The sequence below is a fragment of the Abrus precatorius genome, unplaced genomic scaffold (genome assembly GCF_003935025.1).
Source record: "Abrus precatorius isolate BTA unplaced genomic scaffold, Abrus_2018 Scaffold7, whole genome shotgun sequence".
NCBI lineage: Eukaryota > Viridiplantae > Streptophyta > Magnoliopsida > Fabales > Fabaceae > Abrus > Abrus precatorius.
The window spans coordinates 21,120,508-21,183,931 of NW_020874417.1; the positions used below are offsets into that span (position 1 = coordinate 21,120,508).

The 63,424-nt window shown below is 33.5% G+C and overlaps 4 protein-coding genes across 12 annotated transcripts; 1 reads left to right on the forward strand and 3 right to left on the reverse strand.

Moving 5' to 3' along the window:
• Positions 1-2,194: 2,194 nt before the first annotated feature.
• LOC113872542 (60S ribosomal protein L22-2-like) lies at positions 2,195-3,289 on the reverse strand. Of its 3 annotated transcripts, none has more exons than XM_027510172.1 (3): positions 3,222-3,289; positions 2,776-3,029; positions 2,195-2,609 (listed from the first exon to the last, which is right to left on the reverse strand). In XM_027510172.1, exons 2-3 carry the CDS (start codon positions 3,003-3,005, stop codon positions 2,465-2,467), a joined length of 375 nt encoding a protein of 124 aa, XP_027365973.1. In that variant the 5' UTR covers positions 3,006-3,029; positions 3,222-3,289; the 3' UTR covers positions 2,195-2,464. The 3 variants fall into 3 exon arrangements, with proteins under 3 accessions (XP_027365973.1, XP_027365971.1, XP_027365972.1); XM_027510170.1 differs by having other exon boundaries at positions 2,776-3,031; positions 3,225-3,281; XM_027510171.1 differs by having other exon boundaries at positions 2,776-3,094; positions 3,225-3,268.
• Positions 3,290-31,233: 27,944 nt separating this feature from the next.
• Positions 31,234-33,101, reverse strand: LOC113873186. The gene is made up of 3 exons (XM_027511208.1): positions 32,836-33,101; positions 32,574-32,664; positions 31,234-31,633 (listed from the first exon to the last, which is right to left on the reverse strand). Exons 1-3 carry the CDS (start codon positions 32,903-32,905, stop codon positions 31,543-31,545), a joined length of 252 nt encoding a protein of 83 aa, XP_027367009.1. The 5' UTR covers positions 32,906-33,101; the 3' UTR covers positions 31,234-31,542.
• Positions 33,102-34,116: 1,015 nt separating this feature from the next.
• LOC113873320 (serine/arginine-rich splicing factor SR30-like) lies at positions 34,117-40,366 on the forward strand. Of its 6 annotated transcripts, none has more exons than XR_003505937.1 (15): positions 34,141-34,251; positions 34,906-35,000; positions 35,288-35,353; positions 35,449-35,523; positions 35,617-35,725; positions 35,872-35,918; positions 36,027-36,084; positions 36,632-36,681; positions 36,827-36,883; positions 36,960-37,102; positions 37,187-37,234; positions 37,759-39,133; positions 39,238-39,695; positions 39,820-39,888; positions 39,984-40,352. XR_003505937.1 is itself a non-coding variant. In XM_027511387.1 (14 exons), exons 2-13 carry the CDS (start codon positions 34,914-34,916, stop codon positions 39,850-39,852), a joined length of 807 nt encoding a protein of 268 aa, XP_027367188.1. In that variant the 5' UTR covers positions 34,117-34,251; positions 34,906-34,913; the 3' UTR covers positions 39,853-39,888; positions 39,984-40,364. The 6 variants fall into 6 exon arrangements, 2 of the variants coding, with proteins under 2 accessions (XP_027367188.1, XP_027367187.1); XR_003505938.1 differs by having other exon boundaries at positions 37,187-37,824; positions 38,933-39,133; positions 39,984-40,323; XR_003505935.1 differs by having other exon boundaries at positions 38,933-39,133; positions 39,984-40,316.
• Positions 40,367-43,827: 3,461 nt separating this feature from the next.
• LOC113873319 (E3 ubiquitin-protein ligase RFI2-like) lies at positions 43,828-52,591 on the reverse strand. Of its 2 annotated transcripts, none has more exons than XM_027511383.1 (6): positions 52,210-52,591; positions 48,186-48,355; positions 47,581-47,639; positions 45,641-45,666; positions 45,160-45,544; positions 43,828-44,879 (listed from the first exon to the last, which is right to left on the reverse strand). In XM_027511383.1, the coding sequence occupies exons 1-6, from the start codon at positions 52,391-52,393 to the stop codon at positions 44,411-44,413; spliced, it is 1,293 nt and encodes a 430-aa protein (XP_027367184.1). In that variant the 5' UTR covers positions 52,394-52,591; the 3' UTR covers positions 43,828-44,410. The 2 variants fall into 2 exon arrangements, with proteins under 2 accessions (XP_027367184.1, XP_027367186.1); XM_027511385.1 differs by having other exon boundaries at positions 43,902-44,879; positions 48,186-48,357; positions 51,834-52,346.
• Positions 52,592-63,424: the final 10,833 nt, after the last annotated feature.

Here is a 63,424-nt window from a genome sequence, read left to right on the forward strand (position 1 = left end):
CCATTAATTGCACCGCATTAAATAAATAATGAAGAAAGAAATGAGAATAAAGAACAAGCACAAATAGATTCAAGAGAAAAATACAGAAGTAATGTAAACTCTGTATAAAAAATTGGTTTTTGTACACAATATATTACTTTATCAGTACTTACCATGAAAAGCATTACAAACATAACAGTTGATACAACTAAAAAGATCTCAGCGACAGCGAGTAAAGAATAAAGAAACAAATAAATGGTTACGTATGATATGAAAAAAAGAAAAAGAAAAAAAGGAGATATAAATAAAATAAGTGTAAAAGTATTTGAATTATAAAATCAATTAAATTGTGATATATTTTTATTTTATTTATTACTTATTAACTCTTACATAATATAAACGGTTTTATCAATAATTTAACAGTCATTAAATAATTATGTCTCATAAATACATTATGATTACTTTTTAATTGTGACTACAATTATTAATTGAGATAAATTCACCTTAGTAGATTTTGCACTTTGATGAAAGGAAAAATTTTTATTTGTTAATTGCGAGATGCCCTATTATAAATAAATTAAAGAAGGTAAATGAAAGAGAAGAATAATGACAAGGCACCCACTTTAAGGGGAATCCAAAAAGAAGTGTAGTACAGGTTTTAAAAAAATGTTTTCTTAGTTGATTAAGCAATACCCTTAATGCTCCTAAAATACAAGAATAAAAATAAACACGATTGTTTGATATTAGAATATTAGAATTTGACTTTAAACTAATTTGATATAAGTATTAAGAGAGTTAATTTAGTGTCCTTGAAATGATCTAGTAGTTTCTACAGGATAGAAACGATGGGGTCGATCTATGGATTCTTTTTCCTTTTGTCGCATTTCACTCAAAAGGTTGAAGAGAGATAGTGCATCAAGTTGTTCGCAAGGGCCAGCTTGATCCTCTTCTCTAGGATCCCAAACGAGAAAACCCTAGGAGAGTCATCGACTCCAACTACCGTCCATATACGATCCATACTAGATCTAACCAACTGTATATCCTACCTCCTCTACGTTATATCGACAATCATTTAAATACACGATTATTATATGATAATTTGTACACTAATGACCAAAATAGATATCTACTTGAAAAAAGTATTAGTCATTGAGCAATAATAAATCCAATACTCGAAAAATAACCAATGCATCACCAGGTACAGGTGGTGATAATGTCACGAAATACCACTTTCTTCAGAAATCAGAATAAACATTGAATGCCACAACCGGAGTAAGGAAGGAACATGAACCATATTATGGTATCTTTGCCGCAACCGTTCAAGTCGTAAGAGTAATTCAATAAAATTAAGCTTTGAAAGCTACAAACCTCGTTATGAGCAGACTTTGACAGCAAGTTTGATTAGGAAATTTGGACAGATTGAAGCAATACACTAAACATGTCGCAAGAAATTATCAAAATTCGTTGAAAAATCATTGTATAAATACAAAAAAACAAATTTAAGTATAAAAAAATAGTGATGCCTCCATCCATCATAAATTGTATTTCATTCTGTTATCATTCTGTTATAAACTCCAGTTAAGTAATTAACATATTTATTCATATTAGTATTCCTTATAACAATGGGGGAAAACCGATATAATAACATTTATCACCCCAAAAAATTATGGATCATAATGGGTTTACTGCCCCGCGATGTTTAAACATAGTGAACTCTAATAATGTGACGTCATTCACCATTCAGCTATTTTGCATATACAAAAATGAATTCCAGCCCACAAATTTATGGTCGCCTGCAACAGGATTGAATTTTCTTATCCACACATCATATTAAAGATTTTCATTTGTAATATAACCTTTTCCATACATCTTGGTATGAATTCATAATAATGATAGGTAAGAACAAAAAAAAAAGTCACACTAAGAACATATCTGGATACTGTGTATTCCTGTACAGAAATTTTCATCCATTTGAATCCTTTCTTTATTTCTACTACTACCAAGCACAATGCACAGAAGCAAGTCAATAAGCAAACCGAGTGTGTTTGGAAACATGCTGAAAAAACGTGCAACCAGTAATGTAAAAGTAAACAAGAATCCCAGGCTATTCAAATGTGAATCCAAATTCACTAGATACTGCCTTAATGCTATCAAGTGGTCACTTGATCAACCTATTTCAAGTGCCAAACCCTATAGCAACAAACAATGGGGGCTTTGGGGGAAGAATTTTAGTTGATTTGATTGTGAAATCCAAGGGAAGTATGAAAATGCAATGGAACTGTATCAAAGGAGAAATTTGACAATATAATGTGAATTCAAATCTGAATTCAACATAAATGGCACCAAACTCTTAAATAAACAAAACTGTTAAATTGCAACTAAAGTAAATAAAACAACATATCTGGAGCTAATAGTTGGCAAAATAGAAGCTAGCGATGAGAAAATGGGTAAACAAGGTTTTAAAATGAATAACTAGGTGACATGATTAATCTTCTTCCTCTCCTTCATTCTCAGCAATGTTGAAGTACCTCAGTTCATAAACACTTCTATCTTTGTTAGAAGCAATCACTCTGAGCCAGTCCCGCACATTGTGTTTCTTCAAGTACTTCTTTGTCAAGTACTTAAGGTAGCTGCAACCATACGAGATATTAAAAAAAATGGAAAAAAACATGAATCAAAGTAATTTCAATAATCAAATAACAAAAATAAATCATGTCCAAAAGACATCTTCAATTTTCAGAAAATGACATAAAAATAAACTAAACTATAAAAAATAAAACAAGAATAGAGAAATACCGTTTAGAGAAGTTGCTGTCAGAAGTAACGATGATCTTGGTCTTCTCGCGTGCGACGGAGACAGTGTCGCCGAGAGCACCGGCCTTGCCACCGACCTTAATCCTCTCTTGGACGAACTTCTCGAGAGAGGCAATGTCCATGATCTTGTCCTCCACTGGCTTGGCGCAGTCAATGATGAATGTAGCCCCCTTCTTCTTTCCCTTGGCACCTGCTGCACCTCCTCGACTCATTTTCTCTCACCTACCGTTGAGAACCTGTGAAACCACTCACCCAAAGCCAAACACAAATCGGATCCGTTTTCATTTTCTGTATGATTCCTAGAAAACTAATAAACGCTATTGAAATTCATCGAAGATTCAAAATCTTAGTGTGCTCGTCTGCCTGTTACTCAAAGTCGAAGATCAAAGCGCGATTACAGAAAGCGGATAGCAGAGAGAGAGGATTACCTTTACGCCACACAGCAAGAGCACAGCACAATGTGAAGAAATGAGCGCCGTATAGGGTGGTGGAAATTAGGGTTTTGGATTTGGCTCTCGTCTTATATGCTAACATGAAACGCGCGTTTTTGTGTTATATAACAGGGTGGTGAAAAAAAAATTAAAAACACTAGTTTTTAACGTAAAAAAAATCATATGAACAATTATTCTCAGAAGAAAAAAGCACATTAAGTTTAAATTATTGTTTCAACCCTTTAAATCCTTTATTTATAAAATTGTTAAAGTAGATGATGTCAATCTGTACTTTTAAGTGAGTTAATTAGCATGCATTAGGAAAGGGGGATAACTTGCAAATTGCTTGCTTTAATTTTAAATTTTGGTAAATTATTTTGCAACTTCTAAGTTTTATAAATGATGAGTTTATTTTCTTATGAAATTATGTTTTTTTAATATTATAAAAAGTTTCGTATAACGTTTCAAATTTTGTGATATTAATTATTATTATTTATATAAAATCTAAAAGATTGAAAATTTAAAAATAAATTTTTTGAGTCACTAACAACTTAAAATACTGTTGAGTCAAATATCATACCCAAGACCTGCTTAAGAATAAATGCCTACACATCCGAAGTTTTACATGAGTTGTGAAAAGAAAAAACATATTTTACATATGCTTGCACAAAGAATTATAACCCTTATGTTTAGATAATTTTACGCTTATTCAAGCTAGACTGTATCTCATGAAATTGCTATAATACATAGAATAGTAGTAGATATATGTGCATTGCACAGATTTATATAAATATATTTATATTTTTTATTATTTAATTTAATTTAAAAATAATTATAATTTAAATATAAAAATAATTATTTTTAATATATTATAAAAATAAAAATATTTAATGAAAATTTTGATTATTTTTTAAAATAAATTATGTATAAAAAATAAATATAACAATTAAACTTAATTTATATGTAACTTTAAATATTATAAATCTTAATAATAATAATTTAACTATCAATTAATAAATATATTTATGTCTTACACAATTTTATTTATATTTTTTATGAAATTATTTTATTTTAAAATAAACATAAAATTATAATTTAAATATAAAAAATATATAATAACAAAATTTTATTATATTAAATAATGTTAAATATAATTTACATTGAAAAATATGATAATTACATTTTCATATAAATTTTTTTATATTTTATATATTTTTCATTCTATTTAATAATAATAATTTTAATTTTTTTAAGTTGATGTAAACATAAAAAATAAATTTTTTAAAAATATATTAAAAGGAACGTGAAACTGAAACTAAATAGTAAAAAAATTATTATTTTTAAATATAAGTAATATAAATCTATTATATTATTATTTTTATTATTAAATATTTTAAAATAAAAAAACATAAATATATATATATACCAATGAATATAAATATAATAAAAAATATTTTTAATAAATAATGAGATTTAGTATTATACTATGATAAGATTCATTTGAATGGAATATAATTTTTATTTTTCAATAATTAAAATAAATATTAACATAAATTTATGGTGAGTTTTTTCAATTTTTTATATAATCAAATTTAATAATTTTTTATTAAATATAATTTATTGTTAATTTATTATTTCTATTCTTAACATTGTATAACTATTAATGTAAAATTTTTATATATAATTAATTCTAATAAATTTTTTTAAATACAATTCAAATGTAATAATTATGAATCAATTATAATTTAAATTCTTAAGATACGTAAAATATTATAATTAATTTTAATAATTTTTATTAAATAAAATTTATAGTTAATTTGTTATTTTTATTTTTAATATACACCAACATCTATTTTAATAATATGTGTGACCAACATTATATGTCATTTTAAGTATTTTAAATTTTTTGATAAATTTTTATCAAATACAATTTATGATTAATTTGTTATTCTATTTTTAACATGTACTATCATTCATATTGATTATTAGTATTATCAACATTGTGTGTAGCTTTAAGTATTCTAAAGTTTAATAAGTATAAATTTTATTGTAAATATATATAGTAATAAATAGTTGTCGTCAATTTTATATAGATTATTTTATATATTTTAATTAAATTTAATTATAAAAATATTTTATAAATGTTATAAAGATAATCAAAATTTAATAATATTATATTTTATTTATTTTTAATATGTTTAAAATCTCTTTTAAGAAATATATTTATAACATGATATTTTATTACTTTTTTAATTATTTTTTAAATATTTTTATTTATAAATTTTAAAATATAACATATATGAAATTGTCAACGATATAATTTTAGATAATATAAATTTATACTCTTATAGATTAAATTAGTTAAAAATATATTGATGAATTCGATATAATTTAATTAATACGTAATATCACTTAAATATAATACAATTTTATGTTTATTTAACAAATTAAAATAAAACATATGAATATAATTTAATAAAAAGAAATTAAAAAAAATATCAATATAAATAATATATATACTTAATTAGATAGATCGGTTGACATGATTGTAAAATATAAAAATAAAATAAAATGATAGTAAAAAATTTTAGAAAGTTTTTAAAAGATATATATAATAAAAAAATTTCCTTTGTATTATAATTTATTTTTTATCATAAATATAATTTAATAATTTATAATATAAAATAATAATTTAATGATATACAATATAAAATAATAATTTAAATAAATATATTTAAATTTGAATATAACTTAAAACAAAGATACAATTTCATTTTGCATTAACATATCACTTTGTGAAATATTTTTATGTAATTTAATTAATATTTTTTCATGTTTTTAATATTTCAAAATGAATTTAATTTAATTTTTAATATTTAATAAATTAAATAATGTTTATTAAATATCACTCATAGTAAATTTGTTATTGTCTTTTTTAAAATTGTATAACTATTCATATAAAAATTTTATATAAAATCAATTCTAATAAAATTTTTTAAAATATAATTTAAAGGTAATAATTATAAATTAATAATAATTTTAGTTCTTAAGTTATATAAAATATTATAATTAATTTCAATAAATTATTATTAAATATAATTCATATTCAATATGTTATTTTTATTTTTGAACTAACATTTGTTCTAACCATTCATATCATGTAAATAAATCTAAATATTTTAAATAATAACTATAACTTTTGTTATAAATATATACACTAATAAATAAATAAAAAATAATATATTTTTTTAATAATGTAACATTCATATCACTAATAATATAAATTACTCTAAACATTTTAAATTTTTATAATCATAAAATTTGATATAAATATATATAGTAATAAGTAGTTGTAATTACCAATGTTATAAATAATTATAGATACAAAGATATAGATAAATAGATAGATGGAACACCCACATTTAAGCCTTGTATAATTAATAATGCAAGTAAGTGATTTTACATTCACTGTAAATGTTATGTTTATTTGCAAGGGCATAAGTTGGATCTATATGAAAATAGAAATAACTTTAACTGCGAAATTTTAGTGCCACCTTTTGCACTTTATGTTAAATCTCTTATATATACTTAAGCGGAGAAGAACGAAGGCGGAGGAGCTTATCTTCTACATTGAATGTTAAAAAATTCTGACTTACTCAATTATCAATTCACCTTTTATTTTCTTTTTCTGTCGACAAAATTTGTCTTACGAATCAAATGGTGTGCTTTGAAGGAATCTACCCTGCTTTTAGAGTTAAGTAAAAAAAAAACCCAAAGTTGTTTCACTCACTTAAAGGTGTATGTACTCTTAATTGCGTTCATGATATTATTAATAAAGATTAGCAGTGTTTCCTTTGTACCTTAGACACAATTTCTATTTCCTTATTTTAACTTACAACTATATTGCGGTTTGCATGCAACTATATTTGTCAAAATGTCAAACTTACTGTGTTTTTGACTAGTTAGTATCCATTTGCATACGAATCACCAAGGTTATTTTGACTCTTGAGCACTATTTTATCACAGATCAACTTGACTTCTTATATTATCTAAACATATTTCCAGTGTCCAGATTGAGCTAAGTAGAGTGGGGAAGTAACTCTTAATAATGTGTAATTAAAACATTTTAATAATAATAAAATAACACTAATGTTCCTCATAAAGATACAATGGTCTTCAATGATCTCTTCCTTTGTCTAATAATGTAACGTCCTTGCCGATATTTCATATTTTTCTTTATATGACGTGGAGAGAGTATTTGCAAAAGGCACTCCGATGATAAAGTCAGGTATCAGTTTAGGTAATAAATGCTATTTACTATTCAAAAGTCACCTTTTTACCTATACATCTTACTTTCCTTTTATAGGCAATATATTAAGTTAATAGGCTTCATAACTTAGTTCTAACTTTAACCTTCTGATTAAATAGATAATTAATGACTATCTTTTTTTAGTCTCTTTAATCATCTTTATTAATTTATTTTAATATGACTGGAGGGGTGTCTGTCCTTTAGGCCAATGGGGTATTTGAATTTCTATTTATATTGTAATGACAAAGGAGTGTCTTATCCAGTACACTAGCCCCCCAAGCCCAAGGAGATATGACATATGGGCTTTTGATTAGGACTGTTGGTGATTTGGTACTATAATTCTTTTATTGGCAGAAAAGGTATGAACCGATTGGATATGTGGTTTAAAATTTATTTGTGCCTAGGTCGAAGAGGTATTCAAATTACTGTATATGTGTGAAAGGCTGAATCATTCATCGTAATTTTGCCTCGCATGGCTAATAGAACAATGTGTTAGGTTTTTAGGGTTTAGACAGATTAAGGTTTCCTTGTGATTCGTGCCTTTGAAACGAAAGGTTACTCTTTCTTATCCGTTTATCTGGAAGAGATCTGACAGTTGAGAAAGGAGGTGACCTTTCATTTGCTCAAAGCCATATGTTCTATAAATAGGTGGTGGTCCAGACATTATGTATGTTTTCTACTCTACATTGAAGGGTATACTTTTGCTCATTTGTTCAAGTGTTCCCTCTTTTTTAGATTCAAATGTACGTTCGTTTTTGCCTTGTCTTTTTCTTTTCTTTTTATTCTTGTATGGATAACTCAATGGAGTGGGAAGATTCGTTATCTGAGGTTCGAGGCCGAGTAGTTCTAGGGATATTGTTGATGGTCATATCGAGGTGACTGAAGGGGTGGAGGAAACAACAACACGGTTGGATATCAAAGAGACCTCTAGCCCAATCAATATATTGAGGGATTCGGGTGACGAGGTGAAAGAACCTATTCTGAAAGGTGTAAACTCTGGGTCAAACTAACCTCTCCCTAACACAAGTCCTATAAGGGAAAGACCAACGTTCCCATCTTGTACCTGGGTACAAATGGGTAGATAGGGAGGTGTCGATGTACTTTTCCCGCTTCAATCAGAAGGGGAAGGGTAGGTCTATGGGACGATTTGGATCCATATCCTATACATGTTAAGGTTTGCTGAGGAGATGGGTTGGCAAATCCTGAACATGTATTTTTAGGTAAGGATGTTGGGCTGGCCGAGACCTTTTTTGTATACGAGTGTATGTTTAGAGAATTAGGAGGTCGTTTTACCGTTTGATGACTTTCAAATGGGAGTGCTTCGTATACTGAATGTAGCGCCTACTTAGTTACACCCAAATGGGTGAGCAACTATGCAAGCTTTTCAAATATTATGTAGATATCATTACATAGAACCTAGTATAGGTCTTTTCCTCCATTTTTTTTGTACCCGTCCCTTTGATAAAGCTAGGCGAGTTTCCTTAATAAGGCAAGGTGTAACGCCCCAAATTTTGTAATATGATTTAATGGTATGTAAATATAGATGGATGTGTGTTTTGCCACGTGTTGGTGTATTAATTGACTTAATGGTGATATGAGCATGCCTTAGTTGATGGGAATGTGTGAGTGAATACAGAAATATGTGAATGTATGTATAGGTGTGTGTGATTGGAATTTGGACTGAAAGAAATAGGTTAAGTCCTGGTGCAAAGCATTCTCGCTGTAGCGAGATGTCCCTGGGAGGAAGGCATGTGACTATCGCCTTCTCGTTGTAGCGAGAGACGTCTCGCTATAGTGACAGAGCGACAGTTTATGGTGCATTTCTGGGTGCAATCTCGCTGTAGCGAGATTCTGCAGAAACCAGAGTGCATATTTGTTTGAGTTTTTTGCTATAGTGACAGAGGGCGTCGCTGCAGCGAAAGGTGCCTCGCTGCAGTGAGGGGAGTCGCTGTAACGAGAGTGTCACGACCAGAGGGGTATTTGAAGGGTTAGGCTTCGAGGAGAGGGTTATTTTCATGATTTCCTTCTCTCTCCTTCACGATTCTCTCTACCCAAACCCATTCCTACCGATTAAAAGCCCTCCAAGGACGTTTAGGAGCTTGATTGAAGGTTGGAAATACGTTTGGAGTCTTTGGAGGTAAGTTCTATAGTTAGGGTTTCAGTTTTCATCCCTCTCCTTCATTTTCTGAAGTTCCCCCTAAGTTTTCTCGGGATTTCTGTGTGCTTTAGGGATGAAATCCGTGTAAGGTGGCGATTCCATCAACGTTTCGTGTCGGACCTTCATTTTGAGGTAAGGGAAGGACTTTACTCTAGTTACCTTTGTTCGGAATAAGTTTATTTGAATGAATATGGTAATGTAATAGAAATAGAAGGTGAAGTTATGTATCTTGATGGACTGTACGAGTTGGGTTGAGTCCGAAGGTGTTCGACCTCTGGCACATTGTGTGAATTGTGTGATAAGTTGAATGTGGTAGGCATTGTGTGAGAAACCCATGTTGCATGTGATAGAAATGAGAATATGATTAATGTTGAGTAAAATGTGATTGTACATTTGTGTTGGCATGCTATGGGTGAATGATTGATAACTTGAATGGTTGAAAATGAGTGTGATGGTATGTTTGGATGTGATTGCGACGTGTTTGAATGTGGAAACTATGAATAGTTCAGAAATACACAGGTGCGGAAGATGGGGGCGGTAGATTGGGGAAGAGAGGGTGGTGGTGACACCAACAGTGTGCGTGGGTGCACCACAGGCCACACACTCTCCTCCTGACTTGGCCTCTGACTAACACCTTTGCCTGAGTGGTTTAATACCAGACATGTTGTATCCGTGGAGCGGGAGCTATTCAGGCGACCATCTATAGTATAACTGAGTAAGTCCCTCAGGTTGAGGGCATCAGGAATCTGTGATCACAGTGCCACAGTGAGTATGGCTACGTGCAGTGAGCACACGTGTGTTTGTGTAAATGTGTAGATTTGTAATTGGTGCAGTGAGCACACCTGTGGTGATTGAAAATTTGGATGCATGATGGTCGTTGACGTATGCTCCTAATATGATTAGAATTTACGTATAATGAGTCAGGTGAGTCTAATGCTCGTTTGTGTGTTTATACTAGTGTAAACGACTCACCCTTATGTTTATTTTCAGGTAACCAAGACAATCAGCACCGGGACACCTGAAGGAATGAAGGATGAAACTGCTATAAGACTTAGAAATTTATTTTTAAAATATGATGTATATTTAAGTCCTGTAGCAAGTAATGATGCAAATTGTACTCTAATTTTTGATTTGAAACATTATATGAAATTGTGCTTGAACAATTATCTGAATGAAAAATTTTTACTACTTTGAACTTTGCGAAAACAGATTTATTTAGAAATTTAAAATTAAGGTGTTACACAAGGCGAATTGCCATTATTCAAACCTTATACCTCATCTTTCAAGAGTTTTAAAATCGGATACTTTAACGTAAAGGTAAACCCTCATGTTGGTAAAAAGTACTTTTATGATGCCCCTCTTCCCCTTTCATTGGACCCGCATCCCTCATCGATATGGCATATACCTAGAAAAAATGTTATCTCCTGAAGAGCTATCAGTGTTGAATTATTTGAAAACTTTGTCGCGAGAGCTTCCTGCCCGAGCTCTTATTCTTCTGCTCAAGTCTCCCCAGCCTCGGTTAGATTTGGAGGGTTTGCTCCGTTTCTTTGATTACGATTTTATTGATCGTTATATTAATTTGACTTCTTGTTTTCGGTGCACGTATAATGGCACAAAAAGGAGCTGGTGTGACCTACCGACAGGCTCTTAAACTCATTACTCCAGAGGGTACCTGGGCTTAGGAACATCGCCATCCTCAAGTGGATCATGTTCCAGACCTCGATATTGCTTGCCCTCTTCCAATCGTCATTCCACTTCCTGAAGGTGCCCAGAAGAAAAAAAAAGAAGAAGATGACCGCCGAAAGAAACAACTTCACGCCGAAACCCCTTGAAAAACCTCTTCCACACCGAGTGGTTCTTCCACCAAATCTGTTGTTCCAACAATGGTAATGTTAGATGAATTTTTTGGAAAGGTTGTTCGGGCGACACAGTTGGTTTCGCTAGACCTAGTATCGGACGATGGGCGGACTCTTCTTGATGGCCATGATAAAAGATCAAAATAGACGTGGTTTTGTAAGTTCCAAACCCGACCTATGGTTTTGGCCCATAAATTGGCTTTGGAGCCCATTCTTGATCTCGAGAAGGCTCAACATCAAGTGGCTACCACTGAAAAGGTTCTTGAGCAAAGTGAAGTGATTTGGTCTAATTTGGCCGATACTAATCAAGCTTTGGAACTTAAGGTGGGTCAATTAAAGGAACACCTCAAAATAATGGATGATCGGGTCTGAGCTGCTGAAGATCGGGCTCATGTTGCTGAGGATCGTGCTCATGCTGCTGAAAAATCTACTAAGGCCAAAGGATTGGAGTGGGCCGATGCCCTGGTAAGGGAAAGAAGCAATAAGGAGAAGGCTGATGCTGATATGAAGGCTTTTGTAGCTGAGTGTCATCGCAATATCATCGCCGAGCACAAGGCCAACTTTCAACATGTTGTTTAGTAGGCAGTGCAATTTTGTCAAGTGCCTCATGCTTTTCACTTTGACGTGACGAGGGATTTCTTTCAAGGGAATTTCTTTTGTTATGACGAAGTGGCTGACGATGATGAGGCTGACGTCCTTGCCCTTTGCCAAACTCTACCAGCAAATAAGGGCGATCATGGAATGGTTGATGGGGCTACCGAAGGTGCTCCTATACAAGATGCTGCTGGAAGGGGCAGTACTAGGGGACTTTTTTTATTTTTTGTTAAAAGTCAGGCTAATAGTGCCTATATATTTTTTGTAATGCTCTTCGGCCATTCTATTCCTTTTCATTAATGCAAGTTTTATTTCTATACTTGTGTTTGGCAATTTTATAGTGATATATGTTTAATCAATGTTTAATATGATTCCTTGCATAAAATTTTGGATATTCACATTTAGTATGTTCATTACTTGTGTTGATAACTACAAGAACTTGTTAATCAATTTGTTTATTTAAGATGAATAAGCTATGTAACCCGTGTGAAGTGTCAAAAATTTGTAGACGTATTAAATTCGATATCAAGAATGTCAGAATTTCTTGATTAAGCTGTGGCTATTAATTGTGCTTCTACTTTAGCCGAGTGGGGTACTCGAGAAAGAATGAGGTACTCATACCAAGGATGGGAGGAAATGTGATTCAATCTTGACCTAGTAGGGGTGAGTGTGATGGAATGTGATTCAACCTTAGCCGAGTAGGAGTACTCAGGAGGGAATGCAATTTGAAAGCAGATAAGAAACTCTAGTAATAAGAATTTATGAAGTAGTTTTTATTGATAAATGCCTCATTAAAAACTTTCTTGGAAAAACCCCTTTTCACGTTCTTTTAAGAGGGAAAAAACCCAAGCGAGTAAAAGAATGCACAAAGTTTACAGGATTATTATTTCTAGCTGAAATAAAACTTCAAATGCGAGATGTTCTAGGTCCTCAGTATAGCTTTTCCTTTCAAGTGTTTCGAGCTTATAAGATCCGTTGCTCAATCTATCTGTTATCCGAAAGGGTCCATCCTAGTTGGCAGCGAGTTTTCCTTCCCGTCGGTCATGACGTGCTTCACCGGTTGTTCTCATACCAAGTCTCTAATTTTAATTTGTCTCGGTCTGATCTTGGAGTTATATTTTCTTGACATCACCCTCTGACTTGCTTCCATCATGATGGCAGCCTGGTCTCTGACTTCATCTACAAGGTTCAAGTTGGCGGTTAGAAAGAGAGAATTTGGTTCCTCTTTGAAATGTTGTTACCGAAATGAAGGTTCACCGATCTTTACTGGAATCATGGCTTTGGTTCCATATGTTAATTGGAAAGGTATTTCTTTTGTCGTGGTTTGGGGTATACACCAATATGCCCAAAGAATTTCTGGTAGTTTTTCAACTCATTCACCTTTTGCCGAGCCTAATCGTCTTTTAAGCTCATGAAGAATAACTTTATTGGCGGCCTCGGCTTGGCCGTTACTCTGGTGGTGCTCGACTGAAGTGAATCGATGCCTTATTTTAAGCCCTTCTAAAAATTCGTTAAAGCGTCGATCCATGAACTGAAGGCCATTGTCTGTGATTAAGGCACGGGGTATGCCGAAACATATAATGGTGTTTTTTCAAGTGAACTTTTGGACATTGTTGGCTGTGATAGTTGCGAGAGGTTCGGCTTCCATCCATTTAGTAAAATAGTCAATAGCAACAAGAAGATATTTGCATTGTCCTTTGGCCAAAGGAAATAGGCCTAGCAAATCCATTCTCCATATAGCGAAAGGCCAAGGGGAGTGAATAGGATGAAGGTTCTCGACATTTTGGTGAATGAGTGATCCATGTTGCTGATACGGAATACATTTCCTAAGGAAAAGCTCATAATCTTTGGTTAAGGTCGGCCAGTAATACCCTACTCTTAGCACCTTTGCTGCCATTGTTTGTCCTCCTGAATGAGTTCCACAAATGTCTTCATGAGTTTCTCTCATTACATAGTCAGTGTTCTTCATTGAGACATTTTAGCAGGGGGTGGAGATTCCTCGTTTATACAGCTCTTGGTCGGCGAAGGTAAAGTTTGCTGCTTGTTTCCCGAGTTGTCTTACTTGCTCTGGATCTTCAGGTAATTTACTAATATTGAGATATTGAGTAATCTCTGTCATCCAGTTCTGAGATGTCTCTTTAATTTCCATGCACTCATGCTTAGGAACGCTAGGCATATTAATTTCCTGCTAAATCATACTCTAAAACTGACTGGGTTTCCTTTGACTGGCCAACTTAGCGAGCCTATCAGCTTATTCATTCAGGGCTCTCGGTGTATACCGAATACATACTTCATTAAATTCACCTTCTATCCGCTTAAATTCATGATAGTATTGCAACATGACTGGATCCTTTATTTGATACGTATCGTTAATCTGTTTAGCCACAACTTTGGAGTCACTCTAACATGTAATGCGTTTAACTCCAATTTCCTTCACAAGTCTAAGGCCGGCAAGTAGTGCCTCATATTCTGATTGATATAAGATGCCTTAAATTTGAATCGTATAGACTGTTCAACCATGTTTGGCCCTTCTAAGATAACTCCAGCTCCACAGACACGAAGATTTGATGACCCGTCTACATGCAGTTTCCACATGTTGGTAACAGTCTATTTTTTGGGGGTGAATTCGTTGACAAAATCTGCGAGTACCTGATCCTTAAAGGGTCTTTGGGTCTTAAAGCGAATATCAAATTGGGATAATTCAACCTCGCATGTCATTAGCCGACCTGCTAACTCAAATTTTTGTAAAATTTTCGCAACTGGGCAGTGGTACGTACCACCACCCGATGAGTTTAAAAGTAATGCCTTAGCCGCTGGGCTGTGTGAACCAGTGACAACACTGCTTTCTCCATTAAATGGTATCGAGTTTCGGCATCTTGAAGCGTTCAGCTAATATTATATTGGTGCTTGCTCAGGTATTTCATGTAATAAGATTGAATTGATAGCGTTGTCTGATACGGCTAAATAGATAACAATATCCTATCCTGATCTTGGCTTTGTTAGGACGGGAGGAGCTGCTAACATGTTTTTCTACTGGACAAAAGCTACTTCACACTCGTCTGTCCAGGTGAATTTTTGGAATTTCTTGAGGAGATCAATGAATAGTCGAGATCTTTCCGCCATCGCAAGCAAGAATTTGGCTAGTGCAGCTATTCGGCCAGCTAGCCATTCTACTTCTTTCATATTACAAGAGCTAGTCATATCAATAATAGCTTGACATTTATCTGAATTTGCCTGAATTCCTCTTTCTGAAAGCATGAATCTTAAGAATTTTCCACCGGCTACCCCAAATGTGAATTTCTCAGGATTAAACCGCATCCTATGTCGTCTTGCTTTAGCGAACACTTCGGTTAAATGGGCAACATGACTGTCAAGAGAGATGGATTTAACTACCATATCATCAACGTATACTTCCATACATCTCCTTATTTGTTCTGCAAAAATCTTATCCATCAACCTTTGATATGTTGCCCCTGTGATTTTAAGGCTGAAGGAAAGTTAGCCTAGCTCGTTATAAAGGTCGTCTTCTTTTTATCCGGGGAGTACATCTGAATATGATTATATTCAAAATATGCATCCAAAAAATTGAGTATTCTGTGGCCAACTTCATCAACCAAAATGTCAATATTGGGGAGGGGATAAGCATCCTTGGGGCATGCTTTATTTATATCAGTGAAATCAGTGCACATCCTCCACTTCCCACTTGCCTTTCTTACCATCACAATATTATCCAACCAAGTGGAGTATCATTCTTCTCGGATAAATCCAGCTTGTAATAGTTTGTTAGTCTCTTCTCGGATTACTCGTGCTTTGTCACCTCCTATCTTCCTCTTTTTCTAAGCGACCGACTTAACCCCCTTATAAACTAATAGACGATGGCATAGGAAATCGGGATTTATACCTAGCATATCTGAGGTCAACTATGCACAACATGAAACATGATCAACCATAAGATTGCCCATTGTCTACTTCTCCATTAGAATTCACACATACACACAAAAATCAAGAGGACTTTGCTAGGTTATAAAGAGGCACGGTGAAGGTAGAAAAATTACGAAAGTAATCAAGCTCAAACCAAAGAGGATATAAGAACAATGGGGAATGAATCTAAAGAAAGTAAGTATAAAATTAAATCTCTTAAATAAAGATATAATGTAATACAATCCAAAAACAATACTCTTTTACTTTTGCTAGCCATCCAATGCTTCTTTTCTCTTTTATTGCTTACTTTTTCTTTTTCTTTGTTTCTTTTTTCATTTTTTTTTGTTATTTTTTTGTTTTTGTTTTCGAGAGCTAATTTTTCTTTTCTCTTACATTTTCTAAGGTAATTTCCCCCACACTTATTTCTATGATAATTCCCAAAACAATTTCAAAGTTCTTGTATTCCTTAAGGTTGGGTCATTTTATTGTTTTACACCTTTGGCTTGAACTGAGCTAAGATAATAAGAAATAGGATAAGTAGGCTCAATGGGGCTTAAAAAATAGAAATAATGCAATATTGACTTTTTAGTTAGTAGTTTGCAAGAAAGAAATGATGTCTCTATCATGTTAATACAAGCATATGGAAATATAGTCTCAAAAAGGCTCAAAGCAAGTTCTAGTGTCATACAACCATGAGTGCAAACATGCAATGAAGGAAAGTAAAATGACATGATATTGTCATCTACATGGCTCAAAACCTCACAAGGTATATATTCTATTACACATAATCAAGCACACAAGATATCAAAGTCCACCTATCAAACCGAAAAATGATTCAATCAATCCATCAAAGCCATAAAATAGTCACTTAATTAGACTATGTACACACTAAAAGCATAGTACTCCCCCCACTTGAAATTAACATTGTCCTCAATGGAAAAACACAATAAGCATAAAGACAATTCAAACAATCTAATAAGTGCGAGAGAGGTAAGAAAATTTCCTATAAATCGGGGTAGGTGGCCAATTCAAAAGTGGTCTCCTCTTGTTCATGTTCCTCCAAGCTCTCATGAAAAACCTTGAAGTTTCTTTGCGATCCCATATCTTGAAGTTCAATAACACTATAAGGAAAAATATTAATAACAAGAAAAGGACCATCCACCTAGATCTCAATTTATCGGGCATCAACTTAAGTCTAGATTTATATAGAAGGTATTTGTCATCAATGTGGAATTCTTTACGCCCTATTAGCTTATCATGAAAAGCCTTGGTGCGTAGATGTTGGAGTTCTCATATGCTTCTCTACGAATCTCCTCCAACTCTTGTAATTGAAGCTTCTTATGCGAGCCAACTGTCCCTATATCTAGATTACATTGCTTGATTGCCCAGAATGCCTTATGCTCCCACTTCTACTAGTAGATGACATGCCTTGCAAAAAACAACCCAATAAGGAGACATTCCTATAGGTGATTTGTAGGCAGTTCTATAAGCCCACAGAGCTTCCTCTAAGCACAAACTCCAATCCTTTCTGTTGAGTTGGACAACCTTCTCCAGGATGTGCTTTATTTCCTAACTGGAGATTTTTGTTTGTCTGTTAGTCTGGGGGTGGTATGGTGTGAAAACTCTATGCATAACCCCAAACTTTTGAAGTAAGGAATCCATTGTGCGATTGCAAAAGTGTGATCCTTGGTCACTAATCAATGCTCTGGGAAATCTAAACCTCTAGAATATATGTAACTTCACAAAATCTACAACAACACGAAAATCATCAGTACGAGTGACTTTTGCCTCCACTCACTTGGAGACATAGTCCACTGCTAACAGAATATAAACATAGCCAAATGAAATAGGAAAGAAACTCATAAAATCTATACATTATACATCAAACATCTCACAGAAAAAGAGAGGTAGTTGGGCATCTTATTCCTGCCCGAGATGTTCCCAGTCCTTTGGCATCACTAGCATGTCTTATAGAAAATATATGCATCCTGAAACATGATAGGCCAGTATAGTCCAGAACCTAAGATCTTTTGGGTTGTACACTAAGGTCTAAAGTGTCCATCACAAGCCAATAAATGGCAAAATCTAGGCACAGACTAGAACTTAGGTTTAGGCACACATCATTTAATAATATTGTCACTGCACGTCTTTCAAAGGTATAGATCATCCCAAGTTTAGTATTTGAAATCACTCTTCAGCTTGGCAACCCGAGCTTTGAAAAAGTATGTAGAAAACTCCATGGCAGTCAAATAATTCACCAAGTCTGCATACCAAGGATCATGTCCTCCAATGTGGTAAATTTGCTCATTTAGAAAGGTATCTCGGATAGGGAGATTCTCAAGTGGCTGCTAAATTATGCTCAAATAGTCTGCCACTAAGTTTTCTACACCACTTCTATCTCTAATCTCAATGTCAAATTCTTACAAAAGAAACATCTAACAAATTAGTCTCGATTTAGAATCTAACTTCTTAAGCAAGTACCTCAAAGTTGCATGATCAGAGAAAATAATAACTTTAGAGCCAAGTAAATATGAACAAAATTTATCTAAAGCAAAAACAATGACTAAAAGCTCTTTTTTTTTTTGTAGTGGTATAGTTTGCTTATGTTTTATCCAAGTTGCGAGAAGCATAGACTATGACATGGGGTTGTTTCTTTATGTTCTGACCAAGGACAACACCAACTGCAAAGTTTGACGCATCACACATAAGTTTAAACGAAATCTTCCAATTCAGAGGTTGAATGATGGTAGTAGAAGTGAGACGCCTTTTCATCTCATCAAAGGCATCCTTGTAGCCTTGATTAAAGATGAAATCTGAATCTTGCTGCAAGAGGCTGAATAATGGAGAGCAATTATGCTAAAATCCTTTATGAAGTGCTTATAGAAACCTGTATGGCCAAGAAAAGAGTGCACTTCCTTCACAGAAGTGAGGTAAGGTAAAGAAACAATTACATCAATCTTTGCTCAATTAGTCTTAATACCACTATTTGACACAAAACGCCCTAATATAGTTCCCTCAGTCACCATAAAATGACATTTCTCATATTTCAGAACCAAATTAGACTGTATGCACTTATCTAATACTCTAGACAACCTATCTAAACATGCATCAAATGAGGACCCATAAACAATAAAGTCGTCCATGAATACTTCAAGTAAGGTGTCTTGGAATTTCACAAAGATACTCATCATAGACCTCAAAAAAGTATCAGGCGTATTACATAGTCCGAATAACATCCATCTGTAAGCAAAGGTACCAAAGGGATAAGTGAAGGTAGTCTTATGTTGATCCTCTAGGACTATGTGTATCTAAAAATAACCAGAGAAACCATCAAGAAATCAGTAATAAGATTTTCTCACTATCCACTCTAGAACTTGATCAATGAAAGGCAGAGAAAAATGATCCTTGCGAGTGGCCTGATTCATCTTCCTATAATTAATACAAACTCGCCACCCATTTTAAATTCTGGTTGGAATCAACTCATCAAACTGATTCTTTGTTACTGTTATGCTGGTTTTCTTTGGTACAACGTGTATCAAACTCATCCACTCACTATTTAAGATTGGTATATCATGCCGGCAGCTAACAATTTGCTCACTTCTTTCTTCACCACCTCTAGGAGGGTGATATTCAGTCTTTTCTAAGGTTGCCTTACAGGTTTGACATCTTCATCTAGTAGGATTCTGTGTATACCAGTTGATGGGCTAATCCTTGGAATGTCTGCCAAGGTCTACCCAATTGCTTGCTTGTGGGCTGCTAAAGTTTGTAACAACTTCTCCTCTTATGCAGCATCCAAATCTGCTGAAATGATCACTAGCAGTTTATCATTAGCCTCTAAAAACGTATACTTCAAGTGCTTGGGTAGAGACTTCAGTTCAAGTGAAGGTGGCTTCAGTTCAAGTGAAGGTGGCTGCACAATAGAGGGAAGTGTCATGGTGGAGAAGTCTAATTCTGCAACATGTATTTGGGCAGGTTCAAGGGTATGTGTACTTGTTGTAATCAAGTTAGAGCTTCCCAAGCCTGTTGCTGCATCACATGAAAAATCATCAGCTGTTAAATATGCATCTATTTCAGTGCAAACTTTACACAAATCTCTTACAGTACATATATAACTAGAAATATTAGAAAAATTAATACAAAATTTCTCAGTTAAAACATCAATAATATATATATAAAATACACTATACAGCTCTATGGGATCCTTCGTGGCCTCAAAGATATTGAACTGCACAACATCGTCTCCAAACTTCATGGACAGAATTCCTAAGTGCATATAAATCTTTGTCCTTTTTATTTTCAGGAAAAGTCTACCAAGGATGAGTATAGGTATGCTGGACTCTTCTGCCATGTCCAAAATGTAGAAATCAGCAGGAAATATTAGCTTATCCACTTTCACCAGCATGTCTTCTACTACTCTAGTAGGAAATGCAGTGCTCATATTTGCCAATTGAATGACTACACTAGTTTGCTTCAGAGGGCCAAGGTTCAGAGACTTGTAGATTGATGTTGGCATCACATTTATGGAAGCACCAAGATCGAGTAATGCATTGCTGAAGGTGGAATTCTCAATAGTACAAAGGACAATAAAAGTGTCAGGATCCGTGCACTTCTGCTGTAGATTGGGTTGTATGAGGGCTAACATGTTCCTCTCCATACTGATTCTTTCATCTCCTTTCAACCTTCTCTTGCTGGTGCATAACTCTCTAAAGAACTGTGCCTATTTTGGAATATGTTTTATAGCATCCAGTAGTGAAATGTTCACTTCTACTCTTCTGAATGTCTCAAAAAGCTCCTTATCAAAGTCTGTTAGTGGCTTTGACTTAGCCACTTTGTTTGGAAAGGGGAGAGGTGGTTTTTGAACAATTTCTGAACTGCTAGGGGCAGTTTGTTGCTCTATGTTTTGCTTCTTCTCTACCTCTGCATCATCTTGCACCTCTTTATTTTTCTGGTTGTCCGACAGCTCCTTCCCACTCTTAAATATTATGGCACTCACATGTCTGGGGTTAACTTCTGGTTGAGAAGGAAGTTGTCCAAAACCTTGAGACTTGAACATTGACATTCTGTTAGAACTGCAGATTTCTCTTGGCCATTTGTTTGACCAAATCCTCCAACGAAGGCTCAGAATTCTGATGTGTTTGCTACTGCCTCATTAGAGGTGGTCTGTAGCTGTTACTTGCTTGACCGATTGGTAGCTATTGTTGGTCAAGGGCATTGTATCTCATATTTGGATGGTCATTGAAGGTAGGATTATAAGACTGGTACTAGAACTGGTATGGCTGCTGCTGCTGTCTCTGAATTTGCTAGAAATTCAAAGCTTTGTACTGTTCTTGTCTTCTACTAAAAACTCCTTGGATAAAAGCTTGTTGGTTCCTATCTTGCAGCAAAGGACAACAATCTGAGGTGTGCTCTATAGAGGAACAAATTTAGCAGTCTCTGGTCATCCCTCTTTGTGGAGCAGTTTATTGCGCAACATCTAGCTGCCTCACAAATGTAGTGAACTCCTCAATTCTACTTTCAAGTTTGTTAGAACTTGTTGTCATATGGTTTGGTTGATGTACATTGTGCACTTCTCTCACTGGTGCCATGACTCTTGTATTAAATTGCTGAGAGTTCTTTGCTATGTTATCAATCAGAGCTTTGACTGTAGATGGTGTCTTATCCATGAGAGCTCTATCACTTGTTGCATCGAGCATACTCCTCTCCATTAGAGCAAAGCCTTCATAGAAGTATTGGATCAACAGCTGGTCACTGATCTGATGGGGTGAACAGGTTGCACACAACTTCTTAAATCTCTCTCAGTACTCATAGAGGCTCTCTTGGCTGAACTGCCTTATGCTACTGATCTCCTTCCTGATTGTCGCTGCTTTAGATGCAGGGAAGAATTTTTCAAGGAAAATCCTCTTAAGGTCTATCCAACAAGTGACTGATCCTAGCTGGAAGTAGTAAAGCCAATCCTTTGCTACACCATCCAAGGAGAATGGAAAGGTCTTCAGCTTGATGTGATCTTCTAGAACTCATTGGGGCCTCATTGTTGAACAGACTATATGAAATTCTTTCATATGCTGGTGAGGGTCCTCACCTGCACTACCATTAAACTTAGGCAACAAATGGATTATACCAGATTTTAACTCAAAGGGAGCATCTACATCAGAATACTGGATACTGAAAGGTTGGTATGTAACATCTGGTGCAACAAATTTCTTAAGAGTTCTTTCATGTTGATTATTAGCCATGGTATCAAAATTCACACTTACACTATCAGAATTACTACAATTTTTTTAAAAAAACTATTATTATTATTATTATTATTATTATTATTATATTTTTTAAATATCAAAATTAAAAAAATAAATAAAAAAAATTAGAAAAGTGTTCTAAACAATGAAATTTAGGATTTTGAGCAGAACCGTGTGTAAATGAATAAAATAATATGATGAAAATGAATAAGATTAATAATTTTTCACATCTCATAAAATAATGTAGAAATAAAATTGTAGTGCGGTAATAGAAGAAAACATGCTTCCATATTGTTCTATCAAGGTTCCTAGAGTGGTAACCTAATGGTCTACAATGTTCATTCTTACTTTGGGTAGTTTGTAAGCCTAAGGATAAAATGTCACTAGAGTTAAAAATTCATTCCATAAAGTCATTATCAATCAGTAGGTAGTCTACTAGATGTAGGAACTTATATAGATAAGATAAGTTCTAACTGAAGTTCTCGTGATAGACAAACAGGTTACTTATGTTATGTTATGATTAGTAGTGTGTGAGAGAATAAATAAACCTTATACAAATCAAATAATAAAAATATGTAAGGAAAAAAAAATCAAATAAATTATAATAGGAAGTGCGATAAAAAGAAAATAGAAATTAAAATTATTTTAATTTAATTTTTTTAAAAAATTATACATTAAATTTTTTTCAAATTTTTTTAAATAAAAAAATTCAAAATTTAAATTTAAATTAGCAAATTAGTTAGATAATTTTTTTAAAATTTAAATTTAAACTAATTGATGTGAGATATTTTATGTTTATATTTATAATTTTATTTTAGTTTATAAACACTTTTAATATGCTTTGTTTTTAGAGTTTTTACCATTTTCTACTTATTGGAATAAATTGGGCCTATTACAAATAAATGTTTTAATTTTGTATTTTTTGGTAATTCTAACATCTGACTATTCTTTTGGCCATAACTTTTTTTATCGATATCATTTTTGACTGATTCTAGTTGCATTGGATTCTACACATCTAGGGCTTCAAAATGCATATATGGATCACTGGATTTGGAGTTGATTTTGATTTTTTATGATTTTTTGAAGTTGAGGCAGATTTGTTAAATATTGTTGCAAGATTGCATTTGGACCCTTTGTTATTAAAAAATTGTATTTGGGCTTGTAGTTATAATTAAGGCCTAAATTTTGGCCATTTAGTTTACCTTAATTAGAGCTTATAAATAGACTAATAAGTTTCTGATTTAGGGAGGTGATAAAACACTTTGAGATTTTGAGACTTGGTCAAAACAAGAATATTTGTTTTTACTTTCTCTTTAACTCTCTTGTTCTTTTCTCATTCTTGCGTGGGTTAAGTGCTTCGATGGAAGGTTTAACCTCTCGTTCAATCTGCGAAATCCAAACGCTGTAATTCTGACTTGAGTTCTGCACTAAATTGCTCCGAGTTTGTTATTTTCTCTAATCTCAAAATTGTGTATTGTGATTGTGATTAACTTTTTTGTTTTAGAATTTAAATTAGAATTCGCTTGATGCTCTGATTTGATAATTAATGTGGATTAGATTCAATGATTATTTGATTTAATTCGTAACTCTGTTCAATTAGATTGTTCTTTAAACGTGGATTTAATTCTTTAGATATTGTGATAGCTGTAGTTATACGCGTTTGGTATTCTGTGGATTGATGTTTCTTAATTCATTTTTACTCAATTTTATTCTATTCGTAATTCAATTCAATTAATTTTTAAAATCCTAAAAACCTTAAACCTAAAGTTGAATTTGACTGAGAATGTGTCTCCATGAATCGACCTAGGTTTGGCTCTACACTACAAAATCTTTAAAAAAACTTAGTTGTTTTGATAGCGACTCTACATTGTCTATCACTAATTTATCTAAAAAAACTAATCCTATCTTTAAAAACAAAACAAACTAAACCTAATCTAAACCGAATCCAATGAATCCTTATTCGCTGCTCCTCAAATTTTTACAAAACCTATGCAAAATATCTGCGAAATCCCTGCAAGGCACAATTTTTGCAGCAATCCTATTAATCAAATTTTTCAATAATTAAAAATTCAAAATTAAATACACTAAAATACCAGAATTTTAGAATGACAGAAACACATAAAATACAAAACAAATGACAAAAACAACTTGCAACAGTTAATAAACAATTAGCATGCAAATTTTATTTTATTTTTTTATTTAACCTTATTAATGACAAAAATTAAAATTAAGCACACCTAAACAAACGAACTAATGTAAAATAAAAAAGATACCAAATCACAAATAGAAATAGAAACAAAAACAAAAGCCTACAAATCAAACCAGCAAAAAATCAAATTATGCAAAATTTGCAAACAATGAAAAATAATAATAAATCATAAAACAAATCAAAACTGACAACGTATCCCAGCAACAACGCCAATTTGATAGACGATGACAAGTAGCTATCAAAACAACTAAATTTCTCTAAAGATTTTGCAGTATAGAGCTCAACTTAGGTTGATTCAAAGAGACACATATTCAGTTAAATTCAATTTTAGGTTCTTTAATAATGCGAGTAAATTTTAGAAGTTTGAAAACTGCAAATTTATTAAATTAAATTACAAACAAATTAAAATTGAGTAAAAACTAATTAATAAATATCAATCCACATAATATCAAATGCGTGTAACTTTGATTATTACAGTATCTAAAGATTTTAATTCGAGTTTGAATGATTACCCAATTCAACTATTAATTCAATCGAATAATCTAATTGAACTAGATCACGGATTAACTCAAATTATCATTTAACTTAACCTGAATTAATTATCAAATTAAAATATCAATCAAATTCTAATTTGAATTCTAACCACAGAAAAGTTAATCACAATTGTAATATATAAATCTGATATTAGAGAAAAGAGAACAAACTCAGAGCAATTTGGCTCAGAACTCAAATCAGATTTATAGCGTTTGGATTCTGCGAATTGAATGACAGGTTTTGCCTTCTATCAAAGAACTTAACCCACGCGAGAATGAGAAGAGAACAAGAAACTTTGAGTGAAAGTAAAACCAAGGATTTTTATTTAGGTCAAATCTCAAAAACTCAAAGTGTCTAATTCAACCTCTCTAATTTAGAACCTTATTAGTTTATTTATAGGTTCTGATTAGGGTAAATTAAGTGACTAAAATTTGGGCCTCAATAATATCTAAAAACTCAAATACAATTATTAAATAATAATAGTCTAATGCAATTCCATAACAATATTCAGTAAATTTGCCTCAACTTGATAATATTATAAAAAATAAAAACAAATCCAAATATAATGATCCATATATGCATTCTGAAGCCCTTGATCTGTAGAATCCAATGCAATTAGAATAAGCCAAAAACGATATCTGTAGAAAATGTTATGGCCAAAAGAGTAATCAGATGTCAGAATAATTGAAAATATAAAATTAAAACATTTATTTGTAATAAGCCCAATTTATTCAAATAACTAGAAAATGATAAAAATTCTAAAAATAAAACATATGAAAACTGTTTATAAATTAGAATAAAACTATAAATGTAAACCTAAAATATGTTACATCAAGGCTATACAAGAGGTCCATCGTGATGAGAAATTATTGTCCATTATTTATGCCTTTCAGAAAGGTCAAGAAACTAAACCCGAGTTTATATATAAGCAGGGGACTTTGTTCTATGATGGAAGGTTAGTGTTATAAGCAATTTCTGCTTATATTCCTAAGATGCTAAAAGAATTCCATGAAACTCCTCAGGGAAGACATTTGGGGGGTATTATTAGACATATAAGAGGCTGGCAGCCAAGTTGTTTTGGTTCATAATGAAAAGAATTGTTCAATAATTTGTTATGGGATGTGATGTTGCCAACGACAAAAATATCTTGCTGCAGCTCCTGGAGGTTTGCTTTAGCTGTTAAATATTTCAATACAAATATGGGAGGAGATATCATGAATTTCATCATGGATCTACCTAAGTCTAAAGGATATGAGGCTATCTTAGTAGTGGTGGATAGGTTGTCCAAATACATCCATTTTATACCCTTAAAACATCCATATTCTACAAGGGTGTTGGCCAAAATTCTTACATGTGAAGTGGTCTATTTGCATGGTGTCTCAACCTCTATACTCAATGATCGGGATCCTATTTTTGTGATTACTTTCTGGAACGAATTGTTTAAGTTGCAAAGGACTCATCTTAAGATGAGTGTAACATATCACCCACAAACTGAAGGCAGTCAGTTTGGAGACATTTTTGAGGTGCTTCATAGCTGACTAGCTAAAGCTGTGGGCACAATGGCTATCTTGGGCTGAATATTGGTATAATACCAATTTTTATGCATCTATAGGTACCACTCATTTTGAGGTGGTTTATGGAAGAAAACCTTTGTTGTTAACAATATTTCTGCTTGGGGAAGTGCAAGTGGAAGCTATTCGCAGAGAGCTGTTCAAAAGAGATGAAGCACTCAAACAATTGAAATACCAATTACAAAGAGCTCAAGCTCGCATGAATGATCAAGTAGATCATAAAAGGAAGGATAGGCAGTTTGACGTAAGAGAATGGGTCTTCCTAAAATTGAGGCCTAATGGGCAATTGACTTTGGGAGCTAGGATTCATCCTAAATTAGCTCCTCATTATTATGGTCCCTTCAAGGTGTTGGCAATAGTAGGAGCTGTAGCATACAAACTACAGTTACCTGTGTCAGCAAGAATACATCATGTTTTTCATGTCTCACTCCTTAAAAAAGTTGTACGTAATAACAATGTTGAGGAGACACTTCCATTGGATCTGGCTACAAATTCTAAAATTCTTGTTAAGCTTAAGATAGTGCTTGCTAAACGTGTTATCAAAAAACATGGAGCAAGTGTCAGTCAAGTACTAATACCATAGAAAAGACAAGGTATGGAAGAGGCAATTTGAAACATCAAAAATCAATTTTCCCACTTGAGACTTGAGGATAAGTCTCATTTGTAAGAAAGGAGCATTGATAGGAGTGGAAATGTGGGCTTAAACTATGAGGAAAGGCCCAAGGTATAGAAAGTGTATGTAAGGAGAAACTGGGGTAAGGACAAAGAAGATGAGGTGACAAGAATTGTAACAAAATTGCCAAACAATGAGGAACGGAGATTTGGTATATAAGAATGAGTAGGAGAGAGAGAGAGGTAGCTAATTTTTTACAAGAAAGTTTTGTTTTAGGTAGAGGGCAGTAGCTTCTCTAAAGGAGTTGTACTCTATGGTAGTGGAATTGTATTTCCTTCTGTAACACCCCTAATTTTGTAATATTAATTATTGTTATTTATATAAATCTAAATCCATATATATATATATATATATGTGTGTGTGTGTGTGTGTGTGTGTGTATACAAGTGTAAATGAATGTTATGAATTTACCTTGGATGCGTAATGATGGTGTTTTATGTGTATGTATATACGTGTATGCATGACTGGATAGGGCTGAAATAGGCTAAGTGCTTAAGTGCAGGGCGTGATACTAGACTGTTCTCGTTGCAGCGAGAGGACTCTCGCTGTAGCGATAACGCCCTAGGAGAAAGGACTGAAACTGTCACCTTCTCATTATAGCGAGAGATGTCTCACTGTAGCGAGAAAGCGACAGTTTAGAGTGCATTTCTGGATGCAGTCTCGCTGTAGTGAGATTCTGTAGAAACCAGAGTTCAGTTTTCTCTGGTTTTTTCGTTGTAGTGAGAAGGCATATCGCTGTAGCGAGAGTGTCGCGGCCAAAAAAGGATTTAAAGTGGGTTAGGGTTCGGGGAGAGTTATTTCTCCTTCTCCCTTAGAAATTCCTTTGATCCTCTCGTTCCCAAAGTCCTATTCCATCGATTAATTGCCTCCAAAGCCGTTTGGGAGCTTGATTGAAGGTTGAATCCATGTGGGGAACGCTTAGAGGTAGGTTTTAATGGTTAGGGTTTCAACTTTTCATCCCTTTTCTCTGTTTTCGTGGTTCCCTTACGTTCTCATGGAGTTTCTCCATGTGTTTATGACGAAATTTGTAAGAGGAAACACTTCTTGGTGGATTTAGCGCGTGAGACGTCAATCCAAGGTAAGGGGGGACTCTATCCTACTCTTTTGTGCAATGAACATTATGTGTGTTGAACCGAACTTGATGGATGTGGATTGTATGTAAATGTTGCATGATAGATGAATATTGGCTATGTGTCGTGTAATGTGAAATGAATGTGGGCCTAGTGTAGTGTATTTGAGTGTTATGTGGGCTGTGTGCCGTGTGTAAGCATGACTATTGCATGCGTGAATGAAATATGTGTAAATGGGCGTGTTAGCGCCGTTGTAATGTGCTGTGAATGGTTCAGCAATACACTGGAAATGTGGGAGATGAGGATGGTAGAAATACCATGGGGAAGAGGGAGTACTGGTGACACCGACTGCCGAACGGGTGCACCACGGGCCACACACTCTCTTCCTGATTAGACCTTTGACTACTATCTTTGCTGAACGACCCGTGACTTCCCACGTGGTATCCGTGAGGCGGGGGTAACCGGCGACTATTAATGGTGTAAATCTGTGATCACAATGCTATAGTGAGCGTGACTGTTGTGTGTATGCTTGAGTTTGTGTATTGTGCTTGTGGGTGTGATAATGCTGCTTGTACTTACATCTGTATAAATGTATTAGAAATGAGTTAAATGTGAGACTCTATGCTTGATTGTGGTTTGGTAGTATAATGTACTCACCCTTACATTCATTTTTTAGGTAATCAAGACGATCAACACCGGACTCAGTGAAGAGGTGGATGGAACTGTTATAAGACTTAGGATATTATTTTGGAAAACTGTTGTATTTGAACAAGTCCTGTAGCAACTGTTTGATATAATTTGTAATCCCTTTTTCTATTTGAAATGGTTGATGAAACTTGAATTAAAAATAAAAATTTTATTATTTCAAAAATTTGTGAAATTTAAACTGAAATTTAAGATGTTACACCTTCTGTATTGTTTTCTTTCACATCAAATAATATAATCATTCTCAGATCCCATTAGTCAATTTTGTAGTTTATTTTATGGTTTCTAACAAAGTATATGGTGTTCTTTCTTAGGGTTCTTTCTTAGAGATGGTCAATAGGTAACCTAGACCATTATTTTCACAGGGAATGTACAATACATGATAGCTAAAATTGACAAATTGACAACCCTTATTTTGCTCCCCTAGTGGTGGCATATAGACTCAAGGTTGGATTTCATTCCCTTTAAATTTTGTTGTACATTATTTAGGTATCAATTTAAATTTACTAGGCAGCAATGGATACAATGACAATAAAAATGAGTAGTGAATTCTCATTAACAATGCATATAATTTGAAATAGGTATATAATTTGTAATAAGTTTGTTAACACGAATTTTTTTATAAATTTCACCTTCTTCATTTTTTGTTTTGTTGCAATTATAACCGTAGGACCTATGAAAAGTTTTAATATATATGTATTATATCTAGTTTTAAACAATGTAAAACATTTGAAGGGATGTAATATAACATAGTTTGTCCTGTACTCACTAGGATTTAACTTAGAGTTAGTATGGAATGAGATTATTTATAGATGATGTCTCATCCATAATCATCATTACCTCTCCACCAGTTTTCTACTTCACCTTCCAACATATAGATAAAGAAAGTAACTTTGTGTATTTGTGCAATTCATTATATTAAAGATCTTCTCTATCTTTTAGAGTCTCAATTCTTCTCTCTCTAAATCATAACCTCCCTTAAAAATAGGTCGACTATTGCGTTGGAACTTTGGCAACATATTGAGTTCATTCCTAACTTTTCCTATCCCCATTTCTTCCACTAATTGGACAATGGTATTTACCATATTTTGGAGCAATGTGAGTTGCATTACCATTACTTGATCTTTCGATCATAATTTCCTGTTATAGTTAATGACAATATCAAGGTGACCAGGCTCAATATCATAACGAGTTAGCAAAAAAGCTATAATAAGTCCACCAATGACAATACTTATTAGTCCTTTTCTGCTTCCTAAATTACTACTTTCACAACCTAAAATTGATTTAACATTCAGATAAAACATCTCGTACCACTTTACGTTCTATTGCCCAAATTTTAATATATCAATGTCACTATTATTTATGATAAGCTTGAGGAAATTTTTTTACTTATCTTATTGTAAGAAAAATAATATTTTAAATTATGAGTTCTTAAAATTAGAAAACCAAAATATATTTTAGCATTTTCCCCCCCTAAAACAAGCATGAAATTTTATTTTAAGGTCACCTGTTTAAATGTTATTCATGGAATTTTGCATTAATTTTTTTGTAAAACGGGTTCCATTATTTAGCTCGGTACCGATTCAACTCAATTAAGGTTGGTTCATACTCGATTTTCCAATCAATTTGATCAAACCGAGCCAAGTTTTTAGAATTATGCTACTTTCTTAGAAATCAACAACACTCACAATTTTTAAAAACATCACTGCTTGTTATCTAGTGTAAAATTATATTTCATACTTATTTGATGTGGTTTTTCAAGGATAGAGGGTTCGACAACAGTGGCATACAACAAATTTGTTGGCTGGAAAGACCAAGTTTAGGTGGGACAGGGGAAACGGATTTGGAATGAGAATAGATAAGTACATTTTGAGTGATTCACGACTGGAGCTGATTGTGGTGGTTCATGATGTTTGCGGAGTAGGGAACATCGCCGATGGGAATGAAGTCCTGGGAATACAAAAGCAATAAAATGGTATTTTATTACAAACTCTACGACCCCTACAATTAAATTCCTTTTCTTTAAGTTAACGGAATGAAATTTTTTTCACTTGGCAATGAAAATATATAATTTAAATTAATTAATTTATCCATGCATTTCAATCGTATTCATCAATTTATAATTAATTTGATCAAAATAAATTATACTTAACTTTAAATCAATAGGCAGCTCAAGGTTTACAACTAATATAACATCTTTGTCTCATCTTGCTGCAGCCAAGGGGCTTGTCTCTTATTCACGATAACAAAGACTTGACATGAAATGCTAGCAAATGTATGAAGCACCTAATACTAATTAATCCATCCCAGCAAGGAAGAAATTATATTCACTCTGCCGCAAGCATGTAAAAACTTCGATAATGAATGGATCACAGTATGCAAAATTTGCAATTATCATATGAGATATGATTAGAACTAAGATCCCCCAAGTATAAAGAATTAAGTGAACTCTGGTCACGATATATTTATTGCCCAGAATTCCTTACGCAGCCTTCGCTCCTGTCTTATGATCATAATATTCTACAAGTGCAGCTCCGGCTAATGCTCCCAGTGTAAGAGCCTGTGCATGCAACCTGAAATAATAATAGAAAAATTATACTCTGCATTAAATTGTAGAATAACAATGGGAAGAGAAGTTTTAAACCCATATCATGTAGAACTATCACAGTTCAGTTATTCATATATATATATATATATGGACATGCAGGCAATTGTTTCCTACTTGCAATACGTACGAAGATCAACTTATATCCTTTAGGGATTTGACGATGGTATCATCTTTTCCTGTCCCTCTAATTGATTTTTTTTTTTTTGTACTGGATTGTTTGTCATGATTTGATTCTAGAGACAAGGAATGAGAGAAGGAAAGCAGACAACAAACAGGATTACATCCCAGAGACAGTGGAGTAATAGCAAATTGAAAAGCTCATCTCCATAGAAAAAGAAACAGAAACTAAAACCCATAAAAAAAGTAATCACCAAAAACTACAGCGTTTGTTTTGAGACAATTAAAACGCCAATGTATCAATATCCTAAACACCAGAGAATCATTGATTTATCCCATTGCCATCTGAGGAATAGAAATATAAGGGCTTGGATTTCGATTCGCCTGGCTGATTGTTATCATTAACATTAACTTCATAGGATCAGTGAAACTGGCATCATACCACAACAAAAAATAAGGGAAATGGCAGACATAAAGCAAATTTTTCAAGAAACGGCAACAGCAACTGTGAATAAAACAGGGAAACAAAATAGTACTAGTTCTGAAGCTAAATTTAATCACAGATGATAAGGAAAGAGTACAAGTTGATTCAAGATATAATTCCAAGACTAAATTTGGATAGATGGAAAGGGATGAATGAGGGGAATGGAATGATCCTGTGATTCATCCACAAAAAAAGTACAGTAAGATGGATTGCATTAAAAAGGAATCTACTTGTATGCATGACAAACCCAGAAAATTATATTTAATCAGAAAAGTATTTTAAAAGATCAGAAATTGTGACTAACCTTGCGTGAATGATCTTAACACTGGTTTTCATGTTAGGTCGAGACCAATTGTACGCAATTGAACCCGTAATACCGCTAAGCCACAGACACCCTAATCCCATATATCCATAGCAAAAACCACAAAATCGAAAACAGATATAAATTAGACATCTTTGAAAAAAAAAAAAAAAGAACAAAATGAAACACCCATCACCGTAAACGAAGAAAAGCAAAGAGCTTCAAACGAATCTAACGAAATAAACAAGGGTATTGAGAGATTTACCAACAGTACGAAGCTTGTGCTCGACGACCCATTTTCTTATAGATTCCAATTGGATCTTAGCATCGGCCATTGTATCGTGAGAGAGAGAGGAGTTGAAGGGAAGCGAAGTTTGAGAAGGAAAAGTAACGAAAGGAATAAAACGGTACACGCTGACAGGCTCAAGGTTTGGCCTTGAATATGGTATCGGAATATAAAAGAAAGCGAAGAAGAAGAAGCAAATAAGAATTCGCAATTGTAAACCCTTGGCTGCGAGGTGGAAGGTTGAAACAAGGTATAGCGTGTTGAATTTGCTGACGCACGGGATCACAGTTTTTATAAGAGAGACTTTTTATTAGCCCACTGTATTCACCAAACCAGGTCTCTTCTGGTTCGACCAACTCAATTACCAAATAGGCAAAAAAACATTTAAATTTGTATTTTGTGTATAAATTTGTAAATATGAATAATTTCAAATAATTTTATTTTGCATGCTGTTATGATTTAAGTGATAGATTAACAAACTTTTGAGTTTTTAATCATGTTTTTTACGCTATTAAAAAAATTCAAATAAGTCATTGCATTTAAATTAAAATGTGTACTTTTAAACACGTGGACATAAGTTATATTAATTGTTATTAACGTTCAAAACAAATCATTGAAATATATTAAAATATTTCATTTCTAATCATCATTTTCATTTCAACCGTACAAGTATATATATATATATATATTCAATTAGTTCTCTTGTAATTATAAATTTATACGATTAAATGGGTGACGTATGGAATAGCCATACAAAATAACTCAGTAACAATGAAATTCCACCACCAGAGTTTAAACTATTCATTTTTTTTCAAAAAGTTTTATAAGCATGATAATAAAACCTTTAAATTATATCGACTTGTTTAAAAAAAAAGTACAAAAAATATAAATCAGTTAAATCAATCCTATTAAAAGTAATTATACTAATCTTAAAATCAAAAGGAAATAAAATGGTGCATTTTTTATAATTGTAAAATTAGTCCTACTATTATAATTTAATTATGCAATAGTCTGCATTTTTAATTTGAACAACAGTTTACATTTAAAAAGTAACTAATACATTTAAATAACCACCTAATTAAGTACATGGTTTAAGGTTTATGATTTAAATATATCAGAATAATATTTAAAGGATATAAATATTTGTGTTGAAAAATTACTTGATCTGCTAAAATCAAGATATCACAAGTTGAAAAGTAAATTATTATTATTTTTTTTAAAGCATCTAAAGCTGAAGTTCTGAAAACGCGTGGACGGCTTAGATTTGATGGTTATTGTGGGGCGTGCACGTGTCACCACAAAAGTTATGCACTTTCGTGTGCTCTTATTCTCCCTCAGCTCAAGACCGAAGATTCTCAACTTCCATTCGTTTCTCTCATCATCTTCTCATCTCAGGTATCACTTTTCTCTCACGATTCTCAATTTTTTGTTGTTGCAAGATTTTTCAGTCGCTTGTTTGATTCTTCCTCTGATTTTTCGCTCGCTCTTATACTTCCTTATAGAAATTTAGGGTTTGGCTCTTCTATTGCCGTTTTTTTTTTCATTTATTCTTCTCGAAACTTATACGACCATGGATCGATAAGTGATTATGTAACAGGGAAAGTGGTAGAATTCATAGGGACTTATATGACTCCGAGAGTTTTTTGGTGCAATTAATCACGAAGATAACAGTGAAAGAAGCTAACTGAGTATATATTGAGAGAGAGAGGTTACTGAGTATATATATATTTTTTATTGGCGACGATTGTTTTCTGCTCTGTTCTGTTTCATTAAACTGCCGAACAAAACAGAAAGTTCTAAACGGAAATATAATCTTGATGGCTGAATATGATATATTTCCTATAACCGATAAGTTGTTTCATTTCCCTGTTCGAGACAGCTCAGGCATGTGTTTGTGTGTATTATATTATTCGATTGTTTTAGTGATTTTACTAAGCATGGATTTGTTAAATTATGAATTCTTTGGTTATGTTTTAGCTGACTTAATTAAGTTGTTTACATATTGCAAATGGGAAAATTGATAACTGTGTAATTTAAACAATTCTTTAGGGGGAAAAATGAGTGGCCGTTCAAGTCGCACAATTTATGTTGGAAATCTTCCTGGCGATATTCGCTTGAGAGAAGTAGAGGATCTTTTCTACAAGGTACTTATATTTAATTCTTTAGATTAGATGCACAGCTAATATAAACTTTATGTTACCATCACGTTTATTTTTTTATTAGCAGTAGATGGACATGTGATGGTTTGTTTAGCAACATAATTATGGTAGCAGAAGGCAGTACAAAAATCAATATTTTTATCTATCAATTATCTGCACTATTTTCTCCATTCATTTATTTTCTTGGTAATGCCCATACCCACAAGATTCCTTATGAAATCTAGTTGTAGATGAAGAGTTCACAAATTGTTCTCTTCCCTGTCTAATTGCAGTATGGTCCTATTGTTGACATTGATTTGAAGATCCCCCCAAGACCACCAGGTTATGCTTTTGTTGAGGTATGTCTATACTTCATTTGTAAGGAAGTGAACTATTTATCTCATATTTTTTTTATCCCTTCTTCTGCTTATGCATATTGAATATTATATTACAGTATGAGGATGCTCGTGATGCTGAAGATGCAATTCACTATCGAGATGGTTACAATTTCGACGGTTTTCGGTTACGAGTTCGTATATTTTCCTTTCATTCCCTTGTATATTATTTGTCTCTATGCTATGTAGTGTTCCAATGAACTTCTTCTCATAATTTGTTGCTGTAGGTTGAACTTGCTCATGGTGGGCGGGGATATTCATCATCAGTAGACCGTTACAGTAGTTATAGTGGTAGCAGTGGTAGCCGTGGAGTTTCCAGGCGTTCAGACTATCGTGGTATGCATAATTTTCTAATTTATGTTTTCTTTTCTTTAGCTTGGTATCTTTGTACAATAGTTTATTGCTGTTTCTTTTTGTTTTACTTTGTATTTCCAACTGAAAAGAGAATGTTTTTAGTTGACCCTATTTTATTCTGTTTGCAGTTCTGGTCACTGGATTACCTCCTTCTGCTTCATGGCAAGACCTGAAAGTATGGCTTGACTCGTACTTTTTCCATGCAGTAGATTAATGACATTTTATGTTTTGAAATTGAAAGTCAATAAACATTATTTGCTGATTCTGAGATTTAAATGATTAGGATCACATGCGTAAAGCTGGTGATGTGTGTTTTTCACAAGTCTTTCGAGAGCGTGGTGGTAAGTGGTTTATGATCTAATTTGGTATGAGTTTAATTTGATCACGAAGTGGTTAATGCTGAGAGGTGCTTAAGAACATAGGCCTCTTGCACCCTTGCCCCAGTCCTTTGATTATAGGTGATTGAGAGTAACATTGCATGCAGAATGGGGAAAGTGTTTTCTTTCTTTATGCATTGACTTCGGGGTAAATATTTAAAAAAACAACTATCGATTTAGACAATGCACATGTTTGGTTCAATACAGAAATGGTTTTCATCTGAAAGTTTTCTATGCCGCATTTTAATGACAAGCTTGTATGAACGCACAATAAGCTAATCCAAACATGTACTAAAATGTTTATTTTGGTTAGTTATAAATTATCTTATCTGGTAATTTCAAATGATTATATTGATGTAAATGCATGACTTATTTTGGGAACAAAAAGTCTAGTAAACGATGACAATTGTCTTTTTGTTGCAGCTTCCTATAATTGCTAGTGTTCATAGGCTTTTTTATATGTTAAATTTTTTATAACATGGTTCTAATCCTTGTTATAATTTGTATGTAGGCATGACTGGGATAGTGGATTATACCAATTATGATGATATGAAATATGCTGTAAGTGTTCTAAACCTATATAAATCCAATAGTTATCAGATTCTGGGTTTTACTTGCCTGGTCATCTTGAGCTGGATTTCTTATGACTGGCATCTTTTTAACTACTACATTTGTTCTGCTTCAATAACTTTGTTCTGTCCTACAGATCAAGAAACTTGATGACTCAGAGTTCCGAAATGCCTTTTCTCGGGCATACATACGGGTGGGTGGATATTATATTCAGTTACATTGTGCTTTCTATATATGTAATTTTTCATTGACCTGTATCTCTGGTCCAGGTGAGGGAATATGATCGCGGTTATTCTAGAAGTCCCAGTCGTGATTCAAGGAGGAGCTATTCTAGAAGTCCCAGCCAGAGTCCATATTTGTCACGAAGTAGAAGCCGCAGCCGTAGTTACAGCTATAGTGACAGGAGCAGAAGGTTCACTTTGGTTGCCTTGATGAACAGTGATTTAGCATGTGTTTTTGGAGCTTTGATGAATTAACTAAGCTCTAATTTTTGCAGTTTGTCTCCAAAAGCAAAGCGTTATCAGCGTTCAATATCTCCTTCAAGGTTAGTGTCTACCAAGTCTGATATAGATGTAATTTTATGCTTTGTGATGTGAAATTTTAGGTTTTTTTCCTTTTTATGCTTCTACATGATATGTATGTTAGAATTTGGGTAACCTTATTAGGGAACAAATGTCAGTTCGTTAATGTAACTAAGGGGTTTCTCTTGGAGTGTATGTGCTAATGGTTTTCCAGACAGATAATATCATGTGTTATAGAACATGACATCATATTTTACATCTATGGTGGATCAAAATTAAATGCTTGATAATTTTGCTTAAAATTGTGTTAATGAGTATCACTCCGTTAATGTGACTAGGGATTTCTCTTGGAATGTGTCAAACAGTTTTCCAACTAGGTAGTATCACATGTCATTAAAATGTAGAACTTGACAACATACATCTATGGTGGATCAAAACTAAATGCTTGATAATTTTGGATAAAATTCTTTGCTATGTGACTTTTTGTCTCTTGTCTGACATTGTGTTCAACTTGACAATGATTCCGATGAGACATTCAAATAATTAGAGAGGGGGGAGACTGCTTGCACACTCTGGTTGTCCTGCACCAACAGGAACAAGACAATTTGTTCTGGTGAATTCTGTGATGTTTATTACTACTTTTCACTCAATCTTTATGCTTTTTTTGTCTATTTAAGTTTTGGTTGAGAAAGGAGAGCTTGGTTTTGTTGTTTACGATTCTATTATTAGTATTGTTTATTCATGGTTGATTACATCATTTCTCTCGTAAACAAATCAACTTTTGTCAACCTTTATCCAAGCCATGACTTTTTATTTGTTTTGGTTTTCATGTATCTGCCTGGCAGTATTCAAGCCACGCTCTATCTTTTAGCTTATTTTTAAATTACGTTGGACAGGCCAAACGTCATTTTAGCTTTTGATATTGAGTATTCCTTCTCCCAGTTCTCAAAAAAGGAGAGATGGACACTTAGTTTGTTAATTATACATGCAAAAATAGTTTATTTCTTATGGTCTTCAATTTCTGGCTTGGGTCATTGTGTTTTGAGTAGCAGAGGGTCACTGAGGTATAACTATTGGGTAATTATTTTACACTATAATAGCATGTGTGGTGATTTTGTACCCACACCTTAGGGGCTCATATGACTGGGAAGATGCTGAGATGAGCCAGGAACTATGATAACAGTTAAGATTATTCATATTTAGTTACTGTACCTTTGTTCTCCGAGCTTCAACTATGTCTCTACATTTTTTGAAGTTTCTCTTTGCTATCCACATCCGTACATAGGTGTAGAGGATTTCTATGGAAGTGCTCTTTTCCTTCCATATTTCTCTTGATTCAGTAGGATCTCTGCTTGTTGCATTTATGAGCTTGTTATTTCTTGATTGAAATGAAATTCATTGGAACATTTTATAAAGATATAATGGCATCCCTTTGTTCCAATTTTAATTTCTCATCACTTATGGGATTGTTTGGATCCACGTCCTATTGTAGCATTCAGTTTCTTTTGTGGATGGCTTGGATTTTTTTATGTTTTGCTTTTCTAGAATATTCTGATATTCCTAGTTGTGTCACAAGTTTATGAACTTCTCTTTTTCCTTTTTGTGCTAGTTGGAGGGGACATTTTGTTTCCTTACATTTCCCAATTAATTGTCTGAAAGTAAAATTTTTATTAAATGCCTTCCACTTTGTTCTTCTCATAAAACCTAATGCTGTACCATAGACTTGTCAGCATAATTCACCATATGTGGAAAGGTGGAGGGGGCATTGGTAGAGTGGATCGTCAGCTTGGCCACTAATTATGCAATGATCATTAGGGTTGACTCTTGGTTTTTAGATGTGGCCTTTTGCGGCGACCTGGGAACTGCATGTTAGGATCTTGATGGCATGTGGTGCTCAAATGCCTGCAACTTTGCGGTTTGAGGTAATACTGTTTTGTTGATGAGCACCTGTGGAAAACCTTAATGTTGTGACTAATGATGACGGTAATAATATATTGATTAAAGGCATGGTCTGCGATTGTTGTAGACTGGATGACAGTAGATGGATGAGTTGCAATCTAAAAGCTGGATCACCAAGAACTAAATGCTATTGGTACCAACCATTGCAAATCAGCAGTGTTACATTCAAAAAACTACAACATAACCTGTGCTCTGAGTTCTGGGTTGATCTTATCCTTCTCGTTAGGATTTCTCTTATTATCCTATATTGGATTGGCTATATCTTCCCTGTAATTGGTTCAAGATATCATGTACTGCTGACAGTAGAATTTTTAACACTTATTGAGACTAGACGTATGATACTGGGTTCAATTGCTTTTCCACTTGGATGCTGCTGAAGATTTGTGGTGGATTTATTTCTTCGTTTTGGTTATGGTAACTTTAATGTGGAATATTGGGCTCGTGGATCATTGTGGATATTGAATTGTTTTGTTCATTAAAAAATTTTGCAGATCCTATTCAAGATCCAGATCTCCATATTCATCCGTAAGTATTATCTAACTAGCATTGCTTAAGATTATTTACAAACAGGAGGAGTGGAGCACAGTTGTACAAAGTTTTTCTTGACATTTGCATGATCTTGTCCTTTGACATGATTTGTGAACTGCAGCCTCCACCTCACCAGAGTCGCAGTTCTAGCTAAAGTCCAACGAGCCCATCATAATCTCGTTTGGCCTGAGTAAGTTAATTGTCATTAAACTGCTAACCTTTCATGTAGTAGATTAGAAATTTCCAATTTTTATTTTTTAAAATGTTCTTTGATCTTGATGACAGGTGAGATCTGAATGCAGCCAAATTGTTGACTCTAGAGATCGCTACTGGGCATGCATTTTATGTGCTGGATTTTAATTTAAGTTGAACATTAGCCCATTTAAGGTCCAATTTAGCTATGCTGCTACCTATAGTGGATTTTAAATTGATAGATGAAGCCGTGAATCAAACCTGTTGTGCATTTAAAATTTTATGTGGATATTGGGAACCAGAATTGAAATGTATCTGTGTGGATATTGGGAACCAGAACTGAAATGTATCTGTATCATCAACTCTGGCTGGGCTACATTCCAACTTAGTCAGAGCGTTTAGTTGTCTAACCCTATGATATTGGATTGCTTAATTATCGCATTCTCGTGGGATTTAATGCTCATTTTTACCTAAGATTTTGTTGTGGGTAGCCGGTGGAATTCTTAGGATTCTATTTAATCCGGGAGTGCTCTATACACTTAACCAGTGAAATAGACAAAAAAACTCCTTTCCATAATTAGTAGGTTTACAAATTATAGATTAATGGGAGAAAGAATTTGTGTATGCTCATCTGTTTTCTGTTAACCAGACAAACTCTGTTTTGAATGCTGATACGGTCAAAATTGAGCAAAAGAAAACGTGAAGTAAAATTATTGATGCATAATACTGTACTCATTATTAATTGGATCTGAATCCTTTCTAGTTTACATTGAAACACAACCGTTCAGGTTAAACAATTTGAAATTAGTTTAAGCTTCTGCAAAAGTGATTTAGAAGGTGGGGAATTTTGCTAAATTTGTATTCGCATAAACGAATCTGTTCGAGATTTGCTGAAATGCTCGCTCCTGTTGTACATTGCAATCGGGAAGCCAAGAGTGCTAGAGACCTGGTGAAACTTCTGGAGCCCGACTTTACTGCCACAGAGAATGCAATGAACCCGTTCACAATTTTATAAATTATTGGGATCATTGGTTGGCAGATATGTAATTGAAATGATATTTACATGCTTGTGGGTTTTGAACCACTTATGTCACTGTTGAACAAAGACAACGACGAATTATACTGACTACTGTCCAAAGCCAAGCAGTACGATTACATTTCTGTCATTGGTTTAGGAAATGTGTTTTCCTTGGAATTTTTGTTACAGCAAAGAGTAAGATCTAAATCAGCAAGATCACATTAATCAACTTCATCTATAACCTCATCTTTGAGTTGTTTTTCCAACCCGCACCCTTATTATCATATCAGTAGCAGAGTTTCCAACTCTATGTCAGGTGGCTCAATTTAAGTTTACGTTGCCGGAGTCATTTTCCCAGCTAGGAATGCTTGGCAAATGTGATGTCAATTCCTCAATGGAAAAATGTCTACAACGTTCCCCATCCTCAAAACTCCCTCTCTCAGTCCTTCCAAAGAAAACTAAATGTAATTCAAAGAACCTGCAGAAAAGTCAAAGTGAGAGCAACCAGCAACTCACTCCCCTATGCACTCTTTCAAAAAACGAAAATGAAATTGGAAGGACAGGATTTGCAATTTGCTTAAGCGAAGGAAACAGACTATCCACTATTTCACTCAAATGAAAATGAAACCAAAGGATCTTATTCCTATGTACACGGAGAGGAATTGGATCCTGATTAATTTTGGTACCATGGAGAGTAACCAGAAAATTTCTGTAATCATTTTTCTTTCAGTAAAAGGTTTTCTCATTAAATAAATGCTGCAATTGTCTTGTTCGGTGGTGGGGGGAAATGATTGTAAATATCTTTAATGGCGATACAGAGCCTACTTGTATGATGATGGATATATCATATGAAATTTCCTAAATTGTGAACAATTCAGTCGTGGTGTATTTGGTATGTTGGAGCAGTATAGTCCAACATTGTATTTGTCGCTGTAGTTTATCAGAAGAGTAAAGAAAGGATCATATGCCGTGTTTAGATATTGACATATTTGAATTAGTTTATACAATTAATTTTGTTTCTTCTAGTCTCGAGTTCAAGAGGTATCTACCATAGTTTGTGTCTATCGATGAATCCACCTTAACTTAAAGGCTTAAAGCTAAGCTTTTTGTGCATAAAAATTAGTTTTATATTTGCTTTATATCAAAAATTAGTTTTAGTTTTTCAAAAAAAAAAAAAAAAGATTGTTGGTTTTGGTCCTTTTAAATTCTAAAAAAATTAAAAATGGTTCTTATCGTCATATCACATGATATGTATTTAGATATGACACCAGCAAACATTATGGGATAACATATCAAATGTAGATTTAAATGCATAGCACATCATTAATGTACAGTGGTAAGAGCCATTTTTTAAAAATACAATTTGTAGGGAATAAAACAAATATTTTTACACAAACCAAATTTTAACATGTTTATAGACGTTAAACATATTTTACTCATAATTAATCGATTGTTTCACAGTCACCTTTAATGTTTTTCAATTAAAATCAGAGTTTTATATAGATAACATGTGACGAGACTTAAATGTGACCTTTTAACAAGGTGAAATTCTAATTTTAATTGAAATACAAATGGCATTCTTTTATGGAAGCTCCCTTCTTTATTTTATGATGTTTGGTCTCACCAAGTTGGGGTCATTTCTGTCTCGTCAAAACATTTTTCTGACCCCTCAGCCTTGTGGATGAAAACAGCTTGACTCCAACAAGGTAAAAATCGTAGAAAATGAACCATGTCCAAGGAAGGAGAAGAATCTGGAAAAAAAAGAGAGTAAAAAATAGCAAAGCTATGGCAGAGATGATTATGTAAGTTTAAACAACGAAGAAATTGGAGGCTATGTTTATAAAAGCACAAGCACATGGGGAAGGTGCTTGCAGAGGAGAAGCAAAAATGTAACCCATGGCTGAAGACTACAACTATGTGAAAGAGGCAAAAGCTTTCGTGGAGATTGAATTGATGGAGGTAGTGTCACCTGTAACCCTGCCAGAGATGGAGCAAAGAGTTTTGCGAAGGAAGAAGTAACAAAGACATCTCTAAGCATTACTGTAACGAGAAAGATGCTTGATATCTAAGGAGGTCGTCGGGTCTTTTGACTACAATGCTGTCTGCTAGCAGCGCAGAAAACTTGGGTTATTAATATTTTTAACGAGCTCGACATGTAATTGTAAATATACCAAAGAGTAAATCTTAACTAGCTTCATTTGAATAACTTTACATTTATCAACTTTTGTTAAGCTAACTATAGTTAACAAAATTTTAATAAATATATTAAGTCTACAAATTTTATAAAATTTAAAATTAATTAACACTTCATCAAATAATTTTATTTTAACATTTAAGATATTTGTTAAAAAATAAATGAAAAAACTTTCTGTAAGATTATATACTCATAAATATTTAAATTAACTTAGTTAAGTATTTAATCCATATAAAAACTATACAATTCAAACTTATTCTTGTATAGTTCATATTTTTTTTTTCAAAAGTTATTATTTAGTCCTAAAGAAATATTATCAAGCATCAACTTTTGATTAGATCACGTTCATTAAAAGGCTAAAAACAATCATTTGTGAAAAAAAAAATAGCAACTATACCTCAAAAAATATTTTATAACTAAATCCAAATTAAATAACTTTTTCAAAGACGAATAACTTAATTAAGCCTATTAATTTATCTAAAAATTAACATATATAATTGTAAAATTACGACTTAACAATTTGATTGATAAAATTCAAGTTCATAAAATATTGTTAAGTAAACATTAAATACATACTCAAGAACTTTTTAAGAATCCAAGATCTTTTTAAGGAAAATAGAACTAGGCCACATAGGTTCAAGAGATTTTGTGGCACGCGCCACCTAACGTCACAGCATGAACAGAAATAATAAGAAAGCAAAACAAAATAAAAGACTTGCATGTTAACCGCTTGTAGTTATTTGTTATGTAATAGTATTTTATAAGATAATAACCAACGATTATTTTTTAGAAACCAGCCCTGAACTTAAAATTCTGAGGTATGGTAGTTCTCATTCATGCGAGTCCGTCATACCTTGGCTCAATTCTTGCACAATAGTTTACAAATCACTCGCGCCACGGGGTAGATGTAAAATTACTCGTATTCTCAATACAAACATTTGCATGAGCGTCATCAAATATAAATAGTTGTTGACCCACTACATATCCAACCACACCTGCTTTCATCCACCTGATTTATCACATGAAATGACAACGCCCTAGTAATTCTTCCAAAAACCTGATTTCCCCAACTAGACATACCATCTTATTTTATGCCCACCGAGGCAAATAAACTAGAGGAAGCAAATGTCCATCACACTGCCACGTGGCTGCCAGAAAAATCAATTCCAAGACCAGCCAGAGTATATACTGTCATAACATGACAGACCCAAAGGCCAAAGCAATATGTAACATTTCTCAAAGCATACATAAGTTCTGATTTTCCATAGTAATGGTAGTTTGCTTCACAGTGAACAGGATAAAAGTGTATTACCGATTTTGTGAAGGCAACCTATCTGATCCATGCCTTAACCGAAAGCTGCTGGACCTACCTGGGTCTGACCTACCGGTGGCTTGGTGGTATGCTCTCCAACCTGAATCTCTATCAACATGGCTCAAAGAAAACGAAGGCATGTGGTCTCTTTCCCAAGCATGGAAGTGACTTGGTAGATGGTTTTCTTCTTGAAAATTGCGTCCTGACAAACTTGGTGGGATAAGAAAGAAGCCACCACTTTGGTCGGGTGATGTGGCCATCGGTGCTAACTGAGCTGATCCGCTATGACTGCTCGGTCTTCGAGTTCCAGAAGCAATAGGTGTCCGCATTGTGGTTGAGTTAGGAGGTTGCTGTGGTTGATAGTATGCCTGAAGAGCCTGGACTCTATCACGTGCCCGAGCATTGCTACCAGGATAAGGAGGGATCATTGAGGAAGCAACTGAGCTCCCCGCTCTGGCAGCAGAACTGCAGAAAATAATGCATTGAATGTTGTAGCTCAAATAAAAATGCATTGAATATCAATTACATGACCTATGCAAATTTTCACTAGCTAGTGAAGATTCTGAGATCTATCCTTTTTTATCTATTTAGTCTATATAACCAAAATTCATTTTGTATTTAATAGAATGAGCAAAATAAATATTACGGCTTAGCTTGCATCAAATATTCAAATTACATTTGAGCATGTAATACACTCATGCAAACAAATGTCTTTTACTGAGGCACATTGACTCTAAAGAGGTACCTGTGACCAACAACGAAGGGATGCACAAAAGATCCTGATCTTGGTACATCCGAACCACCCCTGGCTGGCCTTTGAGTACCAGGTGATACTGATGGCTGATCACCAGTAACTAGACGACTACTTGCTGTAGAGAAGGGAGGGGAATGGTGTTCCCAACTGTGATAATGAAGATCCACAGCAGGAAATGTGTAGGAGGTTGGCATGTCACTAGGCACAGATGAGCCATTCCAATGGTTGAAGTTTGAAGCTTCTGATACAGCTCCACCCGAATTGGAAGAGGATGGATGTATTGGTCCAAAGTATGCAATATATGGACAAGGATGACTAGCAGATGATACTGCTGTATGTTCCGCAAATATGGCATGTTGTCCCAATATATCATGATCTGCATCTCGTCATTCCATTAAATTAATAGATTCAGTACAGTGCAAGCATCAAAATAAAAAATGGGGACACTGATTAGCAAGAAAAGTGATCTTACATGCATTTGATGAGAACTCCCCTTCCCTGGGAAAAAATCAGGAACATAAATATGAGTTGAATAAACATCCAAGAAGAGGAAAGGGGGGTGGGTGGTTTTCGCAACGGGGGGAGAGGGTTCTTCAAAGTTTGTTATTCCTAGAGATTATGGGGATTGAACTAGACCAGAAAATAAGGTATAAGCATAACCATAATCCTTATTACTAAAGAACCAATCTCTGCCCCAGCATGAAAGTGATACAGAACTGATATGTTGTTGTATGGAGAATCTCACCCTTACCCAGTTAGCTGAGAGATCTGGAGTTGCCCACTCAACTTCCTTTTCACAACAACCAACTGACTAGCTAACTCCCCCTCTCCCCTTTTATCACTACTTCTATTCTTCCTAATCCCCTATTAACAGAAATGAATTCTAATCCCCAACCATAGTTATCAATAGCGGCCGCTATCACGGCATAACAGTGCAATTCCGCTATGGCAACCCTGTAGCATTGCGGTTCAGTGTCGCGGCTGTCACGCGGCGAATAGCGGTCAGAAATCGCGGCCGCTATTATGTTCTGTTTAAAAATTCTGAATATGCCCTTTGTTTTTTTAACATTTGGGGCTTTTAGGGAGGGAGGGGGGGAATATTGGGATTTCAGCCCCCTTTATTTTTTGAATCTTGTCCCTCCCTCTCACAGACCCTAACCCCTCAACTCTCCTGTCAGCTCTTCTCTCATTTCTCCTTTCATTTCTTCTCTTTTCTCTTTGTTTTTTCTATTTCTTTCTCTGTTTTGATTCCCCAACTTTGTTCTATTTCAAATTTCAAAGCTTCAAGTAGAAGCAATGGCTGCTCCTCGTGCACCTTTTGCTTTTTGTTATTTATTTCCTTCTCTAATTTGGGTTTTCCTTTTTTGTTTTGTTCCAAATTTGTATATTAATTTTATATTTTTCAGCATGTATGTGTGTGCATTAAAACTTCAGAATAGCGGTCATCCTGCTACCGCTATCCCCGCTATAGCGTTTTTGAGGTTAGCCGCTCCGCACTGCTATCCGAGATTGACTACTATGTCTCCAATTAACCCTATCATTCGTCCTAACCTAGTTCCTAACACAAGGGTCATCTACAGCATGCAATTATCCATACTAGATTTTAAAATCCAAGGGTGGATATACACCTTTACTTGCTCGCTTTATAGACAATGTCACCTTAGAAAAGCCGTTTGCCAAAGCACACTCAATAAGCCTCCTCTTTATTGGGGGGCAAAGTGCAATAAGCACAGATGACAGCCTCCATTTTAGTTGGATCCACTGGTAGCAATAGTTAAAACTAAAGTTGCTTCACTAAAAATTTGACTGCTGCTACCTAAACTGTGCAGGTCCATTATGTATATGAAGATTCCCAAGCCTGGTATGGCTACCTCATCAAAAGTCAAATTAAGGATTTAACAATTGGAGATGAAGGAATTCTATTGAAACAAACACTTAATGAAGAAACTAATAAGCTAACTTCTAAACTTATACTGACGCTACTGCCTTCAAGATGCGATACTCTAGATTTCTGCAAGTTTTTCTAACATTTTTCTCTTACATACCAAAATGGTGGTTCTAAAATATAACCAGGACTTCAGAGTTCAGATTTATTAATAACAGCAGTCACTTGAACCACATTCAACTTCAATAAACCTACTTAGGTACCCAAATTAAAATAAAACACATAAAGTTTCAGCTTAACACTTCTCATTGCACCATTTATAATATGTCATTAATGTGGAAACAGATATAATATATACAGTAAATCCCACCAAGTATCTTCAAACCAGCCTTCCCAAAAATCCCTATACAAGTTTTCTCATAATGCATAAAAATGCAGTTTCAACACTAGAAAGAAAAGAATATGGCAAATGAAAAGTCCAAATCAGTGAATTTAAATAGATATTAGTTTGTATGCATTCGGCTTACTCGAAGGATGATGGAAGTCGTGTCAAGTTGCCAAAAGGGCACCAGTGAACTCCAAAGGACTGCAGAAACCATGCAGTCAAAATAGTAAGCAATATATTATCTATTTACATAATGAAAACGGAACATGAAATAATTTCAATTGTAATAAGAAATGACAACCTTGAAAGTCCAACTATTACATAGAAAAATGAATTTCATCTATAAATGACAATGGAGAGAAACAAAGCCCCAGCATATTCACGGTACACTTAGTACAGGATGCTAAAATGTACAGGAGTGATTTGAGTACCTAAATGTATGCAGCTTCCCCATTATCTTAAATTTAGCCCATAACTTTACTTTTTTCTGCTTGTATATAATTTCATAGTTCATACAATTTTAAATAGTAATGCTAATGGAGAAAGGCACATAGCTAACTGCCTTCCCAAAGAAGCATTCAGGGAAAAACCTTTTTGATAAAGACAAGCAGACAAGAAACTTGCAATTTCTCACTCTCCCTCACATGAATATGAATACCTAATCATTAGAAATATTTATGCAAGGCTGTGTTCAGCTGAAAGCATAAAATAGAATACAAACAAATCGTAATATGTCAGGACTATTACCATTTCAGAGTAGCTAAGATCATAAAGGTCCTCATCATGTGTCCACTCATCCATGCTAAATTCTGGATATGACCGACAACCATTTGCATAAAGCCATTGACCTTTCTCAATCTTCCGACAATTAGGGCATTGCATTGCTCCTTTTATGTTGAATGCCGAACCAATGCAATCTAAATAATATAAAGAAAGTAATAATAGGAATAAGAATAAGATGCCATGTGGATGGAGCTAGATGAATCTATCAGCTTGTTAAAAATTAATTCAAGTAAAAACTTGAAAGCTAGCAGATTAGCAATTAAACAAGTATGACAATAGGTGGCAAACATTCAAAAAACTCAAACGTAGGCCCTCTAAATTTTCCGCTTTCCCAATCTGCATGTCCCCAACTGAACAGCTTATGCAGTTGGGGTGCATGGAGATTTGGGTATGGGTATAAAAGCTCAAATTTTAATGAAGACCCCACAATGTACCAAATGTAATTTCCAAGTTCATCTTCTTTTATCACTGGTTGAGAACTATCAACGTTTTCTAAGCTTGCTATCAGTACGTAGTACTAATAAAATAGAAGAAATATATAGTTGATATTTATTATTTAATTAAGCCTATGACAAGTCTGTGACCATATTTTGAGTGCCAAATTATGGTCTTTCAAAGGAGTTAGCTTTTGCAACTTTGATGAGATTCATGGGATACAAGGGACTATTATATGCAGTCTGCATAAACCAAACATAAGAAATCCCTCGCATGCACACATTCATGACATTGCTATTGCTTCTATATTCGAACGACTTGAATATTACTGAACTGCATAAGAAAAACAAGAGAAAAGATACATGTGAGTGTTCACTTTGCCTCCCAAAAATGATAAAAAAGGGGGGGAAGGGACTCAAAGGACTATCCATCCTTTTAAAAAAGAAGCCTTCACTGATAAGGTAATCTCAGAAAGTTGCTGTTTAAAATACAATGGTTTTTGAAATGAGATTTTTCATGTTTCCGGGTTGATCTAACATTCCAAACTGGGATGTGATATCCCACCACATTGAATTCAATACCACATACATATTGACCCAATTTTCCATAAAAAATTCTTTACTTACTTTAAGAAAACAACAATCTTCAACAGGGCCCTAGAATGACCACCTTGTTATCTTGTCATATTCACATAAACGTATGCAAATAGCATTCACTTGTACACATTTATAAACAGTCAGTATTGCACATATAGCAACAAAAGCACTTACTACAGCAAATAGCGCACATATAGAGACAGAAGCTTTTAATATTACAGTGAATAATGCATAATGCAGCACATGCTATTTCGCAGATAAATCCCATTCATGTTATATTGAACATGTTTAATATATTTAAATATAAATTCAACATAACAACAGCATATACAAATAAAACTACTAATTGTACGTGAAAAACTACAGTCACAATCACAATATAAGTAATTAACTACATCAACTCCATAATTATCCAAAATTTAACCGAAAGTAACCATAAAAGTATAACCAACAACATCAAACACTTAAACCATATGCCAACGATGAATTATTTTAGAGATACAACTCATTTTCCATTTTATCTAACATAACAAGTTATAAAAATACTTTTAAAGTGTCAGGATTGGATTTGTTCACCCATAGAACCATCACATAGAGCCTTTTAGTTTTCTATTAATACTTGAATTTTAGTTTTAATATGCATGAAATAATTTAAGTGGTAAGCATCTTCATCAGTCCAGATGTGTACCAACTACAATAACAAAAGTGATTCTATTATTTTTAATAAATCTTTTGTAATCAAATGACGATCTTGATGCATTAAATTCATAAAACAAAACTACCAACAAAAGAACCTGTGAAAATTGAAATTACCACTGCTAATTCAATTAAAACCATAAGCATCTATAGAAGACCAATTGAAGTTATTCCTCTGGCAAAGAGAACTATATTTTTAGAGCTAATATGAAGGGGTAATTCATTATTATTGTTTACTTAGCGGTCGGTATCCAATATTATTTGAACATTATCATAGAAAAGCTCGCTTCATATATGCATATGGAGACTATTCCTCCAAGTGCCCTATTAAATTAAACAGATACAGAACTTGATTTTAAGTGTAATTGTCAAAATCATAGCTATCAATCTCGGACTGCGGCGCATAGCGGCCAACACCAAAAATGCTATAGTGGGATAGCACACACCAGGATGACTGTTATTTAGAAACTTTATATATAAATTAAATAATTTATACTATATATAAAAGTGCTAAAAGATTTATAAGAAACTCAAAATCAATGACATATTCATAATTAAAAATAAGAAGTCATAGTTCTGAGGCAAAACATACAAGTAAATAACAATAAACACATGGTAGTCAAAATCAAAATTCTATGTAGGATCCAGGGAAGGTGTCAAAGATCGTAACTCGTAAAGATCGTAACACAGATCGTAAGACCCTACAAAATTGTATATATGCATATAAAATAATATAAATATGAAGATGAGAGAAGCTAAACAAAGACATAAAGGAAGGGAGCTACCCTCAACTCAAAACAGAGAAAGGGACACACCCACTAAAAACAGAGACAGAGATGGAGATCAGAGACAGGGAGAAGGAAAAGATGGATTAGGTGATTTATTCTAATGAAAAGACTATGTTACCCTTAAAAAAACTTAAAACAAGGTCATTTTAAGGGCAAGAAGGGAAAGTCAGTTTATATTTAGAAGATAAAAAAAGTCTTTTTCACCCTTAAAAGCCCTAAAAACTGCTTTGTTCTGGGTATAGAGAGGGAAAGTCGACATTTTTACTCTAGTGGCACTGTTGCACCGCAAATTAAGCTACGATGGCTGCAAATACAGCTGCGAAGACCACCACAGCAAAACGCTCCGCTATGGCAGGTCTGTGGCAGCCAAAGGTTGCTCTGCCAGGCACCGCCATGCTATTGACAACTATAAAGCAATTGGATCAATAAACATGTCAGCAGTCAAAAAGCCAAAACAAGATAAAACAGACATGGCAGAATCACGCGAGCCTACCTATTTTATGATCTTGCACAGCGATTTCATGCGATCTTTCAAATCTCCAATCTTGCTTGCAAGCCAACACGGCATGGTGGTTTAGGATCGTAAAATCGCATGATTCTACAAGTTAGCCCGCGATTTTCTTTTTAAGTTTCACTCTAGTGCCACTGTAGCTGTGCTACAGCGGCTATTCAAATCCGCTCCGCTATTCTAATTTGTGGATTCTATATTTGCAAAACAGAATCATGTCATGATCCTTAGTTTTGGAGGGGGAAAGTTCATACAATTGACAACATCTATCAGCTAATCAACTCAAAAACATGGAAACCTTCGAGTAATTAAACAAAAACATACAGAAAGTTAGTCAAAATGTCACAATTTGGGTTTTTGAGCAATTAAACAAGACCAAGACAGTGCCAAATTTCCGCACACATATAGATGATTTCCTACCCACTGCAAATCTTGGAAACTGATCTACATTTCCACAAGTCCGTCATAAAAGCTAACTTCACCATAACAAAACATGGAAGCCCAATCATCTTCATCGCCAAACGACAACCGTGACGAATCCAAATTGCAAAATTTGTTTAAATCTGATAGTTTCCAAAAAAAATACATATACCCAATCATCCATATTCTGTCGTCACGACAGGACTCTCACAAAGCTGCCCTTTTGGCCATAATCAGTAAATGCACCCAATTTTCCTTTTAAACAAATCAACACAACAACAAACAGGATCCCATAACCTAAAAAATTTCTCTTGGTTTCCTAACCCCAACGCCAATGAACACATCATCGAGAGTAAGAGTCAAGCATAGTTGATAAAAACATTAATTATAAAATAAAAACAGAAATCCAGATCTCAATTGTCGTAGTTAAAATCGATTGAGGCATCGGTGTTTGAACACACAAGATGTATAACATCGTTCAAATTCCTTGATTATTATTCATTCCATCGCATTCTCGGGCAGTGAGAGAGAGAAATTATAGTTACCGAGATGGAATTGATGACCGCATTGAAGCTTAGCCCAGGATCTCTCCCCATTATCGGCAACAATCTCGAGGCAAATGGAACAAGACACTGAACCAAAAGACTTTCCTCCTCCATCATCTCCGTCATCCACCACGTTATTATTGCTATTGTTATTATCCTCTTCCTCCTCGGTACCAAGACCCATTACAAAAACCCTAAAATCGGAAAAGAGAGAGAAACGACGACGTTTAATTGAATTGGCGTTGTCTATGTGTATGAGTTAAGACAGGGATGAGAAAGGTACGGAAAGGAAAAGATGTAATCTGAGATCTGAAGTCTTCGGTTTGGGAGGAAGAAGAATGGTTTTGAGTTTGCGATTTTTGATTTCTGTTTGATACGTTGCGGATCGTTGGATTCTTCCTCTGACTCCTGATAACTCTTATCCAATCAACCTCACCGACGGTCACGATTCATTGGCGGTGTCTTTACCTTCCTTTTGACCTCCTATACTATACATTACGTTTTTTCTTTTTTCACTTTTCTTAATTAACTCTAATTACTCGTTTAATTAAGAATAAATATCAAGTATAATTTTTTAAGTATTTTTAATATTAATTAAAATTTTATTTTAATAAAAATAAATATTTAATATCATTATAAATTATAAAGATAAAATATTATTTTTAAATAAAAATAGTTTTAAAAATATAAAAAATCAGAAATTTTGTTAGATTTTAATTATATTTTTTTTATAAAAATAATGGTTATAAATATGATTTTAATAATTTTTTTTGTCAAATTTTAATTATATCATTTATTGATATGAATAATTTAAGATTTTCTTCTGGCATTATTTTACGTTAGTAGAAAGTAAATACTTAAATTAACTCTTTAATATTTTTTTTCTTTATATTTTTCATTAAAAACTACAAAAATTTCATATGTTTTATTTTTTTATTCTTAAATTAATATTTATATATTATATTTATTTAATTTTTAATTAATTATTTAAAATGTGTTAAAAAGTTATGTTATTACTATTTTCAAAATTTTATAATTTCAGTCTATTTTTTTAAAAAAAAATTATAATCACTCAAATAAAATTAATTTTCAATTTTCTTAAAACATTTTGTTGATATCCAACTCATAGCAATCGTGTAATTTAAATATTGATATAAGAATTTCTTATAGTAAATTTTAGTTACGAAGGTTAATGACCTAAATTTTTTTAAATTTTTTTATAAAAATAATAAATTTTTGTGTTTTTTTATAGCAACAAATTTTATTTTCTCATGCCCTTCCTCTACATTGGTTGTATCTGTTATGCATAATTTCTGCAAATTTCGCTTAAGCCATGTTTTCCTTACTTAAGTGAAGGTTACAAGGGAAAAAAATGGCTCACTGAATGAATGTCGCTTAAGCAATCATTATTTCGCTTAAGCCACACAAAGTATTCTAATATTCACTTAAACGAATAAAATCTAGCTTAAGTGAAATTGAGTATCATACTTTTGCTTACGTTAAATTATTATAGCTTAAGTAAAATTGACTTGACTTAAGCTAAAAATAATGTTTTAAGCGAATTTGGCCAAATTTGTATATTCATTATTGTATAAAATTAGCTTAAACAAATATTATATAACTTAAGTGAAAATTACAGAAAATTATTGTCCTGCATTTTTTAGCATTCAACCACATCTCTTTAATTATTGTCTCTATTCTAATTTAGTCAATTTGTTTTTTCTAAGAGAATTGGGATGAGTATATGATATTTACAAATTTAATTGGTTCCATTTACAAATATCACAATTCAAAGTATGACAATGCAAAGAAAGTATGATTATTTAAGTTGTTAAATTTGGAAAATATGTTTGCATATTATTTGGGATGGAAAATAAAGAAAAATTAAACAAAGCTTCTACAATACTATTACAAACGGGGAATACTTGATTCAATTTCATCTTTTGTCTTAGATATCCTTTTTAATTTTTTTTTGTTTAAATTTTAACTACAACTACTGAATCTATCAAACTATTCGAAGAAAAGAGATGGATCATGTAATATCCTTATTTTTGTATTAATTAAAATTACATTATATGATAAACATGCATGTAAGGGTATGTTGAGAGAGTTTTGAAGTGTTGAACTGTAAGGCTGTCATCGTAGCGAGATAATTCCCGCTGTAGTGAAAAGTATAGAAGAAAGAGTGCAATTTTATCTGATATTTTTGCTGCTGCGAGAAAGTGTCTCGCTGTAGCGAGAAAGTACCTCGCTGTAGCGAAAATATCGCAATTTTAAGGGTATTTAAGGATTTTTTTTGCATGAAAAATCATATTTTTCTACCATTTTCACGTTCTCTCTAATTCCTCTCAACTTTCACCCCTCTTTTTTAGATAAAACTCCTTAAAACCTTGATTGTTCTTCGAATTTAAGAACGTAGAATCGTCCTACACGATTCTAAGTAAGTTTCTCTGAGTTTAATTGTATTTTTACTGTTCATTTTCTTTGAATTTTGTTCTTAAGAGATAAATTCGTGTTACCTAGGTAAAAGTGTTATTTTAGGATATTCTTCATCATCAACCTTCATTTAGATCTTCATTTTAAGGTAAGAGGGGCTCTATTTTATCATTATGTATTATAAGTCATATGTTAAGCCTAGGAGAGTATGTTTACATAGCATTTTTATGACATATGTATGAATAATAGGTAATAATGCAGAAAGATTTCTATATGAATATGTTTGATGTTTTGGTTTACTAATTTTACTATGTAAATATGAAATGTATGATGAGAAAGCATATTATTATCGTTGAACAAGTTTAATGAATGTACTGGATGTAATATAACCTTATTATTGAGATATGTCTGAAAATGATGAATGTGTCATCGATGATTTATTGAATGATTTGATTATTGAGATCATGAGTAAGTGATAAGCGATATGGAAATAGTCTGGAAGTGCTAATAAGCACGATTTTATGAGTGGATGATGGAATGAATATAAGAGCTAAATGGATTGGTGTAAATAGTTACAGAGATTCACTACGAGTATAGAGTCTGGAGACAATAAGAAAATCTCAAGAAAATGTAAGGTGATGAGCGACATTTGCGATTGTGCACATATTATTGTTGAGTGCAAATGCGCCACAAGGTCTCACATTCGTTTCCTGACTACACTCATGACTATGCCTTACTAAGGGGCTCGTAATTGCATACGTTGTATCTTTATTGCATGAGCTAACCGACAACTATTTACATGATTGAGTAAGATCTCGAGAACTGCTAGAGGTATCGAATGACTGTGATCACAGTACACTGAAAGTGCATATTTGGAAATAGAATGATAAAAATATAATGAAATTGTGTGAATTTGTATGTTGGGAAGAAAATAATTAATATATGATATGAAATGATGATTATTGAATATTTATAATTATTGTGATAAGTGATATGGTGAAATTGTGTTATGTTTGAAAGGTAGAATAATTGTTCATCTTTACACCACTCTGCAGGTAGCAAAGATGATAACCCATCCTGTGCAGATTGATATAGTGGATATCTGTGCTAGTAGTAGGTTAAACTATATTTTTAGCAAATATAGACGTGTAGTACAATTGTATTTTAGATAACATTTTGAGAAGAATCAAGAGTACACATTAGAAGTAGTCTATAATTATAAATTATTCATAATTTGTTAGGAAGACCTAATAGTTATACATTTGAAAGATTCCCTAGTATAGAAATGATGGCGGATTCTGGTGACGAATATCTTGGAGAGGATGATGAATTAACTGCTGAAGACTTGGCAAAAATTGAGAGCTGACATGATATATATGATTAGTTTCAGGTCTTCAATATGTGGGAGGGAATATGAACTGTTGTAAACTTTGATATATTTTGGATAATGATATGTAAATATTACTCTGTGATATACATTATGTAGTTTATTTTCCTAAATTTTTCATAGATACAAATTAACTGTGATGAAAAGTTTTTATCTCTAGAAATTTTGATTAACTATTATAAGAAAATATTTGATTATTCTTTCTAAAATTTATAAACTTAATATATTTAAGATGGAGAAATGTAGGGTGTTACATATCACCCTTACTTTCTCATCTCAAGGTGAACCTTCTTGTACCATAGCATTTAAGATGCTTTCTTGTTTTGTTTCAAGGGTAGCACATAAAGTGTACTGACAAGGAGTCAATCTCTTGTAAGTTGAGTGAGTGCTTCATAGGTGTTAGAAACACAAAGGAAATGCTTGAACTAGCTTCAAAAACAAAAATGAAAGGGAGTGATTTTAAGATAATAGGGTTGAGTTTTATGTAAATAAAAAAGGAAACTTAATTTCATAACAGTTACAATTATGTTTTTAAAAGATATTTACTTTTTAAAGAAAATCACTTTTAAAAGACATTTTAAATATATAATACTTAAAAATTCTCACCCTGCGAAATTTATTAAAGATATAATTGTAAATATTATAATTTTTAAAACTTGTTACAACATTTCATCTTACTAACTCATTTATGAATCATATAATATACTCATTCATTTAGCCATCACCCTTCAATTTTTTATGGATTGTCGCCTTTTTATAATATTCAACTTGTGATTAGGAATGGAAATAGGTTAGGCTACGCTAGACTTTGCATAAATAGGCAACCTGACCTATTACTTGTTATAGGCTTTTTATCAAGTCTAGCCTGACCTTTTTTAAAAGCCTGATTTGATCTATTAGCTTGTTTAATGGCCTACTTCGTATCGAGATATTAAATAAGTTATTAAATTTCCTTATAAATACACTATTAAACTATCTAAATAAGTATGTCTTTTAAAAGCATAAGACTTATATCTAAATACTATTTTATTTTAAATTACTATCGACAATGAATTTTTTAAGATTCTATTCGCTCAAAATTTAAGTAAAATGTGAAATGCACTGTTTTACTTATATATTATTGATGGGGTGAAGTCATAGCTAACCTACATAAATCTTGTTCTCTTGCACTTCTTCTTATTTCTCTCTTTACTCTTTCACTTTTCTTCCTCTGTTATTACTACTTATTTGCCATTGTTGGAGTTGGATCCAGATCCTCTCTCGCTGTGACAAGAATTGGATATCTAATTTAATTTTTGCTTAAGCACAAATAAAGAAAACAACAATTTTTTTTTAAAGTTAGTTAGCTTAAATGAATTTTGTATATTTCTCATGAGATGGAGAGTGAGTGTAGGGGGAAGAAGGGGTTGAGGATGGGAGAGTAGGCGGTATAGAAGTGAGGTTGAGAGAGAGAAAGGTGAAGGAATTTGGTATAGGGAGAAGATGAAGAGGTGGGTATTAGGGTGAGGATAAGTGTGGGAAAAGGAAGAAAGGAAAGGAAGAGGGAGTTGAGGGAGGAAGAGAAGAGTTAAATTTTGCAAAAATGGGAATAATAAAATTTTCTTTTAAGCATAAATTCCCATCACATAATTTCATCAAATATTGCAAAATAATAAGGGATTACAAGTTTATATCAATGACTGCTACAAGACTAATTCGATTACATCATAATTTCAAAATAAAATCTAAGTCTTATAGCAGTTCATTTATCCCTTCACTAAGCCCGGTGCTGATCATCTTTGGTCACCTAAAAAATAAATATAAAGGTGAGTACTCTACACTACCCAATCACACAATCAAACATAGAGTCTCACCATGCACACACTTCACTTCATTTATATACATTTTACACAAGTATAATCACAAGTAACATTGTCAAGCAACTCATTTCATTTCACAATCAGTGCGCTCATTGCACTAAGAATAATATTTCACACACAAGTGCGCTCACTGTACTTTGCCACGCTCACTGTGGCACTGTGATCACATATTCACATCATGGATGGTCGTCGGTTACCCCTGCATCATGGATACCACATGGGCGGTCACGAGTCGCTCGGCAAAGGTGTTGGTCAGAGGTTTAGTCAGGAGGAAAGTATGTGGCCTGTAGTGCACTCACGCTCACTGTTGGTGTCACCACCACTCTCTCTTCCCCAAGGTATTCCTATTGTCCCCATCTTTCACACCCTGAGTGTATCACTGAACCATTCATAGCATATTTACAACCGCATTTAACATGCCTCATTCACACACATTTTCATTGCACACAATACTCATAGTTGCATATGGCACTCAGGCCCACATTCATTCACGTTATACTCAACACACAAAAATTCTATACACATATCATTTCAACATACATAACGTTTAACATGCTATGTCCAGCATGAGTAATTCATCGAAACACACATATCCCCACTTTCAATTTCAGCCACATTACAACAAATAGCAAATAAATAAATTTCTAAACAAAATAAGATAGGATAGAGTCCCCCTTACCCTGAATTGGAGACCCAACACAATCTAATGGTGGAAAATGTTTCCCACATGAATTTCGTCCATAAAACACATGAAAAACCCTTTGAGAACTCAAAGAGAACCCAGAAAACAGAGAAACGGGATGAAAATAGAAACCCTAACCATTAAAACTCACCTCCAAGTGTTCTCAACTCGAATCTAACCTTTGATCTAGCTCACGAACAGCTTTGGAGGCAATTTAATAGGTGAAATAAGATTTTGGGTCAAGGGAATCGAAGAGATTTTGAAGAGAGGAATGGAAAATGAGTTTTCCCAACCCTAATCCCTTCAAATATCCCTTTGGTCGCGACACTCTTGCTGCAGTGACGCCTCTTGTCATTACAGCAAAAATATCAGAGAAAATTACAGCAAGAGTACAACGAGACCTTCTTGATGTAGCGAGACTGCACCTAAAAATGCACCCTAAATTGTCGTTTTGTCGTTACAACGAGGGACATTTCACTATAGCGACAAGGCGACAGTTTCACGCCTTCCTCCCAGGATCCTCTTGCTACAGGGAGACATCTCTTGTTGTAGCGAGAACACCTTGCACCAGATATTTAGCCAAATTTTATCAACAAATCAGTCACAGTTTAGCATTCTCAGTACACACACACACACACACACATATATATATATATGTGTGTGTGTGTGTGTGTGTGTGTGTGTGTGTGTAAATGTGAATGGATGTTTGAAATGTGCACTTAAGTTCATGATGAAGCGTATGGATAAATATGCAATTATGAGAGTATATATATATATATATATATATATATATATATATATATATAAATTAATAATCAATATTACAAAATTTGGGGCGTTGCAATCTAAATTTTCTAATGCATACATTATTGCTAGTAACTTTTTTTATATTGTGGCATAGTTAACCTGTATGATATGGAAAACTTTAGCCTTTGTTTAAGCAATATGAAGGCATGCAAATAATCAACATTAAAATTAAAAGGAGTATCCTTATTGAGCAAGTTGCTGAGTGGTATTGTAATTTTGGAGAAATCCTTTATGAATTGCTTATAGAATCCAACATGTCTCAAGAAGCTTTTGATTCATTTGACATTGGTTGGTAGTGGTAGCTTTTCAATGATTTCTACTTTAGTTTTGTCCACCTCAATTCCTTTAGAAGAGATTTTGTGGCTCAACACCACACCTTCTGTCACCATAAAATGACACTTCTCCCAGTTCAGAACTAGATTGGTTTCCACACATCGCTTCAAAACGGTGTTTAGATTTTCTAAACACTTATCAAATGATGCTTCAAAGGCTGAAAAGTTATCCATAAAAACCTTAATGTAGTTTCCTAGCAAACCTAAGATCACAAGCATATAGCGTTGGAATTTGGCTAGTGTATTACACAATCCAAATGACATTTTTCTGTAAGAAAAAACATCAAAAGGACACGTGAAAGTTGTCTTCTCTTAGTCTTCTGAATCCACAGTGATATGATTATACCCTAAATATCCATCCAAAAAATAATAGAAAGTCTGTCTCACTAGTTTCTCCAACATCTGGTCCATGAAAAACAATGGAAAATGATGGACTAATACCCTTAAGATCGGATAAAGTCCAACCTATGACTCCTTTATTAACTTTTAAAACTAAAATAAACTTTTCTTCATCTTCCTATGATAAAGTATTACTAATCACTATTGATTTGTTTCCTCCATTTGCAAGGAGAACATATTTCAAATGTGAAGTTAACATTTTTAGCTCTAACTTTTGATCTTTAGTTTTCAACTCTTGTGGTAACTTCTCTATTAGTATTTCCTTTGGAGAAATTTTCTTGGAAGCATAAAAAATTTTCAAATACTCTTCAATTTGTTTCTCTTCTTCTTTATTTAGCTCTTTATAAACCTCCATTAAAGCTTTTTCTACTCGACTAGACTTATACAATTGCTTCCTTTCTGCTAGAAAAATTTCATCTATCACATCCATCTGAAAAACATTGTCATTTATCATTCAAAAATTGCATAGCCTCAAAGACATTGAAGTTCACCTCCTCATCTTGGCTTCTTATTTGCAGCTTCTCATCATTAACATCAATAATGACCTTAATAGTCTTTAGAAAGGTCTTCCAAGGATCAAAGAAACTTCTACATCTTATATATCCATCACTACAAAATATAACCAAAAAAAAACTTATCAATCTTCACTAAGACATCTTCAACTACACCATAAGGATGCTTCATAAATCTATCTGCTAATTGTAGCATCATCTTTATTGGTTTGATCTCTAAGTCTCGTATTCTTTTCAACATTGATAAGGGCATCAAATTAATACTAGCCCCTAAATCTAATAGAGCTTTTCCCACAAGTAATGCACCTATGGCCGGTCAGGAACCTTAGTCTTTTGAGGTAATGGCTTATGAATAATTTCATTGTAACTTGCCTCAAGTTTCATGATTTCTTCTATAGATCTTCTTTTCTTTATAAGGAGTTCCTTCATAAACTTAGCATAAGTTGACATTTGTTCCATAGCTTCCATGAAGGGAAGGTTGAGTTGCAACCTTTTGAATATGTCTATAAATTGGTTATATTGTCTCTTATTATTTTTCTTTGAAAGAGCATTAAGGATAAGGCAAATTTTTTAGCTATGGTACCTCACCCTTCTCCCTCTTCTTTTCACTTTTTTTTTTTCCAATTATCTACAACACCCTCTTTATTTACAACTCCTCCCTCATAATATTTTTCTCTCTTTTCTTTTCTACTTTTATTCTTCTCTAACATCTCTTCTTGAACAGCTAGGTGGTCTCCAATTCCTTTACCAATCTCTTTACCACTTTTTGAACTAATGGATTTGCAATGTTCTTTAGAATTAGTTTGAGTGTTGGCAGAAAAATATCCTGCATGTTGCTTTGAAAGCTGTTTAGCCAACTAGCCCACTTGTGTCTTTAGATTCCTTATTAAAGCCCTTGTGTTCTTTTGGTTCGCCAACGAAGATTGCATAAATTTCTCTAGAGTATCTTTCAACTTTGATTGTCTCTTATGAAGTGGGAGATAATCTTATTGTTGTTGGTATTAAGGTTGTCTATTTGATGGTCCTAGTTCAGTTGGAAAGATTGCATAAATAACCCTATGAAAAATTGTTAGCTTATAAATTATTAGAATTGGAAAGATTACCCTAGTTCAGTAGGTTGCTTATGTACTGCACCACCTCATCTTGGTTAGTTCCTGGGTAAAAATAATGACCATTTAAATGGTCACCTCCACAATCAAATCTAAGAGCTTGTTGCATAGGACTAGAATTCACAACATACAATTGTTGAGGAAGTTTGTCCATTTTCTTTGTAAATGCCTTAATTTGTTTTGTCAAAATTTTATTCTGTGCCAAAATAGTATTAGAAGTATTTAAATCAAGCACTCCTTTCTTCTAAATTATCTTCCTATTATACTGAGCTTACATATTGGTGGATGATAAGCCATTAATGATTCTTGTTGCTTGCTTTGTATCTACAGCCATCATTGTACCTCCTCTTACTGCATCTAGAATCATCTTTGTGTCAGACCTTAAACCATTGCAAAAGATATTCAATTGATCCACATCTTCAAACCTATGGTTAGGACATTTTCTTAGTAAAGATCAAAATCTCTCTCGAGCTTCATAAAATGCTTCATTTTGTCATTATTTGAATGTAGAAATATTAGACTTGACATTGACATATCTGGCTAGTGAAAAGAATCTAGTCATAAACTTGCTTTCTAAATCATTCCAACTAATTAAGCTTTGATTTGGTTGTGATTTTATCCATTTCTTAGCTTCATCAATTAAAGAGAATGGAAATAGTTTCATATCAGCAGCTTCTTCTTCACCTTCCTCAAACCCTATCATTGCACACAATTTATAAAAGGTATCCAAATAAACATAATAATCTTCACGGTCCTTCCAAAAAATAAGTGTGCAACAATCAAATTTAAGAATGCTGGTTTAATCTTCACTCTTCTAGCTACTGGTGGGATAACAAATCATGAGAAATATCTTGGCCCTTGATGAAATGCATAATCTCCTAGTGCTCTCCTTGGTGGATTAATGACTCTTCCTCCATTATGACCATTATTTCTAGCTTCTTTAGTCATCTCGTCAAACGTTTGAGTGGATTGAGATGGTTGAGATTGTGGTTGAGAAGGACTTCCACATGTCTTGATAAGTTTGTATTTTGACATGCTTTTACAACATATATATTTATGTGTGGTCATTAATTTATTAGGATTTTGCACTAATTACTATATTAATTATATAATTTAGCATAAGAAGACCAAAATTGGGTTTTGGGTGAATTTTAATCCCAAATTGGATGAAAAATAGGGTTTCGCCATAACTAGCATGCCCATAACCTAGCAGTCAACATGAGGGTGCTTCGAGTCATATAGCATGACTATGTTTACCTACGAGAAGTCCAATTATGGAGAAATATTAGGATTTTGAAACCCTGTTAAAGGAATCCTATGGGCAATGACTTAGGCATCTTTTCACATCTCTCACTTTTTCACATCTTAAATATTGGTGTTGGCTAGTTACAGATGACTATTGGAGGTTTGGAAGCACGTCTTGGGATCAAGAGTTCTCTTCATATCTTCTCTATTGAAAACTCTTCTAGTTTGCATTTACTTTTCGAATAATTATGGAGTGGTTTATTGTAATGTTGGTTTTCTATTTAGCTAAAATCATGGTTAAGGCTATGGTGAATCTTTTGCATTACTTTATGAGATCTTTATGATTAATAATAATTTCATATTTTCTTTTTTTATTAGTATTTACCTTATTACACTATATTTGTATGCTCGGAATTAACAACTCTTAGACATATCGTAATTAATTAT

What these genes read in the sequence shown, in the direction of transcription:
- LOC113872542 (XM_027510172.1), bottom strand. Translation starts at nt 3,005, where the DNA reads ATGAGTCGAGGAGGTGCAGCAGGTGCCAAGGGAAAGAAGAAGGGGGCT. An exon ending in GACAGCAACTTCTCTAAACG is followed by an intron (nt 2,610 to 2,775) that starts GTATTTCTCTAT and finishes GTATGGTTGCAG; the next exon opens with CTACCTTAAGTACTTGACAA.
- LOC113873186 (XM_027511208.1), bottom strand. Translation starts at nt 32,905, where the DNA reads ATGGCCGATGCTAAGATCCAATTGGAATCTATAAGAAAATGGGTCGTC. An exon ending in GCACAAGCTTCGTACTGTTG is followed by an intron (nt 32,665 to 32,835) that starts GTAAATCTCTCA and finishes ATATGGGATTAG; the next exon opens with GGTGTCTGTGGCTTAGCGGT. An exon ending in GTTAAGATCATTCACGCAAG is followed by an intron (nt 31,634 to 32,573) that starts GTTAGTCACAAT and finishes TTATTATTTCAG; the next exon opens with GTTGCATGCACAGGCTCTTA.
- LOC113873320 (XM_027511386.1), top strand. Translation starts at nt 34,914, where the DNA reads ATGAGTGGCCGTTCAAGTCGCACAATTTATGTTGGAAATCTTCCTGGC. An exon ending in ATGATGATATGAAATATGCT is followed by an intron (nt 36,682 to 36,826) that starts GTAAGTGTTCTA and finishes TCTGTCCTACAG; the next exon opens with ATCAAGAAACTTGATGACTC. An exon ending in CGTTCAATATCTCCTTCAAG is followed by an intron (nt 37,235 to 39,725) that starts GTTAGTGTCTAC and finishes GCATTGCTTAAG; the next exon opens with ATTATTTACAAACAGGAGGA.
- LOC113873319 (XM_027511383.1), bottom strand. Translation starts at nt 52,393, where the DNA reads ATGGGTCTTGGTACCGAGGAGGAAGAGGATAATAACAATAGCAATAAT. An exon ending in CGACTTCCATCATCCTTCGA is followed by an intron (nt 45,667 to 47,580) that starts GTAAGCCGAATG and finishes ATTTTTTCCCAG; the next exon opens with GGAAGGGGAGTTCTCATCAA. An exon ending in GGAGTTCTCATCAAATGCAT is followed by an intron (nt 45,545 to 45,640) that starts GTAAGATCACTT and finishes GACGAGATGCAG; the next exon opens with ATCATGATATATTGGGACAA.